The sequence below is a fragment of the Cervus canadensis genome, chromosome 32 (genome assembly GCF_019320065.1).
Source record: "Cervus canadensis isolate Bull #8, Minnesota chromosome 32, ASM1932006v1, whole genome shotgun sequence".
NCBI lineage: Eukaryota > Metazoa > Chordata > Mammalia > Artiodactyla > Cervidae > Cervus > Cervus canadensis.
In genome coordinates, this window is record NC_057417.1 from 31,763,885 (window position 1) to 31,822,358 (window position 58,474).

At 50.9% G+C, this 58,474-nt stretch overlaps 3 protein-coding genes across 5 annotated transcripts in view; 1 reads left to right on the forward strand and 2 right to left on the reverse strand.

Moving 5' to 3' along the window:
- The window catches only part of RAC1 (Rac family small GTPase 1), a 19,182-nt gene extending 5,095 nt beyond the window's left edge, over positions 1 to 14,087 (forward strand). Inside the window, exons 2-7 of one of the 2 annotated variants that reach the window (XM_043456139.1) lie at positions 4,023 to 4,094; positions 5,560 to 5,620; positions 6,477 to 6,594; positions 11,367 to 11,429; positions 12,134 to 12,293; positions 12,478 to 14,087. In XM_043456139.1, the coding sequence (XP_043312074.1) occupies positions 4,064 to 4,094; positions 5,560 to 5,620; positions 6,477 to 6,594; positions 11,367 to 11,429; positions 12,134 to 12,293; positions 12,478 to 12,608 (564 nt within the window). In that variant the 5' untranslated portion in view covers positions 4,023 to 4,063 and the 3' untranslated portion in view covers positions 12,609 to 14,087. The remainder of the gene's footprint in view (positions 1 to 4,022; positions 4,095 to 5,559; positions 5,621 to 6,476; positions 6,595 to 11,366; positions 11,430 to 12,133; positions 12,294 to 12,477) is intronic. The other variant, XM_043456138.1, reaches the window with a different exon arrangement.
- Positions 14,088 to 15,413: 1,326 nt separating this feature from the next.
- On the reverse strand, positions 15,414 to 38,689 carry DAGLB (diacylglycerol lipase beta). Of its 2 annotated transcripts, XM_043456135.1 has the most exons (15): positions 38,493 to 38,688; positions 36,442 to 36,593; positions 30,974 to 31,145; positions 29,604 to 29,862; positions 28,823 to 28,945; positions 27,603 to 27,730; positions 26,318 to 26,444; positions 25,198 to 25,281; positions 24,657 to 24,734; positions 21,852 to 21,932; positions 21,638 to 21,765; positions 19,137 to 19,205; positions 18,980 to 19,052; positions 17,606 to 17,847; positions 15,414 to 17,457 (listed from the first exon to the last, which is right to left on the reverse strand). In XM_043456135.1, exons 1-15 carry the CDS (start codon positions 38,585 to 38,587, stop codon positions 17,259 to 17,261), a joined length of 2,010 nt encoding a protein of 669 aa, XP_043312070.1. In that variant the 5' UTR covers positions 38,588 to 38,688; the 3' UTR covers positions 15,414 to 17,258. The 2 variants fall into 2 exon arrangements, with proteins under 2 accessions (XP_043312070.1, XP_043312071.1); XM_043456136.1 differs by lacking the exons at positions 27,603 to 27,730; positions 29,604 to 29,862 and having other exon boundaries at positions 38,493 to 38,689.
- A 2,980-nt stretch (positions 38,690 to 41,669) lies between these two features.
- Positions 41,670 to 58,173, reverse strand: KDELR2 (KDEL endoplasmic reticulum protein retention receptor 2). The gene is made up of 5 exons (XM_043456137.1): positions 57,939 to 58,173; positions 49,485 to 49,585; positions 46,323 to 46,481; positions 45,086 to 45,338; positions 41,670 to 43,738 (listed from the first exon to the last, which is right to left on the reverse strand). The coding sequence occupies exons 1-5, from the start codon at positions 58,027 to 58,029 to the stop codon at positions 43,704 to 43,706; spliced, it is 639 nt and encodes a 212-aa protein (XP_043312072.1). The 5' UTR covers positions 58,030 to 58,173; the 3' UTR covers positions 41,670 to 43,703.
- Positions 58,174 to 58,474: the final 301 nt, after the last annotated feature.

A 58,474-nucleotide genomic window follows, 5' to 3' on the forward strand; every position in this document is an offset into this window, starting at 1 on the left:
GGGTTTTTTTTTTTTTTTTTAATGCAATGCAGAATCTTCTTGTTTTTCAGTTTCCTGGATTTTTTTTTTTTTTTTTTTGGAGTGGGGGAGCTGTTCCAGGCAGCATGTGGGGATCTTAGTTCCCGGATCAGGGATGGAACTTGTGCCACCTGGCAGTGGAAGCCAAGTCCTAACCACTGGACTGCCAGGGATAGTCCATCCCTATTTTAATGGGAGGAAATTGCCAGTGTTTCCGGATTTATTGATTTCACGTGCTTATATGTGCTCAGTTCCTGTTAGATTAAAATGTTGTGGTGATTTGCTGTTACTTAGAACCTGGAAATAAGTATGTTCTATCTACCTTGTCAACTTTCTAACCAGTAAAAGAGCTAGTAGCAGTTGTGATTGTTTATCACAAATAAGTAAAATACTCCTTAAATTTCAGAAGCGTGCTTATGTGAATGTTCTCCCAGTAGACTCATGCCCCCTTTCTAGAGTTACAGCATTTTTCAAAGATTAAAAAGAAAAAGGGGGAGAAAAAAGATTAAAAACTGAGTGAACTGAGCAGTTACATGTATAAAATTGGAAATTCCAAAGTAAATAGTATCTTCAAGAAATTCCGCAGCAGCATCAAGTGAAAGGCTAACCAGACGCCGTTTCCATTCTTCCTGTGGGAGAAGCGTGACTTTGTCTAGAGCCGCTGTTGACTGTGGCCTGGAGCTTGTAGCATGTATTTGTGGAGTGTGTTTGGAAGGAATGAACAAACACTAATGGGAGGTAAATAACCCTTTTCTTTCTCTTTTTCTCTGTTTTTAAAATTAAGTAAACATTTAAATCAAAAGTTGGACATGTACTTATTTAAAAGTCAGAACTTTATACTTTACTAATTTTCTTAGAGAACGCATGTCTATATCTAACGGATGATTGGTGATAAAATTTCCAATCACTATCAGGTGATACCAGTACCTTTCGAAAGATGAAGCCTCAGCTGAAGATCCAGTTTCAGGAAAGGAGATTTTGGCATATTTAAAACAGTTGGTGTTTGTAGTAATGGCTTTGTTCCTCATACATAGGAGAGCCTTAGGAGGGATCTAGAAGTGAAACTGTGATGCTTTTAACGCCACATTTAAAACCTTCAGAGCTGCTTCCCTGTGACATTAGGAGGTGATGACTATTAACATTTTTACACAACAGCACTTGCAGTTCTGAAAAGATAATCAGTCTTCACAGCCTTACAGTGCGCTCTCTTCCTCAGCTACCACTGCAGCCCTGGCCGAGCCGTGTTTATCCTGCCTCCCGTCCCAGTAGCTGTCTGAACAGCCCGCTCCTCCGCACCCTGAAACCCCCGCCGTGGTCCAGGCCACAGCATCAGTTCCTGGAACAGCGCGGCAGCTGCTTCCTTCTTTCTGCCCCCAGTCTCAGCCTCTTCAGTCCTCTTCCCACACTGCCCAGAGAGGCTGCTTCTGAAAATGCAAATCTAATGATTTCTTGGCAACTAAAAATCTTCTGTCACTTCCCAAGTAGGATCAAGTTCCAGGTCTTGAGAAGAAATGACAACCTCCTCAGACTTCCCTTTGCCACTTCCCCCTTCTTTCTTCATCCTACAGTTTTGCTGGCCTTCTTGCAGTTCTGGGCCTCCCTACATGCTGTTGCTTTTATCTAGAATGTTCCTCCCTTCCGTGTCCCACTCAGTGATGTTGCAGCCTCCTCTGCCCCCAAGACAAGGCTAGATCCCTGTGTTGTACATTTCCAGAACATCTTTAACAACACTCATCACACCTGAAATGTTATGTAATGGACACGTGTCTCATTTTTTAGCTTACTAAAACTGCATAAGTTCCATGAGATCCTGCTCATGACAGTATCTTTAGCACCTAGTATACTTGCTGGCATACCATGCAGTTTGTTGGTGTAGACTGAAATTGATCAGTGCTCACAATAGTTTTGGGATGAAGTTGGTAGTTTTGCATCCATGTTACAGTTGAGAAAACCAAGGCATAAGGAAGTTGAAACTTAAAAAACTCAGCCAGTAAGTGGTAGAGTTGCCTGTGGATCACACATCCGGGCAGTGACTTTGAATCTCAGACTCCTACTCATTCAGGTTCTTTTTTTATTTTTTTAATGTTCTAAGCTTTTAACAAAATGTATGGCTAGTGAGTCATTTCTGTTTAGAAAGCCTTTAGGAGTTGGACGGCAGCCCCTGATGAGGTCATGTTTGACTGTGAGGTCTTTGGGGTGGGGAGTTCCAGCTTTTGTTAAGCCTTAATAATGTCATGAGTGAAGCAAGTATTGGCAGGACCGCCTGGGCCTGTAATCTGCCCTTGTTGAGAGGTTTTTGCCTTAAGCTAAGAGTGTAAGGAAAATAGAAAGGCACTTAACTTCTTTATGGTTGTCCTAACTGATAGTTGGTCGAGATTGAACAGCAGTCTTAGGACTCCTGCGCTCCAGTGTATCATGTGACCTTGGTGAGCCACAGAGGGCAGGGAGCTGGGCCTGTGAGGAGCACTTGTTTGGGGAGTGAGGCCCGGGACTCAGAAGCCCCCAGAGCCACCGTGGGAGTGGTGTGCCATTTGGAGGCTGTGTCGGCTAGGTGTCTGCATTGGCTCAGTGGTAAAGAATCCGCCTGCAGTGCGGGAGCCGACGGGTTTGATCCCTGGGTCTGGAAGATCCTCTGGAGAAGGCAGTGGCACCCCACTCCAGTGTTCTTGCCTGGAGAATCCCATGGATCGAGAAGCCTGGTGGGCTACAGTCCATGGGGTCGCAAGAGTCAGACACGACTGAGCAACTTGGCATGCACGCACCTGTTGGCTAATGGTGCAGTGATCAACTTAATGTTTAGGTGATTTTGTTGTTCAGTTGCTAAGTTGTGTCCTACTCTTTTGCAACCCCATGGACTGTAGCCTGCCAGGCTCCTGTCCGTGGGATTTCCCACGCAAGGATACTGGAGTGGGTTGCCATTCCCTCCTTCAGAAAGCCTCCCCGACCGGGTGATACCTCGCTCAAGTGGTTGGGAGCCTTTCCTCACTGCCCTGGTGCCCTGTACCGGCTTGCAGTTATGTGTGGGAGGCCCTCCTGTGTTCCTACGTTTTTCTTGCTAGTTCTCTTCACAGCTGTTTGGGAGATTTACTCCACTGTCCCTGAGCTGTTCTTTAATCTGTCTGGAACATAGTGTGTTAACTGCTTGCTCCAAAAGTTTATGGTGAGATTTGAGGGTGGGGGTGGGGAGGAGGCACAGGAATGCAGATGAATTGGCCGGCCGGCCGGCAGTGTTGTGTGGTTTGGGTGACTAAGCGCTCTCTTTAGGGACCTGGCCTCTCGGATGGCCGGAGGGAAGGCTTGAGGGAGGCGGCAGGGTTTGAGCCGCCCCTCAAGGCAGCAGACTTTGCAACAGGGGACTTTTGAGAGGAGAGCTGTGTCTGCCTGTTAGTATTCATCGGAATAACTTGAGGGTAGATTTGCAGATTCTTGATGAAAGCCTTCTAGAGGTGTTCGCAGAGGAGACTTGTTTATTTTTTATTTTTTCATTTTATTTATTTTTTTATTTTATCGATTTATTTGGCTGCACCAGGTCTTTGTTTCAGCACGCAGGATCGTTAGTTGTGTCATGTGAACTCGCAGCTGCAGCGTCTGGGATCTAGTTCTCTGACCAGGGATCGAACCCAGGCCCTCTGCAGTGGCAGCACTGAGTCTTAGCCACTGGACCACCAGGGAAATCCCACGACTTCCCGTTTAAAAGTACCCTCTTCTTGAACCTTGTGCTTACCAGCAACTGTTTTCTCAACAACCAGTGCAAACACCTAGAACTGAAACAGTGTGAAGCCTCCGGACTCTGCCTTTCTGAGTAATTCTAGTTTGTTTGCTTTAAATTTCAGGATAAAAATAGTATTAAATAAAAGGTCATAGAAACTGTTTTCTTTAACACTTTAATATTTGATGTATACTTCCTGAATTTTCTGTAAGTTATTTTCACTGAATAATGAGAGCCAGGATTGCACTTAGGTTGACTACGGAACTTACACCATTTTTTTTTCTTGTCTCTATAGAGCTGTGGGTAAGACTTGCCTCCTGATCAGTTACACTACCAATGCATTTCCTGGAGAATACATCCCCACTGTGTAAGTATCCTGAGTTAACCCGGGTTAACTTGTCAGTGATGTGTGGGTTTTTTTGGATTCCATTGACCTTTGTTCTGCTCTGCCTTTCTAAATCCTTAAGTGAAGAGAGGTGGTTAATTTTCCTCTCAGTCACTGAGGTCTAATTATAAGTTATGTGGACTTTTAAAAAAAGAACTTTATATTTTTTTAATATAGTTTCTGCATGATGAGAAAGCACACAGCTTTCCTAATTGATTTTCAGATATTTAGGAAATGAAAGTTAAACCAACTTTGAAGTTCAGAGACTGGATAGTCTTAAGAGTTTCAGATAAGTGGCTTTCTGTGTAAAGGGTCAAGGAACTGGCACAAAAAGGTCCATTATGTTTTAATTGGCCTTTTCTGGCGAGCAATCCAACGGTTACATGTCATTGTTGACTTTTTGGGCTTTGGAATTGAAACCAGGGTGTGTGTGGCTGTGTGTGTGGGGTGTGGCTGTGTGTGGGGTATGGCTGTATATGGGGGTGTGGCTGTGGGGGTGTGGCTGTGTGGTGGGTGTAGGCTGAGGGGACGGATGGGCACATCAGCTGCTGAGCTGCTGGGTCCCTTTTTGGCAGCAGACTGGGCAGGGGGGAGCGATGGACAAGGGCCTCTCTGCTGGTGGTTACCAGGGAGCTTCCGAGGCTCCGCCCTGGGCGGGATCCTCACCGCCCATCCACTCGGTCCCCACGCTGCTCACCTCCTGGAGCCCTGCACTCACACCCGAGCGTCCTGTGTGTGTGTGGGTGTAAGTGGAATCACACTGTCCAGGATTTGTGGTGGGGACTTCCCTCATCTCTGTATGTAAGTAGAGCTGTTGATGACTCGGAGGTCCCATGGTGGGCCTGACTCTGCTCACTTGCAAACAGTGCAGTGCAGACATCATTGCACACGTCTTTGTGCACACGTGATAGATTGTTGGAGGAGCTATGGCAAATCAGAAGAAATGGGATGTTTTAAGTTTCAATAGATGCTACACGGTTGCTATTCCCAATGCTGTCACTTTGAGCAGTGGTGACAGAAACAGCCCTTTGCTACCTATTGTGGTGAACACGGGCTGAAAACGGTGACCGCGGCATTTGCATTTCTGGTCACCGGTGAGGTTGAAACCTTGTGAGCGTTTCCTGTCCCTGCCGCAGTCTTCTGTGAACTGCCTGTCAAAATCCCTTGCTTATTTCCCACTGGAAATTCTCTGTCCTGGTGGAACTTCTGTGTGTGAAAAATACTTACCCCTCTGTCTCTCACTTGTCTTTGAACTCATGATATCCTCTGCCTTTTTATGTAAATATGCCATTCTCACTCTTCCTGAGTTTAGTGTCTTACTAAAAAATATTCCCTAGTTTCCCCCCCCCCACCCCTAGGGTTTTTAGCACTCTAGCTTTTATCTTTCATTCACTCGGAGTTTATTTTTTGGTATGGCATGAGGCAAGCACCTGATTCTCTTTTGCAGATTCTTATACCATTTTTGTACCAATGATTGAAGAATCTTTCCCCTTCTCACTGAAGCAAAGGTACAGCATATGAGACCTTTTCTGTATGAAAGCTGGTTTGGTCATGAACTTGTATAAATCACACTGCAACCTACTCAGACCGTGACTCTGCTGTCACAGCGTAGTAAGATCCTAAGCTTTGGTCTTAAGCGTGTGAAAATCAGTCCTGGGACTTGCCTTTAAAGGCTGGTGTGTTGCGTTCTGCCCGGCACCTGCCCCGGTCTCCCTTGAGTGCCGGGTGTCAGTGAAGCACCCCACAGCACTCAGCGTGATTTTTTCACGTCCTCCTCCTCTCTCCCTGTCAGCTGGTCAGCTTTCTGGGCTTCCTCCTCTTATTAGGCAACTCATTTGTGTAGCCGCCTCAGATTAAACACACGTGTGAACTCACTTTGCAAACATTACCCAGTAGCTTCTCGGATCTGATTTGCTCTGTGTCACCCTGCACACAGGTCCTAGGGTGGATTACCGAGGCTCAGCTGGGGACCAGCCTCCACCCAGGGGCGGGGGTGCAGGGGGTGTTCTGGAAACACGGCCCTGCCGCCCTGCTGGGCGCCCCTAGCTGGGGGCGACTCAGGTGTGCGCGGAAAACCCAGCCCGTGGGGCTTGGAAGGGGGACTCGTATACCTGCCTGTCTTCCTGGGGAGAGACCTCACTGTCCTCTTCATCATGGGCAGGCAGGGTTCTGAAGCCGCCAGAGACCTGTTCTGGTTAAATTCAGTGGCTCGTGCATGTGTCTCCGTGGTGCCCGCACACCCCAGCTCCCCCGTCCCTCCACTGGGCGCCTGCCGGCGGGGCTGGCTGGCCTGCCCGCCCCGCTCAGCCCCAGGGGTGCCTGGCTCCTCGGCCGGAGGTTAACCGTTTTCCCTCTGTTCCACAGCTTTGACAACTACTCTGCCAATGTCATGGTGGATGGAAAACCCGTGAATCTGGGCTTGTGGGACACAGCCGGACAAGAAGATTATGACCGATTACGCCCCCTGTCCTACCCGCAGACAGTAAGGAGCCTGACTGATTTTAGAGTGCCCTTTACACGTCCTGACGGTTTCATCAATTCTTGCCACCTCTCGATTTGCCTATATTGCTGTCTTTTGGGTATGCCGAGTAATAACAAATAACATTGAATTACTTCAGTAGTGAGTATCTGCCTAGATGCAAACCAGGAGTTTGTCTGCTTGTTTTTCCGTTTTGCGCATCCTCAGTATTTACCCTGGTGCTGTTCATTTACGTTCTTCCGTGTAGTTTAAGCACAGCCATGCGAAATAGGTGCAGTTTTGTTTTGGCAAAACTGCTTTAAGAACAGTTAGTTTCCTGGCTAGTTTGCTTTCTGACTGTTCTGTGCTGCAGACGCAAATTAAGCAGCGAAGACGAGGCTTCTTTAGATCAAGTTAGTAACTAATCCAGTCGATTTAATACTGTTTTTCTATTAGATATATTTTTGCAGCTTTAGAACCTAAATCTTCTTAAGGAGGTGGAAGTTTCAGTTTTATAATGTGTCTGCTGTGTCCAGTCCGACAGCCGTTAGCTTGGGCTTGCCTCCACATCAGCCAACCAGCGGCCTCTATACCGGCTACTTACAGTTAGGCCAGTGGTCCGAAGCCACTTTTCTCTAAATAAGCAGTTGTCTTACTTGTGCTATTTCCTTCTTGTCACTCGTCTCTCCTTTATGTTAAAAGTGTTTAAGACAGCTTTGTGACTAACTGGCCGGGGCAGTTTGCACAGAGGCCGTTGAGCGAATTCCTGGGTTTCAGATCCCGCCCTCCGCTGTGTGACGGGGCAGGTGTCTTCACCTTAAATCTTGCACTGCTCCTTCTCAGGCTGGGGTGAGGTTGTTTAGGTGGAGCTCTTAGGACAGTCCCGGGTGTGTGTCTGCCATTGGGTTCCTCCCTGTGTTTGTGCTGGTGTAGCTGGGGGCTCCCTCGGGTCCAAGGTGCCTTCAGATGAGGGAAGCTGCAGGACGCAGTCTTTGGGGGGCTCAGGGTCAGGGAGACGTCCCTCAGAGGGCCGGCCTCCGCCCCGAGACTGATTTAATTATCCCTTGTTCTGAGGGGTGAGTGTGAGTGAAAAGAATGAATTCATTCTAGTCTGCCCAAAGCTTGTTTTTTTGTGTTTGAAATATGGCTATTTCCAAGCAGAAGTCATTGTCTTTTCCGTTTGTTTTTCTGCTAGAGGAGTTGTCAAGGACAGTTTCTTCAAGCTGTAGGTTTTTGCTGATTGTCCTTTATCTGAGTTCCGGGAACAGTGGTCAGCAAAGATCAAAACCATAAACTGGGAGGCTTGAATTGGCTGGCTTTTCAGGTAATCTGTGGGTAAAAGTGAACTGTGATTATCTGTTAAAAATCAGCCAATTAAAAAAAAAAATCAGCCAATAAACACCAAAAAGTTTGAATTCTTCAGTATGTTTAGGGAAGTACTCTATACCAAGTGGCTCCTTGCTGAGTCCAGATTTCAGTGGGATTTGCATTGAGTGGTAGTGTAGGCTTCTTGGCTGGTTTAGTTGCTAAACTAAACTCTTGCGACCTGCTAAACTAGACTCTTGCGACCGCATGGACTACATAGCCTGCCAGGCTCCTCCATCCATGGAGTGGTTGCCATTTCCTTCTCCAGGGGTAGAGTAGGATCCTCAATCAACTGGATCTGTCTGGAAGGTGGCAGGTCACTTCTGAGAAAGGAGAACTGCCTCCTGTGACTCAGGAGGCCCAGGGCCGGGTGTGGCCTGTTTCTCGGAGGCAGTCACTCGCAGTGAGTCCAAGGTGATCTGGCAAGATTCCCAGTCTGTGCTGAGCGCACTAGATCCGTGACCGATGGAATCAAGCTGCAGTGAGCGGGGCCTGAAATCCAAGCCGGTGTTGTCCTCCTGGGGCCGGGACTCAGACCTCTCACCTCCGCCTGGGGAGGGCGGTGGACCACTTCTTTCAATGCCTGCACCACAGCGTGTGACCCGCCTGCCTAGGAGCCTGGGGGCGAGCCCCCAGCTGGTTGTTACAGCCCGGCCTGCCTGACTCCTGAGGATGAGCGGGTTGTGTTGGTTACTGAGGGGGAGCCGCTGAGTGCTGAGATACTGGGGCCTGAAAGGTCTCCTTCCTTTGGGCTGGTGTCCTCCCAGGGGGAGCTGGCCCTGGAAGTGGCAGCTGGCACTGGATTTCGTCTCGGCAAAGAGAAACCCCTGAACTTGGTACTAAATGGCACCCGGTCTCTGGTGTGGCTGTCCGTTCTGTAGGCCTGTCTCTGGCTTATCCTCGACTCTGCCATGACCCACTCGGAAGGGCCAGCGGGACACTTGAGCCTTAGTTGTCTGATGCGCTGGGCTTTCCTCCAGCTGTGTTTGGGTTGCAGGCAGAAAAAGGAAGGGGGAAGGAGCAGGCGGATGGCGGCGTGTTAACTAATGTAGGACAGAAAGAGTCTCTCTCCCGCATCAGAAAGATGTTCTGAAGAGTGGGAAAGGGTAGGGCAGATGTGGCAGAGGGTGTTTTGACGCCAAGTGTTCGGGGCCGACCCCGTGAGTCTCCACGTCATTGCGAAGCTTTGGCATCACGTCCAGGCCTTGCGAGGACCCGGATTCAGAAGGAGCCTGTAGAGTAAATCAGGGTAGTGAGAGAAACTGACCTTCGCTCTAGATTGTAAATCGGAGAAGCCTAGGGGAGATGAAATTACAATAGTTGTCTCAGCTGCCTTTCTCTTGATTCGAGAATTCCAGATTCTTTGTTGCTGGAGAGCAAGTCTTTCCGTTTTTTTTTTAAGAAAAAGTCTTTCCGTTTTTATGGGAACAGAGGAGCGGGTTGAAAGCATGGTGATAAACACTGGCTGCGTGGTCACTTCCGGGCAGGCCCCCACGTGCTCGGGACCTCAGCGCTGTTCTTTCAGGAGAGCAGGTCCCTGGGTTCGAGCCGCACCCTGTGAGGTTGCATCCCTCAGACCCGGCCACCTTTTGGAATAGTGTCCTGGCCGGAGGCCTGCTGTACAGATGGGCGCTTCTCCTGCTGGTTTCAGCTGGGCTTGTGTCTGAGACCTTGGCCTGGGAGCTTCGAGGGTGTGCGGTCGCTGGTGGGCGCCCTTGTTGAGGGGAGGATGCCCCTTTCACACTGAGCAGAAGCTGTGGGCTTGGTGGGCACCGTGCCAGTTCTGTTGGGAAGGAGCCTGTCTGTGCCCCCCACCAGGATTTCCTGCCCTGGGTCTCCACGTCTCTGACCTTCCCGAGCACCTCCTTGTGCCCCGTGGGCCAGGGCGACGGAACAGTTCAGTGGCGCCTGGCGTCACGGGTGCGCTGCATGTGCTTTGGGTCCCTTGGGAGGGTCGAGACAGGATTCAGATGAAGGCTAGGTAACGGGTTATATTGGCTTTTTTCTCGCCTTTTACTAAACTCAAACAAAGTTCTCATGCATTACTAGGTTGGAGAAACGTATGGTAAGGAAATACCTTCCAGGGGCAAAGACAAGCCGATTGCCGTATGTAAAACTCTCGCTCGACCTCAGTTTCAAGCCTTCCTGTTGTCTGGGCCCCCTTAGTTTCCCTAGGATTCCCTGGTGAGCCTCCCACTGCCTGAGCGCTTTGTATCGATCTACTCACGGCGGGGGTCTGCGGGCCAGCCCACCTTCTGGCTGCAGTCCCGCAGCCCGGCTCTGCCTCCTGCCCCTCCCGAGGGCCAGGCGGGGTGTCGTGCAGGCCCCCCGCGGCTCACGCAGCCCCAGCGCTTGGCGGGGGCGGGACTCTCCCCGCGGCGGGCGCTCCTTCCTTCCTCCCGCTTCAGTGTCCGGTGCGGGGCTTGAGGGGCGCAGCTGCCTGCTGGGGAGCTCACCCGTCCCTGCTTGGGGTGTCGTGATCAGCCCGGGTGTCGGTGATTCTCGGACACGCTCGTGCATGCGCTCGCCTTTCAGTGTCGATGATGAGAGGCTGTGGTGGGATGTTCTTCCTTCCCTTTCAGGTGCAAGAGATCAACTGGATGGAAAGGAGGTGTTAGCATGGGGACTGTGTCCATTCACCATGTAGCATAGTTTTCCAGGGAAAAGTTTCATAAACCGAGCATCTTAGAAACTCTTAGGCATTTAGGCAGATACTTAAATTTCACTTTTTGGGGAGCCATGCCATGCAACATGTGGGATCTTCGTTCCCTGACCGGGGATCAGACCTGTGCCCCCTCCAGTGGGAGTGTGGAGTGCCAGGACCGTCCAAGTTTCGGCCTTTCCGGGATTCCCTGCCGGTCCTCCAGAGGGGAACCTCTTGGTGCTGGGCTCGGACGGCAGTTCTGTAAGAAGCAGTTTAACTAGAACCCTGTGACCTTGTGAAAATGTACTTAACATTCTGATAGGGAGCTTAGTGAAAAGCGTACCATTTGTAGATAATTTTTTTTTAATAGAAATATTGGCATAGGACCCTGACTCTTGACCTTGTCCCTGTGTAGTAACTGAGCATCATGTTAATTCCGGTTGGAGTGGGAAGGGTGGGAAAGAGGCCTCCGGGAGTCTGAACTGGATGTCGCTCTGATCTGGTTGGATCCAGTCCGATCCAGTCTACATCTGAATTGGATGTAGCCTGAGTAACTCTGAGCGTGTTCTGTCCCCCACTCCCCTTCTCCTTGGTGACAGGCGCTTCACGCGCTGTTCTGGCCTGGGGGGCCTGGCTGCACTGAGGGTGTCGGGGGCAGGCCCACGCCACGGCCGCTGTGTGCCGCGTGTGCCCTGGGCTTGCAGTTTGCCCCCAGCCGCACGTAGAAACGAAGCGCCTTCCTCACTGTTGACTCTTCTCAAAACCTCCTTGTGTTTTCTTTTTATAGGATGTATTCTTAATTTGCTTTTCTCTTGTGAGTCCTGCATCATTTGAAAATGTTCGTGCAAAGGTAAGTGGGATTTTTTAGGAAAATATTGTTACATAATGTCAGTCTTGGGAAGAAATATTAAAAAATAAAATACCATTTACTGATAGAAACGTTCAGTTACTTAATTCTACTGCTTAGGCAGGTTTTGATATAGGTAATAGGTTTTTTAGGTGTCCGCCTTGAACACGCAGCGTGCTGAAGACTCGGGGTCTGACTGAGAAGCGCTGTGTTCCTTGTGACAGTAATGAAGCGCTTTGGTGTAATAAAAACGAGGACCACACTTCGTGCTCGGCCATGTTTCATGAACTGAGGAAGTCCGGGGTGGGGGTGTGAGGCCCTTCAGCTGGGCCCAGGGCCCTGTCTGGTGGGGGTCACAGTGGCAGAGCTGAGGCCTGGAGGGGGATAATTCTGTGCTCATCCTTTGAATGCGGTGGGTGGTGGTGTTTGCGATGACTTAGGAACTCCGCGGGTTTTACCGCAAACCAGGTGGCCGGGGGCGGTCCTCTCCCCTCTCGCGCTGAGAAGTAGAGCTGTCCGGGGGGTCGTGGGTCCTGAGTCTCAGGCTGCTCGTCCCGCGACAGCCAGGCGGTGGTCCTGGAGGGGGTGAGCCGGTGGAGGGGCTGCGGTGACCCAGGGGTGGTGGGCACGGGTGGGCCCCCACGCGGGTAGCTCAGACGAGGGGTGCCTAAAGGAGAGTGGTGACTCGGCTCCGTCTCCGCGCCTAGTGGTACCCTGAAGTGCGACACCACTGTCCCAACACACCCATCATCCTGGTGGGGACGAAACTTGACCTGAGGGACGATAAAGACACGATTGAGAAGCTGAAGGAGAAGAAGCTGACGCCCATCACCTACCCGCAGGGCTTGGCCATGGCCAAGGAGATCGGTATGAGACCCCCATCATCACGCGTGCGTTCCCATTTTCATTTTCGGGGTGGAGGCTGGAGTCCCACCTGGGGAAGACCCACCTGCCTTCGGGGGCCGACCCCGCCAAGCGGGGCCCTCCGTGCTCCGGCCAGGGTGGGGGAGCCACCGCGTCCCGATCAGAGGGTGAGGCTGTGTTCCCACAGGTGCCGTCAAATACCTGGAGTGCTCGGCGCTCACGCAGCGAGGCCTCAAGACAGTGTTTGATGAAGCGATCCGGGCGGTTCTCTGCCCGCCCCCCGTCAAGAAGAGGAAGAGAAAGTGCCTGCTCTTGTGAACGTCTGCCCCCCACCGTCCGCCCCCAGGACCCTTTGTATGCTTTGCTCAAACGTGGAGCCTTCGCACTCAATGCCAAGTTTTTGTTACAGATTAGTTTTTCCATAAAACCGTTTTGAACCAATCAGTAATTTCTAGGTTTTGTTTGTTTAAAGTGTAAGAGTTCAAACTTTCACATTCTATTAAAGTTCAGCCCTAAAATGACAAGCTTCCTTAAAGCCTTATTTTTCAAAGCCCCTATTCTTGCTCAGAGTTGCCAAAACACTTTGTGAACTAAGTTGCATTGTTGGGCTGAGAACACTGAGCGCTGAGCTGTGGAGAGACCTTTGTCTGCAAGAGACTAGCTTTGGAGGCAGGAGGTGCAGACCCTCGCTGACGAGTTTCAGGCGGGAAGAGCGCGCACAGCCTCCTTCCTGAAACGCTGCACCTGACGAGTCACGATGTCGCAGCCCACGCTCCCTACCTAACACTGTACTGTACGTCAGCGCGCACGGGCCTAACAGCTCACTCTTTGGATCAGTCTTTTTGATTTTGTAGTGAGATTTTTTAAAACGAGTTAGTGTTTTAGCTCTTGTGAGATTCTGAACAGAACTCAGTGCTCCCTGCGATGAAGTGTTCTGTCCGTGGGTGCCCTGGGGTGGAGTGTGTGGGACGCTTGTCATCAAAGGATGGAGACAGTATTTTGACAAAATGTGGAGATTAATTTACACTACATTGTACACATAATCATTAAAACTGTTAAAAGCACCACGGGTAAAGGTTTTAAAAGGTTAATTTCTGTCAAATGCGGTAGATAAAGAAAGGTCGGTATTATCAGTGAGTGTTTTCTTCAGCTTTTCCTTTTCCTAAACCTGCCCACCCCTTCTGAAATTGGGCATTTAATCCATCTTTGACCTGGTCATCCTCATAGTTGCTAACTTAGTGTTTTTCTTATAGAGCCCATTCTTAATGAGCAATATGCCTCCTTGTATTATAAAATCTTTCTGAATATGCATTAGAAAATTTTTTTGTAGCTTAGTAAAAGTGCACTCCTGTTTTCATGTTGCTTTACTCAAAGCTAATAAGTGCTTTCCTTAGTTTTCTAGTAAACTAGGTGTAAAAATCATGTGTTGCAGCTTTATGGTTTTTGAGATACTTCAGATATTCCTAAACTGTAAGCCTCAGCGTCACTGGCCAGATGACCGACGCCGCACCGTGACTAACGACTGACCCCTCCTGCCTCACCGCGTGCAGACGCTTCTGTCCTTGCCCTAACTGTGCTCCCTGGGGTCTGTGAGGTTCCGTCAGCCCCGTGCTTGTGCTAACCAAGTTCTGTACAACGTACCCACTGGCAAGAATACGAGCTTGGACCTTTCAACCACTAGAACAAAATTTTTTAAATTGACAGTTGCAGAATTGTGGAGTGTTTTTACATTGATCTTTTGCTAACGCGATTAGCAGTATGTTTTGCATGTATGACTTAATAAATCCTTGAATCATATGATCGGTAATACTGGAGTTCTTGAGAGCGTGGGGAACCACCGTCTGGATCTGCCTGCCTCACTGTAAAATCATGGGTTGTTGGAGACAGTTGTGTTTTCATGCTGGGGGACAGGGAGTGGTCCCTCCATGGGGAGAAGATGGAGGAGCCAGTAGACAAGGGGTGTTGAGGGATGTTTGGTTTCGGAGCTGGTGAAGGCCGGCGAGACTCAGGTGATATCCACACGGGGATGCGTGTGGCAGCGTCTCAGGCCAGAGCTCTGGGCTGAAGGTGCTGGTGGTGAAGCGGGCAGGCAGCTGGGTAAGGTGGAGGCTGACAGACTGTCAGATCCTTCCTGGAGTCTGAACTTTGATTGATGCTATCAACAGTGCATGTTAGAAGCAATTTTCTTTATTCTTTTTTTAATCAAAGATAGATAATGTAGTTTAAGGACCACATCTAAAGGTTTGCTACAAAACAGTAGTCTTTCCTTTTCACACCCTCCCCAGAGGGGTCTATTTTGAGTTCTTTTAAGTAATTCTTGGTACTTCAGACTCCACAGTATGTCTAAAACATATGCTTTTCTCTCTTACTTACTAGGTCACTAGTTTATCCTAAAAGGATGTAACTCGGGAACAACCAGAGGGAACAGGCCTTAGCGGGCAGGTATGGGGAAGGGCTGGGCGCGTGGCTCTCCCACCTCCACAGGTCCTCGGACGGGAAGCGCTCCAGAGCCGGCCCCGTGGGGTTTCCCCGAGGCTTCAGTTCACTCGCTGGCCACTGGTGACGGCCGGCGCCTCCCCTCCCCTCCCCAGGGCTCAGGTTAAAGCGCGCGCTCTTCCTGTTGCCTGTGTTTCTGGTTCTCGCCGTCACCGTGACACTCCCACCCTCAGGACACCTCTCCTGCTCCTTCCGTACAGGCCTGCTGGCGTCTGCGCGGCCCCGGCCACAGCCACGCTCACCCGGGCAGTAACAGGACCTGCCCTTCTTGCAGTTGTGGTTTCTTTCAGGATAGTAATTTACCTTGTTTTCTGTGTACTTGATAATTTAACATTGATCTCTCCATCTGTTATCTGGATCTTTCAAGACATTTCATCAGTTTTCATTTCCCTAGAGGCACGGAGCCCTCTGACCACCACTTCTCTTTAATATTCATCTTATATTTTCTGGATCTTGACTAAGGAGTCAAGTTTCTAATTAACTTTCTCATCTTGATGGATTTTCTAGAAACTTCTTGAGGAATATGTGGGTTGTCTATTTTTGAGCCCTTGTATCTTTGAAAATAACTTCACTGTACCCGGATACTTTTTGGTTGAGTCTAAAATTCCAGGATGAAAGTAACACCTCTTTGGGTTTTTTAAAAAATCATTTATTTGGCTGTGCTGGGTCTTAGTTGTAGAATGCAGGATATTTTCATTGCCGCGTGGAACTCTTCCTTGTGGCCTGTGTGAACTAGTTCCGTCACCAGGGATTGAACCTGGGCCCCCTGCCCTGGGAGCACTAGGGAAGTTTTAAAGGTAGGCCCTCCCCCACCCGCCCCGCCCCGTCGTCTCTGCCTCCGCTCTGCAGGGGGAGGCGCCATGTGTCTCCGGGTCTCGCGGGGTCTGCCCGCGTCCTCGCGTCCTGGGTGGGCCTTTATCTCCGACCCTGTGCTGAGGGGGCTCCCTGTCTGGAAGCTCATCTCCCCTCACTTCATGCTTGTCCGGTCCAGGAGGTTTTTTTCGCTTTCCGGATTGTGGATCAGTTCTGTGGTTGCAGCACTTTTTCTGTTCCCAGGCTGTAGCTAGGAGGGTTTGAAGCTTCTCCCAGGCTTGTTTCTCTCGGGCCTTTGTCCCTCAAGAGGCTGGGCGATCCGTGGCGCGAGCTTGGACACGGAAAGCCGAAGGCGGACCTGACACCTAGCGCGCAGGGGGTCAGGCCAGGGCAGTGTGGCTCAAGCGGCCCAGGGTCGCCTACCTTCCTGCCGCTAGGAGTGTACAGGGATTACATTTAGAAATGAAATTTATGTGGCATTTTACTCCAAGTTTTTTACATGAGCTTTCACGTGTTTTCAAAAGCCAGAGTGGTATGCCCCTGACAGCTGCCAGGCCTGAGGGGTGCGGGCGTCCCCGGAGGTCAGAAGGTTCTGGGAGCCGAGTGGGAGGGGCTGAGGAACACGTGCTGCGCTGATCCCAGTGCCCCCTCCTCAGCTGTCCCTCTGGCCAGCCCCACCATCCGCTTCACCCCAGGCAGAGGTGTCCGGGGCGTCTCTGCAGACCAGGTTTGTCTTTCCCACCTCACCAGGAGTCCCGTCCCCTCCGGCCGTCTCCTTGCCCCTGTCCTTCTGTCCCCTCTCACTGTGGGTTTATGCTTTCTGAAGAAGTCCGCTTATTGTCACTTCATGGGGTTTGCGTCGGGGGTGGGGTGCAGTCGGATGCCCGGGCCGTGTGGAGCTCCAAGAAAACTGAAGGCTTCATTCGTGGTGTTTACAGTGGACAGAAAAACACATTCAAAATGTGACTGGTAAAACTACCCAGTAAACCAGACGTTCCCGGAACTGTCCCCAGGAGCGTTCAGGGCTGTCCAGGCACTCATGATGTGTACCTGCTTCGCTTTTTACCTTACGCTGAGTCGCTGGCCGACCTCCACGAGCCAGAGTATCCCCCCAAGAACTCGAGGATGACAGAATAAGCAGAGGGTGTGACCAGGGCCTCCTGGAGGGCAGAAGACTGCTCGCCTCGCCCTCTGGATTCATCTGGTTCAGAGCTCAGGGCCGAGCCTCATTCAGTGCCACTGAGGACAGAACCTCGAGCTGCGCCCTTGAAACGGAAACAGTCTGTGCAGCGGGTAAAGTCCAGTTTGCAGAGTACACCACGCCCTGTGTGCTGATTCAGGCTGATCTACGCGGTCCTAAGGGAGGACCCAGTCTCCGAAACGGGGGCCCGAGGGGCAGGCGCTTACAGACCCATTAGGGTCTTAAACCCGATTCCCAGAAGCGGCAGGCCTGTGGGCAAGGGGATCCTGCATCCCTCTGCACACCTGCCCATCACCTCGGCGCTCTCCTCGCTCCTGAGTCTGCAAATACTGCGAGCAAAAGTACTTCTCAAGTTAGTCACATAGGAGACCCTCGACCTCTGGTAGACGGGAATCCGCCTACTGGCCTCGCGGAACCCCGGCGGGGTCCACGGTCCGAGCAGCTCCCGGTCGCCCTGGTCATGCCAGGTCCACGCTGGAGCCTCCGCGGGCCGGGCAGGAAACGCAGGCGGCCCTGTCGGACACCACGTGGTCCAGGACTCTCATCAGGATGTCTGGCATGTGGTCTGTGAGCATCTTGGGGCCGATGAGTATTTTGCTGAATTCTGACTCGTGGGACCACCTCACGGTGTACCGAGCAGCAGGGTAGCAGGAGCACCTGGAGGAGACAGCCCGTGGGCCCCGCCTCCCCGTCACCCCGTGGGCCCCGCCTCCCCGTCACCCCGTGGGCCCCGCCTCCCGCACCACCCCACGGGCCGCCTCTTGCCGCTGGCACGTGACCACCGCGGGCCGGGCTGCCCACTCACCTCCCTGAGGCGCCTTCTTCCTCCAGGTGGATGATCCTGCCGGGAGGGTAGAGCGGCGGGTACCTGGTGGGGGACTCGAGCGGGGACTCGCTGGAGAAGCTGTAGGCCGGGGACCCGTGCGCCAGCAGGCTGTGCTCCCCCAGGAGGGGCTGCGTCAGGTCGCCCCCGTCCAGCTCGGTGGGAAGGTCCTCGGGGCTCCCTCCGAACAGCTCGTACCAGCACCCGCGCAGCAGGATCTTGTACTGCGGGGAGACCGGGGGGCGGCCCGCGTGACTCCAGAGACCCCCGGGGACTCGGGAGCTGGCGTCTGGGGGTGGTGACCCCACAGCCACGATGCCCGGCGCTCTTGTTTCTCAGTGTGGGTCTCAGCAGTGTGAAGGCCAGGGCCCAAACTCCAGGGTCTCTGGGGCAGTGATGCCATCACACTTGAATCAACGTTTAAAAACCAAAGTCAAGCAGATTTGAGGGGAAAATGACCCTTATTCTTTTTAGGCAAGTCCGTAAACCAGTTTTTCCCTTAAAAACATCAGATGCTAATTTTTTTCTTTTTTAGTTTGCAGGAAGTGTAAGTGGTAATGAGAAAGCTTATTTTTAAGTTTAAAATTTTCTGATTAGCAACACCAACCAAGTCACAAAATGAAGATGTTAAAAAGTAAAAATCATCTCTAATCCCATCATCTAAATAAAACCACACTTTGGTATATTTTTTTTGGTCACAGCTATGTATACTTCGTCCCCCACCCCTGCTTGAATCATATTCTGAGAGTCATTTTTAATCCTGCTCTTTAACAAAAAAAGCTCTTCAGTACATCATAGGTGGTCTTCTCTACTGGTAAACCTAAGTGTACTTGTGGCCTGAGCTAAGCAGCTCCAAATCTTTGGAGTCGTGGTCAGACCAGATCAGCAGAGCTGTCTGCACGCTGGCAGGGGACAGGGCCGCCCAGCCTTGACTGGTGTGGACAGCAGGAGTGCCCGGCCTGCAGCTCAGGGTGGGCACTGTCAGCCTTAACCCTAACCTCAGGATTAACCTCAGAGCTTAGGGAGGACAGCCCACAGCGCAGCAGGACCAGTGCCTCTTACTCTGGCAGCCTTATTTTCTGAGCTTTGGGACGAAAGGCATCAGAATGCTGTTGGTCAGGAGAGGACTAAAGATGACAAAAGAGCAAATGACTCAGCCAAACAGGGATGGTTCTATTGAAGCACTTAATCTGTGCTTGCTTAGCCATCTGCCTTTTGGGCGTCCCTGTGGTCCGTGAGGGGAATGGAGGAGTTTCTAGCAGCATCAAGAGCCCTGGGCTGCAAGGCTCTGAATGAGAAGCATCCTCCGGGGGCCCCGGACAGCCGGGTGGGGAGGCCCCAGGTCCCCTGAGTTACCTTGGGCTTGTTGCAGTGGGCGATCACTCGCAGGATCCTCCTCTTCAGATCTTCCAAGTTGGTCACACTCAACCTGTTGAGCAGAAGGCCAGACTCAGGCTCGGCACTTGGCCTTCCCCGCCAGCCTGAACCCAGCTGGGGTGGCCCACACGCTCACCTGGGAATCACGTCCTTGCCCAGGACAAGGGACACGATGAAGGTCTTGGAGTATTCATAAAGGGATTTGCTGAAAGAGAAAAAAAAGCTGCTTCAGGAAGGAGGCTTCCAAGAAAAAGTGAGTTAACCGGCAAGCCAGGGAGAGATCAGTGTCCCCAGAACTCAGCTCTGTTCTCCATCCTCTAAAGGAGGAGAGAAATGAGACTGCAGTTAGAGCAACTTGCTGAGAAGGTCCTAGGTGTCAACACTGGGCAGATAAATAAGGTCCTTAACCCAGTGTGGTGTCGTCAACAGTCAGAGGAAGCTGGGGAAGGGTGGACGCGGACGCCTCCCATGGGCAGGAGTGGCGCTGCGTGTCAGCACCAGGGAAGGACAGGCTCTTAGTGAAACCGTGCTGAGATACTGCGCTTGCTGTGAGGGGAAGAAATGAAACTGAAGCATACTATGCACAAAACCACCAAATTAAACAGATCACAGACCTAAATGTGAAAGGCCAGAGTAAAAGACTTTTAAAAGATATGACAGGAGACTAGCGCTGCATCCTTAGGACAGAGATTTCTTAAATAAGAGAGACCCAGAAATCGTAAGAGAATGACAAATCAGTGTTAAAATTAAGAACTGGTAAGCTGAAGACTTAAAGTAAAAAGCCATCAAAGAGGGAGAGTGCACGTATAACACATGCTTGCAACTGATGAACAGCTGGGTGTGCTGAATAGGTCCACAGTGCAAAAATAAGATACAGAGAAACGGACGAAAGGAACTTCATGAGAGTGGAGATGATAAATATACGGACAGATGCAGCTTCATCGTGGAAATGTGAATTAAACAATGCAACACCACTGCCCACCCATCAGGCGGGGAAAAAGTTTACATCTGACCCTGCGAAGTGTTGGTGAGAATGTGGAGCGCGGTGCACCCTGATGAGGGTGTGAACAGGAGCAGCCACTACCCAGAGCCGGCACGGCCCAGTGTCCGTCAGCAGCAGAACAGACGGATGGTTTGTGATACACGATGAAATGTAATGAGCATTTACACAACAACATTTTACAGGCATCAAATATGTGAAAAAAAAAGGAGAAGTAACAAAAAGTATAATTCCATTGTTCTAAATTTCAAAATCATGCAAATCCAAACTATATTATGTAGAGACATGGATACAGGTGCTAAAGCTGTTTTTTAAAGCAAGGGAAAGGACTTCCCTGGTGGTCCAGGGGCTGAGACTCCACGCTTCCAACACAAGGGGCCCAGGTTCAATCCCTGGTCCGCGAACTAGATCCCACATGCCACAGCTAGGGCTCAGTGCGGCCAGATTAAAAAAAAAAAAAACAACATGGAATAACAAGCACTGCCCAGAATGTGGAGAAAAGGGTATGCATGATGCTGGTGAGCATATAAGCTGGTGCAGCCACTATGGAAAACAGTATGGAGGTTTCTCAAAAAATGACCCGGCAGTTCTACGTCAAGGTATTTATCCAAAGAAAACAAAGACACTTGAAAGATACCCGCACCTCCACATTCACTGTAGCATTGTTTATAGTAGCTGAGACACGGAAACAACGGAATTATCCACTAATGGATGAATGCATAAAACAGGTGTGTGTGTGTGCGTGTGTAAAATGGAATACTACTCAGCCATAAAAAACAATGAAATCCTTCATGTCGATGTACGGCAGAAACCAACGCAACACTGTAGATCAGTTATCCTTCAATTAAAAATTAACAAAAGCAAAAAATTTCTGCTTTTGTTCACATCAATAGGCCTGTTACTGTAAGCAACTTTAGTGTGTATTTATAACCAGTAATGCTTATAATAAACATGTTCTACTTTGTCTTAACCTAAAAAATAAGAACAAAATCTTGCCACTTGTGGACACTGTGTTTGGACCTTGACAGTATGCTCAGTGAAATGAGTCAGAGAGAGGAAGACAAATACTTATGGGCTCACTTAGATGTGGAAACTGGAAACACAAACCAAGCTCCCAGAAAGGAGGCTGCTGGTTGTCAGAGGCCGAGAGGCACGGCAGAGGAGGGAGCTGAGAGGTGGGTGAAATAAAAGGTGCAAACTGCTGGTTATAAAGTAACCAAGTCCCTGGGAGGTAACCACAGCCCCTACAGTTAACAATACTATCCTGCATGTCTGAAAGCTGCTAAGAAAGTAAACCTTCAGTTCCCATCATAGGGAAGAAAAGGTTCTGTAACTATTTACGACGACAGATGCTAACTAGACTTACTGTGATCAGCTCACAATACATACAAACATCGAATCCTGTTGCACACCCGTAACTAATACTGTGTGTGCCAGTTCCGGCTCAATTTAAAAAATGGGTCTCAGCATAGCATCACCCAGGAGATGAAAGCCGTGGTCCGAGACCCATGAAAGGCTGGCCCGTCTTTTTTCAACCAACGATGCTTTGACACAAACTTCTCCTGAGGATGAGAAACTGTAACTCAGTTGCAGATCAAGTACCAGTGTACCGCTTGTAAGTGAAGGAAAACGAGTACCTGAGCAGCCCCCTGGGCGGGGAGAAGGCGTAGCACCTGACCTGCGGGTACGGGCGCTTGAGCATGAGGGCCAGCAGCGCCGCGGCGCCCGCGCCCAGGCTGTGCCCGACGATGACCAGCCGGTACTCCTGGGGGCGAGAGCAGAGTGGGTGACGGCCGAGGGAGCAGGCGGCTGACGGCAGAGGAGGCAAAAACACAAGAACTAGAATCTCACCGGTGCGATGCTGAACGCTTGGCTCAGAATCCCGTCGTTGACGAGTCGGCAGTAGACGTATCTGGCGGCCTGAGAAATGCCCTGCAGGTGCAGACACAGGGAGCTGTTGGTTGTCGGGCGCGGCAGGACTACACGGGCCCCCCTCTGTGACTCTGTCCTCCTGGACAGGACGGCCACCCTGGGACCAGCGGCCTCATTGACTGCCCACTGCTGCGTTCCCGGCAGCTGGTGTGGAGCCCGGCGCAAAGCAGGGGCTCAAGGGGTATTTCCATCAACCAAGAGGAGACCTCAGGAACAGCTTTCCGTGTCGGTGGATGTCTCTATGGCTTTTCCCGGAGCCGCACACAGTTTGCTGTATGGACATCCCACAATTTACTTTCGTCTAGTTCCCAGGGTTGGTCAGGTTTAGATTATAAACGACTGATCTTTTAAGATGATGTTAAAACAAAATTCTGAAATCACAGACAGTGACGAAGCAGCCACCGTTCCGGCAAAAGCCACACTGAAACCATCAGAAGGGAGTTCTAGGAAGGTCAGTCTTTCATTTCCAAAAATAAACCACAACTTCCTAACAAAAACAGCTGTCCACGAAACAGACTTCTTGAAAACTGAGTAGTTCCAATTGAGGAGGGACAACCTTGTAAACCAGAATAGTTTTCGGGACACTTCCTACATGACAGCACAGGACAGGCCTGTCCTCCAGCCCCGGCAGCCTGACCCCCGCCAGGATGAAGCGGGGGAGATTCCACCTGAGATGGGACTCTTCTGCTGGGCCTCAAGCTACTGCACAGTCCCGAGCCCGTGACTCTATAGCCCTGTGAGCACAACACAGACTCCAGCATCACCTGTGAGAAGCCAGGAGGCCTGGGCCACCGGCCAGATCTCCCTTTACTCCCCCGCCTACCACGCGGTGCTATCGACTTCCCCCGGCTAGGCACCCACCAGCTGTCTGTCCCGGGTAGCCAGAGTCATGTGGCATCTGGACCACAACTTGGCTGGCGGCAGGTCTCCCTGGCACAGGCGTTACGGATGACACGCCAAGAAGGTGTTCTGCCACAAAGCCTGGACAGTGTCAGAGCCAGAACTCTTGCCCAGGCCAAGAGCCGGGAACAGGTCTCACCCTCAGCCCCTGAGCAGCTGTCCTCCCAGCTGGAGGGCAGGAGCTGTCGCTGGATGAAAAGGTGGAGGCGGCGGCCTCGGCTGAGAGCCAGTCAGGCCTGCAGCATTGCAGCACGAAACCTGGGTCTGCGGCTCAAACTCTTGTAAGAACAGAGCCAAGACACCAAGCCCGCCAGCCTCTGAGGGTGGCTAGCTAGTTGATAGGTCTCTATAATAAATCTTACAATTTCTTATTTTCCTTCACGCACATCTAGTAATAATTAAACTGGACTTTCCTGTGAAATTCAGGGCCAAAGAGACAACTAAGGGTTAAAGGAAAAGGATTCACATTCCCAGGATTGGCAAGCTCCTAACTGGTGGCAGAACGAAATCCAAAAGCCTCCTCCGCCCTGGATCTTCCCTGGAGTGTCCGGGCACACACACAAAAAGAAACCCCAAAACAACAGTAAGAACAACAACAGAAAACCCTGGAAGGAAAAAAGCTGCCCAGACAGGACACTGGGGTTCAACTACCAGTAGCCGCACTCTGGCAATAACATATACTTTGATAAAAATTACGCATTCTATTTAAAAAATGACTACTACAGGAGCAATGCATTTTGGTTAAAAATCACCATGAATGTAGAGAACAGCACAGGCCCAGCGCCCTCCACCCCGATTCCTCAGGGGTGACCGTTAGGGAACATTCCGGACGTCCCTCCATCTGCAGCCTCGTCAGTCATCAGGAAAAAGCAAAGCGAAACCGCGGTGACACCACCTCACCCCTGACGAGGGCGGCTCCGTCAGAAAAGTCTCGGTGAGGACGTGGGGAAATGGGAGCCACATGGTTTGCTGGCGGGGATGTGACATGGTGCAGCTGTGCTGGACAACAGCGTGGGGGTTCCTCCAAACCTTCCACGGAGAAACAGCAGGAGACCCAGCCACCCGGCTTCCGGGTAGATCCCCGGAACTGCGGGCAGGGACTCAGGCCGTTATCTGCACACGTGTTCACAGCCGTGCTCCTCACGGCAGCCAGAGGGAACTCTGACACGCCACCGCCTGAGTGAAGCTTGAGGACTCTATGCTCAGTGCAGTAAGACGGTCACGGGACAGATATGACTCCACTTACGTGAAGAACATAAAGCAAGCAAATTCGCAGACAGTAAAATGGGGGTTCCCAGGGGCTGGCGGCTCCCACGGCCCCACCCCGCCTCCCCCCCATAGAGCACTGTCACAGTGAAACAAGAACTTGGTATTGTGACATCGCAAACTGTGGAAGGACCTGCAGGACGTGCTGAGTGTGAGGGGGTCTTCCTCTCAGGAGGGGCTGGGGGTCCTGCCTCTCAGAAGGGGCTGCAGGGGGTCTTCCTCTCAGGAGGGGCTGTGGGGGGGTCTGCCTGCACTGACGCTTTCTTCACCGTGAGAAAGGCCTGCCTTAGTTACGGGAAGAGAAGCACTGAGATGCCCACCCTGACACTTGTTCCAGTAAGTGTGTGGCTGCTGGCAAGTTACTCAGTCGCTGTGAACCTGCTTCTTTCTCTTAAAAATCAAAAGGAACACCCCAGGGCTTCGGGGGGGGTCGTGCCGGACGGCACTGGGCATCAGCAGCCTTCGCCACACAGAAGCGTTCAGAGAGACCTGGAGGGGAAGCTGCCCCGACCCCTGGGAGCCCTGATGGAATGTTCCGGACCTCACGCCCTGACTCACCTTGTGTGCCCAGCAGTCCTGCACCTCACACTCCAGGTTGAGGGGCTCGCTTTCCGCGGACAGGTCCGTGAGGATGTCCTGAAACAGCGTGCGGGGAGAGGCCGTTGGCGCGGTGAGACGGGGGCAAGGGCCAGGACGCGCCTGAGGGACCCACGGGCGGTCGAGCCTGGACACTGGAGGGGGGACACGGTCGGGCCTGCGGGCGCCCAGAGAGGGGTGACTTTCGACTGCATGACTTCACTTACGATTCTTTCCAGCTTTGGGTGCAGAAAAAAGGGGAGGGTCACCCGGGGTAGGGGCCTGGGGAGTCAAGCGGGCACTGCCCTGGGAGCTGCGGGTCCCGCCTGCCGGTGTTAACTCTCCAGCCCTTCTCGGTGAGAAGGAAAAGGCTTCATCTGCTCTTCCAAAGGGCCCACCTCACACCCTGGGCCCACCTCCCTGGGGCGGGTGCTGTCACAGAGGCCTCCCATCTGATCCCGGGAAGCTGGGTCTCCCGGCTCTGGGCCCTGAGCACCCCCTCGCTCCGCAGCGGGCCCCGTACCTGCAGAGACATGGTCCCTCTGACGGCCACCACCACCGACTCCTTCCTGTGGTCCAGGGCCACCAAGAAAGGGAGCTCATACACCTGGGCGCGAGAGGACGGGGGTCAGCACAGGCGCCCTCGTCCGCCCGGCACCCGGTCCTCCGCTGGTGCGGGGGCCGGGGGACACCCGCGGGCGGTCGGCGCTGCGGACACCAGGGGACAGTGCCTGTGCCTGGGGGGCGGGCGTGCGTCGCAGCCAGCGCAACCTCACCTCCCCGGATCCCCCCGAGAGGGACTCTACATGTTGGCGGTGTGGGGGCGTCTTAAAAGAGCCCCCAGAGCATACATGAGCCTTCTGCGGAAAACTGCCTTCTTTAAGCCCATCGGCTCTGTCACCGGTGATCACGGAGCGGCGGTCATCACTGGGGGCTCCAGGCACCCGCACCAAGCTGAACCAAGCCTCACAGGGGACGTGAGAACACACCCCCGGGCGCTCATCTCAGTAGCGTGGTATGAGATGCTCCCACACCCCAGGTGAGTCTCCAGTGCAGGCGTGTGGGAGCCCACAGGCTCAAGCGCAGTACACGGGGCCCCCCAAACTGGGCGCTGCAATTGTGGGGGCTCCTCCTGAGCCGGGCTCCCGCAGCATGGCTGCGGCCTGGGCTCCAGAGATGGGAGAGCTCTCCAGGAGATTCTCCTGAACGGCAGGCATGAGCCGCTGTGCTCCCCGAGGTTCTGGGCTCCCTGTGCTGCTGCGGACCACCCAGGGGGCCGCGAGGCTGCACAGGACAGCCCTGGCACCAGGCAGACCGGGCCGCTATGGGTTCACCAACCTGCCCGGCGACTCTGAGACCCTCCCGAGTGGGAGGCCCGCGGTCTGGCATGAACTGCACGGAGCCAGACCCAGAGCCATGAGTGACTAGCCCCCGGCACCTGTGTGGGGCTCCTGCCAAGTGCAGCTCACAGTTCTTCAGCAGAACCTGTCTGCCCCATCTCACGCTGACCCTGGGTGGGCGTTGCAGGTGCCCGGGAACCCGCCGAAGCAGCACACAGGATTTGGGGGTGAGCGTGTGTCCATGTCTCTGCACATTTTCCCAGGGGACTCGTGTGTGACCTCCCCCAGAACCTCCCACTCTACCTTGTCGTGGAAGCTGACGTGGATGAAGTCCCGGTGCTGCAGCCCCGTCGTCTGCAGGATGGAGCTGAAGTGGCAGTTGAGCTGATCGCCTCCGACCAGGTCATAGTCGGTGGTCCTGCGTCTGCAGCTGGAATGGGGCAGAGGTGTCGCAGGTGCGCCCGGGAGACCCAGCCTGCCTGCCCACCCCCCGGCAAACGCGAGGATTCCGCGGACAGTATTCACGCGCTGTCTGGCTAACCTCTAATGGCTTTTTGAAGACACTTATTCATTTATTTGGCTGCAGTGGGCCTTAGCTGTGTCGTGAGGGATCTTTCGCTGGGGCATAGCGACTCTCTAGTTGTGGTGCCAGGGCCTGGTTGCTCCACAGCACGAGGGATCTAGTTCCCTGACCAGGGATTGAACTTGCATCCCATGCATTGCAAGGCAGATTCTCAACCCCTGGACCAGCAGGGAAGTCCCTCTGATGGCCTTCAAGTGATACTTCTTGTGTATGCTTCTTAGTAGAGTCTGGAATCACAGTAATACTTCCCGTGTTCAAAAAATAAACCAACAAGGATGGGAAGAGACCCTAACCTCACCAAGAATGGACAGTCCGGCATCATTGCCTGATACGAGGTACTGAGAAGGATACATGCTCCACATGGAGCATTCCTGCCAAAAAAGTGTAACCTGAACCATTCGTGAAGAAACCACGAGACAAAGGCAGAGTGAGCACCGTCTTACGATACACGAGACTGTCCTTTTCAGAACGTCAGTATCATGAAAGATACAAAAAAATGCCTGAGGAGCTGTTCCAAACTGGAGGAGACTAAGGAGGCATGACAACTAAGTGCAACACACGATCTTGGATCGAAAGAAAATGTGGTACAGAGGGTGTTACTGGGACAATTAGAAAAACTGCAATAGCTGATGATAAATTTCCTGAATTTTACACTTGTCCTGTACTTTATGTCAGAGAGACCTTGATCTTAAGAAACACAAGCTGAAGTAATGGGGGGGGGGCATGAGGTCCAGAACTCAGTCTCTGATGGTTTTTCCTGGGGGGGAGGTGGGGGCGCGTATATTTATGGAGAGACAGTCACAGCGCCCGGGACAAGAGTGAGCTGCAACTGGTGGCTCCAGATATAGGATGAGGGAGTCATCAGTACTGCGTGTGCAGTTCTGAAATATTTCAAAACAGGAAGAAGCTTCTAGAAAAGGGGAATGTGGTTATCTTTAGAAAATAAAGTCTGGACACCGCAGCAAGCGACTTCGGCAGGGAGGATGGAGGTCTCAGACGACCTACCAGTCCCCGCCGACCCGGCAGAGCCCCGTGAAGGGGTTCCTGTAGATGTAGAGGGGCCACCCGTAGGCGGCGGCTGCGAACTGCATGTAGTGGTGGCAGTTCTCCAACTCTGCATCCAGATCGGCCTCCTGTGGGGCAGAAGAACAGCTTCCTGTTAGGGGAACCCGTTACGGAGAGGATCAACACACTGTGGTCTTTCGGTTCTCATCTTACGTCGGAGCGGAGCTGGTTTACACTGTCGTGTTCGTTTCAGGCGTACGGCAAAGTGATTCAGTTACACAGGCACACGTGCCTCCTCTTTCTCAGGCTCCTTCCCCACACGGGATGTTACAGGACATTGAGGAGCGCTCCCTGTGCTACACGGTAGGCCTTGCTGACCATCTATTTGATCTCTGGTAGAACGTGCTATGATCTTAAACCTGAACTCAAATTCTTGACTCTTCCCTTTCTTTCTTCAGGGAATAGACCTCTTGGAGGACTTCTACTGAAAAAACTGATCCTTGAATATGAACAGACAGAACCCCCTCATTTTTTTGGCTGTGCTATGTGGTGTGTGGGATTCTAGTTCCCTGACTAGGGTCGAACCCGCGGCCCCTGCAGTGGGAGCAGAGGGTTTTAACTGCTGGACCGCCAGGGGAAGTCCAGACCCCTCACTTAGAAGAATGCACAAGTTAGCAGCAGAAATCCCTAGTGACTTTGCAACGCTGGTGAAATAAGCCCGTGACTTCCTGCTGGATGCACGTCCAGACACCACGTGTAGCAACAGGGGCTGCTGGGAACCAGGGGCTTGAATGAGCAGCTGAGACAGACAAATGATCCTTGGGCAATTTTCTCTTTCAAAAGCATACAAATCTCCGGCAGGAAAGCAACCATCAAACAAAGCTGAACTGCTCTCCAGGCTCAGAGAAAAGAGTGCATGCACTCTGGGAGAACCTGGTCCCATCCCAGAAGGAAGTTTTGATGTGCAGACAAGAGCCAATTTCCTAAAAGAGAATGTTTGGGGGGAAAAGAAACAAATAACAGGTGGTAAACTGGCCGGGAGTCGGCTCCCCCACCTGAAGGCCAGGGGATGCGGAGGGGCCTCCCCACTGGCGCCAAACCACAACTGGCAAATCGACACATCAAGATGCCAATCAACTGTTCCTGAAACTTTTTTTTTTTTAATTTACAAATAGGCATAAATGTCAAAAGGGTACAACCCAACAGAAACGCGGGCTTACCTGGAAGGACCCAGGGGAGTGGGTAACGACCTCGGTGGGCTCCGAGGAGCTCCGGGCGTGGTCCTGCTGCTGATGGAGGAGGGCAAGGCCGGCCGCGATGTCGCTGGGCACCAGGTCCGTGTCCTGGATGGGGAACCACTGCAGCTCACCACCCGCCCAGCAGCAACGGCCACGAGTCCCCGAGAGCCCAGCTTACGCAGCTCACGTGCACACACACACACAGTCACAAGTGAACAGGTGTTTTTGAAACTACGTCCCTTTTAGGATGCCTGCATGTGAACCTCATGTTTCTTACTCTCCTGCCCTCAGACGAAACCACTCGAGAACATAATCATATTATTGATTCCTACTCAGATTTCACTTAAGTGACAGCTATTTTTAACCTACGATACATGCCCATAAAGCGGGCAAATGTGCCCTGTTTGTAGTAACATACGATGCTAGTCCCGTTTAACCCTGGCTGCTCGAGATGCTGAGGTCTTGCTGAGAGGGCCCACGGCAAAGGCTGACGAGTCTGGGCCCACACTCGCCGGGCAGGGCCAGCCTAAAAAGACCCCAGACTGGGAAGGCCCAGAGTCAGTCTGCAGAGCCTGATTTGAGCCTCTCCTCCAGGCGGTGACAGGGAGCCCCCCACCTGCCCCCCTTCACCCCCAGAGGACTCGCCCTCGGGAGCTACGTTCTGTCGACAGGGAGACGGGCTTGGGACGCGCAGAACTCATCTGCCCCAAAGAAGCGTTCACGTAACAGGAGGAGGAGACCAGAGCAGACCCCGGTGGCTTACTGAAAAGTAGGTTGAGAAAAGTTCTGCCGTACTCGAAAAGGCGACGCGAGTGTGGTCGTCCCGGCCGACGCAGCAGCACAGCAGCCTGACTCGCGTCTCCCACACGCCGGTCGCCGCCGTCCTGAGGCCGCTCAGCAGCTGGCTGGACTCACGGCCGTCCAGGGGCTGGGGGCCCAGGGGGGTGCCCGGGGCCGCCTTGCCCCCCAGCGGGTCGAAGACGATGAGGATGGTGAGCACGGTGGAGGCGATGATGAGCCAGCTGCAGGGCGGTGGGGAGGCGGGCTGAGACCCGGATCCTGCAGCTCCTCAGCCACACGGGGCCGGGGCGCCCTCCCGGGGGGGCACCTCCTGTCTTGGGGAAGTGGGGACTCCAACTACCGAGGAAGATGGGGAGCTGGCTGGGGCAGGCAACTTGGTTCCTCGAGAAAGTTCCTTATGAGCCCACAGCCAACCAAGGCCTGGTGAAGAATGGAGCCCCCAGAGCCACAAAAGGAAAAGGGGGCTGCGTGGTGGACAGAGCCACGGCCGGGCCCAGAAGCCCCTGCCCTTGACCCTTGACTGAGGTTTGCCCCCCAGGGCCCTGGGGCTCCACTCGGCAAAACCAGAGGGAGCTCCCTGCGCTCGGGCCACGCTCCAACGGCTTTCATCCACACACTGCACCCAGTCACTCCAATTGTGTCCAACTCTTTGGGACCCCAAGGATGGCAGCCCACCAGGCTCCTCTGTCCGTGGGATTCTCCAGGCAAGCATACTGGAGTGGGTTGCCATTTCCTCCTCCAGGGGATCTTCCCGACCCAGGGATCGAACCGGTGTCTCCCGAGTCTCCTACATAGGCAGGCAGATTCTTTACCACTAGCGCCACCTGGGAAGCCCTTTCATCCATACATTTCAACACTTGCAGGCTGCCCAGATGCACAGGGCGCTGTGGGTGCCCGAGAGTGTGTGCTCGGAAGGAAGGTGGCCCGGGAAGGGCCGCCGTGGCCTCAGCTGCAGGACTCGGGAATGCGGCGGGAGCCCGCAGGGCAGGACTAGCTCATCCGTACGACGTTTAGCTGGAAAAGGCAAATGCCTTACGCCAGTGGATCGTGCTCTGCCGCAGGTCCGCACACCCCACTCTTCTCGTCCCACTTGTAGTTTTTGCCCTGCTTTGGTCTTCGGGCTTCTTCCCTCTTGTGAGGGGCCAGAGGGCATGTAGAAAAACAGGAGCTGGTAAGGAAGGGAACTAAAGCCGGAGGTGCGTGCTGGGCCATGAACTGTTCCTCACATGCGTCTAACTACTTCAGGAAGCCTGCACGCCAGTGGGCCACCTGCAGGGACCCCACCTGGAGAGCACCTCAGACGAGAGCCCGCAGGAGGAGACGGGACCTCACCTGACCACGACGGTCGCGATGATGCCGTTGCCCACAGTCCGGTCACACTGAACGCCGTCCGCGATCCAGGCGGCCCCCAGGGACGCCCAGACCATCTCTGGCAGGAAGAGCGCCAGGCGCACGTAGAGCAGCTTGGACATGGACTTCCGCGGTCCCGGATTACAGATGGTCCCTGCAACAGAGCACAGCCACACTGGACGCTGGCCTCCGCCGGGATGAGGCGGCTCCTTTCGGCAGAAACACGGCGGCCGCAGCACAGATCTGGGCTGGCTGCTCCCCCGCCAGTGGCGTTTCTACCTGTAACCGGGAACCACTGCTCGTCTCTCAGAGTGAGAGGCAAAGTGAGGGATGGGAGGAGGCGTGACAAAAGCCTCAGAATTATTTCTTAGGCTCATCGGGGCTTAAAAACACTTCTGGGGGGACTTCCCTGGTGTCCAGTGGTTAAGAATCCTCCTTCCAATACCAGGGACACGGGTTCGATCCCTGGTCAGGGAACTAAGATCCCACATGCCCAAGAGCAAGTAAGCCCACACACCGCAAGAAAAGAGCCTGCTTTCAGCAACCAAGACCCAACGCAGCCAAAAATAAATATATATATATAAAAAATTCATTTCTGGGTTTTCTAACTACACTGACCATAAAATCGTTATCCACATCGGGATATTTCTGAGAACAAAAGGAGGCTCTATTAATAATTAGGTCAGGACAGCTGACGTAAAACAGAGCTGTCACAGGCAAGCAGGGGCAAGCGGTCAGCCAGGTTCTCATGGCCGGGAAAATCGGGGACCACCCGTCACACCGCCCTCCCGAAGCGCCTCCACCCTCAGGACGACTGGGATGCAGTCGCCGCCCCACTTCACAGATGAGGAGGCTGAGGCCCACAGGGCTCAGCAAGCACTTTCTCGACCCAGGTCTGCACGACCCAGGTGCTCTGCCTCACCAGTGCCCCGTGGGCATCACTCTTGGGAAGCCAGCAAGTGTGACCTGGAGACCACTTGCAGACGCCCACCACCGAGACACAACATTTAAAACTGCGTTTGTAAGACAAACCCAAGGATCATTAATTCTTGATGTAAAACATCAACTCTCCCCCTTCAGAAGTTGTGATAAACACCAATTTTCAACACCAAAACCACCACATGATTCAAACAAAAGCAGTAACTGAAAAAAAAAAAAAACCCTAAGATCTGAAAAATAATTTGATAAGAAAACAGCTTTTAAATTCCCAAAGCTACCTTCCACTAGGATGAATTACTGAGGGCCACATTTTAGAACATCAGACACGATCAGGCCCCACGGAGGGCACAGAGTCAGGAAGTCCTAAGATAACCGACACGGCTGCCTCTCTCCCTGAGGGGCAATGTGTGCAGGTCTGCCGAAATCCGCCCCATCTCTGGAGAGAATTATCATGCAACAACAGCCAACCGCCAGAGAGAAACGGGAAGGAAGATCTGCTCACAGCCCGCCCCGGAGGCCGAGGGTCCTGAGGAAGGGGCTGCTCGAGGACTCCAGCCCCTGGCACCGCCTGAGTGGGCGGAGATGGAGGCGAGGAAGCAGGAGATGCGAGTTCCCGCGAAGGGTCCAGAAAAGACAGGAGGCGCCAAAAAAGCCTTTTTTATGTGCATGCTTGCCTAGGAAAACATCTCGCTTTTAGGTCAACCTTTATTTTCCCCTCGGGGCAGTCAGCCACTGGCTGGACCTGGTGCTGCAGTGAGCATCACGAAGCCAATGCCCAGAATGGATGGTGTGACCGCGTCCCCGAACGCGATGGCCTCAATGTAGTCTTGGGCGGTAACCCCGCTGCTCCTCCCAAGGCAGGGCCACGGACACGCGAGCTGCAGAGGGCAGGCCTGGGTCACAGAGTCTGGGCACTCAGCACCTCAGCCTCGGCAGTGTCTCCCACCGCCTGGGAGGAGCTGGGGACAGAGGGCAAGGAGAGCAAGACTTCCTCGAACCCAAGCCAGACGCGGCCAAGGGCAGACCTCGGCCTTCAGGGCCTTCTGACAAAACGTATTGGTGAGGGTGGTGGTTGTTTAGTCGCTAAGTCACGTCCAACTTTTTTGCGACCCAATGGACTATAGCCGCCAGGCTCCTCTGTCCGTGGGATTCTCCAGGCAAGGATACTGGAGTGGGTTGTCATTTCCTTCGCCAGCGGATCTTCCCGACCCAGGTACTGAACCTGCGGCTCCTGCAATGGCAGCTGGATTCCTTATCACTGAGCTGCCTGGGAAGCTCATGAGGGTGGATCTTCCCTAATTAAACATCCCACATGGTTGAAACAAGAGGGTTTCATCAGGGAGCTTTTCACATCAAAACTAGAAACCTTATAGTTTCTACTAAGGTAATGAGCTGAAATTACACCCCTGTGTTGCTAAGAGAAACTCTGACTTCATCCAGATGGCTCATCTAACTGAAAGCCTTCCATCATCATCTCTGTTGGTGGGATGTTATCTGACTTTAGTCATCCCATTTGCCTTTTCTTCCCCTTAACTTTATGGTATATTCTTTACTGAAATTTATGTAATATTGAAGATAGAGCACACAATGTTATTTATTGGCAATTAAACTAACATGTTTTTATAAAATCCCGTCTTTGGTTCAGCTGTGGTATCTTTATCTACAAGCATCAGAAACTCGAACTCAGACTGGTTTAAAAACCAGCAGGACCTGTCCTGACTCAGAGGACTGGAAACGCAGGGCAGGGCTGGCATGGGCGCCCGGCCGCACCCTCCTGGCCCCGAGGGGAGACGGCGGCTCATTCCTGCAGCATCTTCCCAAGGACCATAACACACTGCTTCTAGATCTTTACCAGGTGAGCAGGGGTGGACCTCCTAGAACTTCCCAGGGAACTCCCCGAATTCCACTGGCCTGAACCAGGTCACACGTCCAGTCCTGAACCAACCACCGAGCCCCGAGGATCACTCCAGCGTGGGGCAGAGGGCGGGTATCAGACACTGTGAGGAGGCGGGGGTGATCCTGAATAAAACTGGTTCTGTTTGGAGGAGGCTGCCAGCTGGAAAAGCGATCCACCTGTGACACCCCACACCCAGCAGATGCTTGCCGAGCCCTGATGGGTGAGCTGGGCCCGGTTTGGCATCGTGCGGGTGTCTTCGCGGAGGAGGCCAGGGCACATGGTCATCCATCCCTCATGCGGTGTGAATGTGCCCTGACCAGCAAAGATCTCTGAAGGAAAACGTTTAAGGGGAAGAAAAAAAAAAAGCATATCCTTAACCCACTGCAGGGCTTCCCTTGTGGCTCAGCTGGTAAAGAAAGAATTCGCCTGCAATGCGGGAGACCTGGGTTCGATCCCTGGGTTAGGAAGATCCCCTGGAGGAGAGAAAGGCCACCCACTCCAGTATTCTGGCCTGGAGAATCCCATGGACTGTACAGTCCACGGGGTCACAGAGTCGGACAGAACTGAGAAGCCTTCACTTGCACTAAGCCACCATTACAGTCAGAAACCCGGCGCACTAAACAGACTGATGCGGACGGACAGGATGACACAACCTGCATGTTTCATCTTTCAGAAAATCCCACCTCACTCAGAACCTCCAAGCAGGGAAGCCACATCGCACACATCCCAGCTCCCTCCTTTCCTTCAGCATCAGCACTGGTGCCAATCCGGACTCGGGGTCTGACTCGGAAGGCAGGACTGGGACTGCCTTCAATCCAGACCCCACGGGTCCATGTTCTCAGAGGTAAATGAAAATACACAGAGCTGTCTAGTCTACGCGTTACTGCGGGACACGCCACGCGCCGTGCTTCTGGCTCATCTGGACCCTAAGGTCTTGTTCTCATGAAACACTCTGCTGCTAACGTTTCTCTCTGTATCTCCCACCGTCTCCTAAGTTTCAGTCTATGGTTCGAAAACGTCGAGACCTAGATCCCGTCACTGGGGGTATCGGCTGCTCCCTCCCAGTTCTATCACCACCATCTATGCCTGTCGGCACTCCTCAGGCAGTGAACACACCCAGAAGCACGCTGGATGGTAGCCTGCCAGGCAGCCCTGCCTCTGACTGATGAGCTCTTATTTACTGATGCATTTCTTTAGCAGCCAGCAGAGTGCTCAGCTCATCCCGCAAACCACAGTAAGCGACAGGGAGGCTTTCCAACGTTTTCAGGCATTCTCAGCTGACTGTCTGCAGAAAACGGTAACAGATAGAAGAAGTTATTAAGAGATCTAACTTTTGGGACTTCCCTGGTGGCCCAGGGGTAAAGAATTCACAGGCCAGTGCAGGAGGCACAGGTTCTACCCCGGGTCTGGGAAGACCCCGCATGCCACAGAGCAGCAAACCCACACCCCAGGACCACTGGGCCTGAGGTCTAGGGCCCAGGAACTGCAATGGCTGAGTCCACCTGCTGCAACTACTGAAGCCCGAGAGCCCTAGGGCCCGGCGAGAGAAGCCCCCGCGATGAGCAGCCCGCGCAGCTACAGAGTTGCGGCGACACGAGAAAAGCCCTCACAGCAGCAAAGACCCTGCAAAGCCACAAAAAATAAACTATCACACACAAAAAAGAGCAGAGATGTAACTCCTACAGCTCATTAATAAAAGGACAAAGAACCCAATTTAAAATTGGGCAAAGGATCTGAACAGACGCTTCTCCAAAAATGATATGCAAATGGCTACCGAGAATATGAAAAGAGGCTCGATATCATTAGTCATCAAGGAAAAGGAACTCCAAACCACAGTGAGGTACCACTTCACATCCACTAGGACGGCTGTCCTCAAATGTTCAGATAATAAGTGTTGAGGAAGATGTGGAGAAACGAAGCCTCAGGAAGTGCTGGTGGGAAAGAAAAACGGTGCAGCTGCTTGGAAAACAGGCTGGCAGCTCCTCAGAAAGTTAGAGTTACCATATGATCTAGCAGTACCACCCTTAGGTACACATCCAAGAGAAATAAAACATAATGGGTATGTCAAGACGAGATATGACTGTTCAAAGCAGCATTATTTGTAATAACCAAATGTCCACCAGCTGACGAATGGTTAGGTAAAATGCGGTATATCCGTTCCACGCAGTATCGTTCAGCCATGAAAAGGAGTGAAGTGGACTTTCTGGCGGCCCAGTGGCTAGGACTCCGTGCTCCCACTGCAGGGGGCTCCGGGTTCCATCCCTGGTCAGGGAACTAGATCCCACATGGGACAACTAAGGATCTTAGAGTGCCACAACTAAGACCCAGCACAGCCAAATTAAACAAATATCTTAAAAAAGAAAGTGAAAGTCACTCAGTCGTTGCCAACTCTTTGCGACTCCATGGACTGTACAGTCCCTGGAATTCTCCAGGCTAGAATACTGGAGTGGGTAGCCTTTCCCTTCTCCAGGGGATCTTCCCAACCCGGGCATGGAACCCAGGTCCTCCCATATTGCAGGCGGATTCTTTACCAGCTGAGCCACCGGGGAAGGCTCTGCTCTAAAAAAAAAACAAAGAAAAAAAAAGGTATCCGATAGAAAAGCCTCACCCTTACCTTTCATGCTGACACACACGATGGCCGACACGGTGCCTATGATAACCGCCAGGAGGACAAGGAGCACGATCAGGTAGCTGCTGAGCAGGCAGCCCCCCGGGCAGTCCAGCTTCCCTCTGTGCATGAGATACAGCATCAGGATGCCGACCCACCTGTCGAGACACGGGCAGGCTCAGACACGGAACCCAGGGAGCCGCTTCACACAACACGGCAGAGGAAAGTAAAAGCAGTTAGTATTTTCCCAAACAAGGTCAGGTTCACTTTGGAATCTTACTTGGTCAAGAATCTGCCTGCAATGCAGGAGACCGGGGTTCAATTTCTGGGTGCCAAAGATTCCCTGGAGAAGGAAATGGCAACCCACTCCAGTATTCTTGCCTGGAGAACCCCATGGACAGAGAGGAGCCTGGCAGCTACAGTCCATGGGGTCACAAAAGCCAGACACAACTGAGAGACTAAACCACCGCCAATAAAAGATTTACTAAATCAACTAAAGAGCACAGCTCTTTTTCCTTTTTTTAAATGAATTTCATACTTTGCTGATGGCATTGTTTTTATTCTATGCCTGCTGTAATACATTTATTATTTATTTGGCCTTGCCAAAAAATTCTGGCATGCAGGATCTTTGCTCCCCAACCAGGGACTGAACCTGTGACCCTACAAGGGAAGCTTGGAGCCTTAACAGCTGGCTTACCAGTGAAGTCCCTGTAACACAGTTAAAGCCATAAGCAAGCAATTTCAATGCAAACTCCTGGGAAAAAGCCCCCACTGCGAAGCTGAGCTAAAACAACAAAGTATATGCTTGTTCAGTTGTCAGCAGAATTTTCACTTCTGTGTATTAACATGAAATTGACAAAAACACATCCTAACCTGCTGTGTGTAATACAAAAACAAGGGGCTGGGAAACAAGCTACGGAAAGATGCTCCGTGGTGACCAGATCACCTTGAAAGGACCAGGACTGTGGACTCCTGGGTGTATTTTGCAATTCAGTTTAGAACAATGAAAGACAGCACCACACAACGCAAGATGACAGTGACTCACCACTGGAGTTATTTCAGAATCAGGAAGGGAGCATCACTGGGCAAATAACCCAGTTTTAAGGGGTTCAAAACCAGAAGGGGAACTGGACTAGATAACTGTGTGCTTTTGTCAGTTTTGTAACACTATGACTTCTTGTCCAGAAACAAAACAGGAAATGATCTTGGTAAGATGGCTCTGGAAACTACAAAAGGACTAAGAAGCAGCTCATAATATTTCACGTTCTTACGTTTCTTTCCTCTAAACAATCGAAATACTTTTTTTTTTTTTAAACGTATCAGATAGTTTTTTTTTTTTTTTTTTTTGCTGCGCTGGGTCTTCCTTGCTGGGCGTGGGTTTTCTCTAGTTGCAGCCAGCACGGGCTTCTCACTGCCATGGCTTCTTGAAGGCGGAGCACGGGGCTCTAGGGCGTACAGCCTTTAGTAGCTGCAGCTTGTGAGTTCAGGAGTTGTGGTGCCTGGGCTTAGTTGCTCCGGGCATGTGCGATCTGCCACGACCAGGGACTGACCCGGTGTCCCCTGCATTACTCTTTGCTCAGACCCTTTGGGGACAGACTTCAGGCGCCCGATTCCACAGACTGGAGAGTAAGTGCCAGTCTCCCGCGGTCCTGGGATTCAGCCGCACTCAGCTCAGGAACCGCGCGCGAAGGGTACTGTTGCCAACCTCGCGTCCTGCAAACACGGGATGCCGTGCGTCTCCGTGCAGAGCGCTGAAGAGCTGCAGGCGGCAGCGCCTGGCTCAGGGGGAGAAGATCCCGCGGCCTCCGCCTCGGCGGCCAGCGCGCCCCGGTGGCTCCAGGCGGGGCGCCCGAGCCCCACAGCCCCGGCGTCCGGGCGGCGGGCCCGCCCCGTGACCCTGGGCACGGCCCGCCCGCCTGTAAACGGGGACAGCGGAGGCACCCACGTCCCCGGGCGGCGGAGGGGGCTAGGGACGCGAGCGCGGGGCAGACGACACCCTCCTCGCCCGCGGCCGGCCCGGGCCCGCTCCCTCCCGCGCCCCGGCCGCGCGCCCTCACCACAGCACTCGCACCAACAGCTCGAAGACCCCCGGGAAAACCAAGTCGTCGCTGGCGATGGCCCAGCGCCGGCCGAACAGCACCATCCCCGGCATGGCGGACGGAGGACCCGCGGCCCGCGGCGCCCGCAGCCGCCCGGAGCCCGGCGCCCGGCGCCCTCTCGTCTCCGCCACCGCCCCGAGACTCCGCGCAGGCGCACGCGGGGGCCGGGCCCGGCGCACGCGCACTGAGCCCCGCGCCGTCGCCGCTGGGCCTCTGCGCCTGCGCAGATGCGCGGCCCGGGAAGCAGGTGCGCCTCATAGGCTCTTTGCGCGTGTTAGGTCCCTCCTGTTGTTTTCTTTTCGTAAGCTGTAAGCACGCCGCCAGCCCCGAGGGCTTGTCAGCCCAGAGACACCCAGCAGTTAGCGGCGGATCTGGGGCTCAGCTCATATACAGGTCTGTGTGGGCTGCAAGGCTGTGACGAAGTTGCCCGCCCCCCGCAAGGGCTGCTGCTGCTGCTGCTACTAAGTGGCTTCAGTCGTGTCCGACTCTCTGCGACCCCATAGATGGCAGCCCACCAGGCTCCTCCGTCCCTGGGATTCTCCAGGCAAGAATACTGGAGTGGGTTGCCATTTCCTTCTCCAACGCATGCATGCATGCTTAGTCACTTCAGTCGTGTCCGACTCTATGCGACCCTATGGACAACAGCCCACCAGGCTCCTCTGTCCACAGGATTCTCTAGGCAAGAATACTGGAATGGGTTGCCATTTCCTTCTCCACCCCGCAAGGGCAGGGGTTAGGAGTTCTGCGTTAGTACCCTCCCTGGTTCAGAGCCTGAAGCCATTTGGCCGCTTGGTGCTGCCGGGGAGTGGGGAGTGTCCTGATCTGCCTTCCTTCCTTTCTCCGTCCGAGCTGGTCGTAGGTTCTGACCACTTCTCGGCCCCTCCGCTCCCCTCCACCCCGGTCCGAGCCCCCTTCATCACGTACCTGATCAGGTCTCCCCACTGCTTTCCCCAACTCTGCCCTGTTTCCCCTCTTCCTCTTCGGTGCATTGCCCTTACAGCAGCTGGAGTGACCTTGATGAACTGTCAGACCAGGCCCATCAGCTTAGAATTTTGCAGGCCTACACTTTGTGCATCCAACCAGTCCATCCTAAAGGAAATCCGTTCTGCATATTCATTGGAAGGACTGATGCTGAAGCTGAAACTCCAGTACTCTGGCCACCTGATGCAAAGAACTGACTCATTGGAAAAGACCCTGATGCTGGCTGGGGAAGATTGAAGGCTGGAGAAGGGGACGACAGAGGATGAGTTGGTTGGATGCCATCACCGAGTCGATGGACATGAGTTGAGTAATCTCCCGGAGTTGGTGATGGACTAGGAGGCCTGGCGTGCTGCAGTCTATGGGTTGCAAAGAGTCGATACGACTGAGCGACTGAACACTTTGTGCATAAAATGGACTCCAACCTCTTGCAGAGTCTTTTCCCTGGGAGTCACACATTGCAGGTTTGCAAATGCATGGTTGTCTCCCTGAGTTAGGGTTACTTTCTCCCTTCCTCACTCACCTTGCCTGCTGCGTTTTTCCCCCCCTGAAATATACCAAGCTTATTCTCGCCCCTGGGTTTTTACCATCTGTTTCCTCTGCCAGGGGCAGCTCCTCCTTCAGGCATTTCCCTGTCACTATTTCACTCCATTCGGGCCTCAACTCTAACATGGCCTCTAGAGCTTTTCCTGAAAATGAAGTCAAGTAGATAGTGTATGCCTGAAGACTCACTTTTTAAGTGCCCAATGCCAAACTAGGTCAGAAATCTGCAGTATTATGTTCTAGTAGTATAAAAAAATGACAATCCTTGTCATTGTTTGAAAGGACTAGTGCTATATTACAGGTTTCCCAGATGGCTGTTGTAAAGAATCTGCCTGCCAATTCAGGAGAGGTGGGATCGATCCCTGAATTGGGACGATCCCTTGAAGGGAATAGCTACCCACTCCAGTATTCTTGCCTGGGAAATCCCACGGACAGAGGACCCTAGCACACTACAGTTCATAAAGTCGCAGAGTCTGATGTGTCTGAGCACGAACTCGGTGACAGTCTTGCAGTAGAAGTGCTATATTATGCTGCAAGTTACTTTTAGGTTGAAAGGATAAAAGAGGGAGCTGTTTCAGAACTGGAGGAGACTCTACCCCCACCTCAGCACCTGCACAAGACTCTTAAGACCACAAACTTCAAAAACTAACCCAGATCAGGTTTGGGGGGCCTGGGGGGCCGGCACGGTGATTACTGAGCAAAGTGCACGGTCCTTGGAATCTACCTTTGGCCACTAGAGGGCGAAGCACATAGCAGAAAGACACACATGGAGCCCCAATTCAGTCAGCCTTCACTCAGACTGGTGGTTTTGCAAGGTACTTGGGAGTCAGGGTCTGAAGATAATGCAGGCTGACGAGGGCAAAACACCCAATGCGATCAAATGCATCAGGGGAACTCCTGCTGAACTGGTTCCAGCCAGCTTTCAAGGAAGCTGTCCCAAGCTGAGCACAAAGGGAGGGGAGAGGGTCCCTGAGGTCCCCAGCACTTAATGTGCACCAGTCTCTGGGCTGTGAGCTTCAGGACAGGGCTCCTCGACACCTCACGTAAATCCTACGGTGGAGTCTCTGCTGTAACAGAGCGGCAACACGGCTCGCATTAATTCCAAGGTCAGGGCTAGACTGTGAGGGGCCAAGACTCCACACATCTGACCCCAAAGCCTGTGCTTTTCCTAGCGTTCCCACAGATCACTAATGATTTCTGTTGAAACCGAATCTTTGCTCGACCATTCCAGCAAACTGTCTGACTTACTGGTATCTCTGGGCTAGATCTTCCCTAGCAAGGCTTTCTACCTGCAACTTTTTCTCTACCTGTTTCTCTCTTTGACAGGCTGTAATGAAGCAGGAAACCTTGTTTTTTTGGCTGCACAGAACAGCTTGCAAGATCTTGGTTCCCCGAGCAGGGATTGAACCTGGGCTACTGCAGTGAGAATTCCCTGGGAAACCTTCAAACCCCGTGACTGGACTAGACAGTGTTGGATTTGTGTCTGAAAGCAGCCAACACCCAGCATCTTTTCAGAGTTACTTAGTGAGCAAATCTGTTAATTTTGCTTTATCGTTCTTTATGTTTAAAGAAAAAACACAAATTCACACAAATAAAACAGCTCCATAAAAAGTATTAATTACCTGATAACCTTTATTCAGGAAGTGAGAGTAATTCAGAAACAGTGCTTCGTGAGGTGCATCAGACAATGCCTTTGTTCCTAGCATGCGCTAGGACGCCGCCCTGTTCCCGCACGCCCCCCAAGGTACCTGTGAAGATGTCACCCTGGGGGACCACAAGACGGTGGCAGCATCTCAGCCAGCTTTACTTTTCCTCGGGCAGATGGCTGATGGAGGCGTCGACACTTCATGCTTCCTCAAGTCCCAGATCCTTGCTCTATGCTTTGTGCTCACTGAAGAATGATCCCAGCTCGTGTTTGATTTACATGCACAAAAACAGGAGACTCCCCCACCCCCAGTGTGGGAACGCTGGGGTCTGCTCCACTTAGGCCAGGATTTCCCACCCTTCTTCCTTGCCATTAGAATCTTCCAAGAAGGATGAAAACAGAAACTAAACTAGAATGCCCGAAAGAAACTCTGATACACAAAAGCAAAGACATGAGGTGGGGGTGGGGGGTGGGGTGAGAGCAATAAGGACAGGAGGTTAAACTATGCAGTTACACTGCCTGTTTAGAAAGATGTTTGGAGACACTCTAGATAAAAGTAAAACCCATCCAGTTCCCTTCCTTCACAAGGTATTTTAATGCAGTCAACAAGACCACTACCTCCTTTTTGTTGTAAGCCCTGTTAGTATTCAACACTTTAACATTTATGGTGCATCACAAAAAAACCCTAAGTCATGTTTTTGCATAAGTAAAAAAAAAAAAAATGCAGCAAATCAATACAATGGCAAAATCAGGAGGAAAACTGCAATTTTTCAAAAAAAAAAAAAAAGAGGTTTTAGATTAAGGGAAGAACAAATGTTTGCGGCCCTATATAGAGCTTCTGTTGCCAATTGAAAAACAAAGAATAAAACCCATCCTGACATGGGATGTTCCAAAACCCTAATTCAGAAAAAAAAGACAATTTATGCTAGGTTTAATAAAATGTTTATTTAGGATGGTAACAGAAGATAAATCATGCAAGAGCTCAGTAAAAACAAAACAAAAAGAGTAAGAGGAATGGCAATTGGTGCTGCCAATCAAAAAAAAAAAAAAAAGTAAATCATTCTGCTATCCAAAAGGGATATGAAAAACCACTTGAATCTGAGAACAGACATGGTTGTAGTAATCTTCGGGAATCGTAAATTAATGTGATAGGTAACTACTTGTGTTCCATTCCTCAGAGGAGTCCTAAGTCCAAACTAATCACAAATGTTTCTCGCACGTCACACTCAGATGGCAAGCAGCCCAGAGCCATCCCCCCCGCCCCCCAGCGAGCTTTTCAACACCCTTGGAACAGTTTCAAACTGACACTTCTTAGTAGGGGAGGAGGGCAGGCACCTTTGGTGACTCTTAGAGGAGACTCCATCTACATTCAGAATCTTCAAATTTTGGTTATGAAACCCTTCAGACTTGCAAGTCATCCTTACCATCCTCGTGTAGTGTTTGACGTCCAGGGAAGGAGTTCCACATCAGTGGGAAGCAATTTGAACAGGTGTACCAAACTGGACATAGTGTCTCAGATTTCAAACAAAGATAACTCATCTTTTGGCAAAAAAAACAAATAAATATAGTGGAATGCAAGTTTGATAGATGGAGGGATATATAATCTACTGACTGTCAAGGAGTACAATTTCATTGCAGACACAAAGAATCAACAATTTCAAAGAATTAAAAAAAACCCAAAACAGTTTGCACTTATTCCTCACAAAATCTTCACTTTTGGAACTACCCCCAATTGAAGCTACACACTGACTTTATTAATACAGCATTAAGTTTCTTTGTGTAAAAAAATCTTTGTACATAGTAATAAAAAAAGATAAGGCAAGATGCATTAAACAGAAACCTTCTGGTTCTTTCCCTCTGGGTTCTCACAGAGCCACTGATGACTGTCTGCAACAGAAGAGCTGAGTTTCCAATTTTCCGTATCAAGCATCTTGAGCCTTTGCTGCGGTTAAGAATTCTGTCCGAGCACCCTGAGGACAGATGCTGGTGGTGGTCTTTGGCACTTACGCGGGCAGACTGAGCTTCTTTCCCTTGAGAACTGCAAGTTTAAAGACAGGGAGTGAAAACAAAAGGTTACTCATCCTGACAAGCTTCAGGTTCCTCCTTCCCATTCCTAGAAGTCTGTCATACAAGACACCACAGAGTAAGGTCCAAGGAAATGAACTTCTGACAAGCACCAGGCATTTGATTTGGGTGTCAATAAACAAAGTCCTCTGAAGTAAGAAAATGTCATATACACAGACTGGAATCTTCTTAATGTATCTGGATGCCATAGCAACTGAATTTAAAAATACTAGTTCAACTGAAATTGTCTTTTAATTCATGGCAGCTTTTTGTCATCGTGACTTCATCCCCTAATTGCATATATTGACATATAACAGTTATGAAAATTTTGGATGTTAAAAAAAGAGTTAAGATACATATGCCCTTGTATCTAGCAATTCCACCATTAGAAATTTTACTGTATAGCCAGGATTCTTACTGGCTATACAGTAAGCTATTCTTTACTGTATAGCCAGGATTCCCTAGCTGGGAGGCGGGAGAAGGGGGTGACAGGGGATGATATGGCTGGATGGCATCACCGACTTAATGGACATGAGTTTGAGTAAACTCTGTGAGTTGGCGATGGACAGGGAAGCCTGGCGTGCTGCAGTCCATGAGGTCGCAAAGAGTCGGACACGACTGAGTGACTCAAGTGAGCTGAGGATTCTTAGCCTGGGATCTGTGGCTGGGTTTCAGGGCCCCTGAACTCCCTAAAACTATAAGTGCACGTTTGTGTGAATACATGTAACTGTGCATTTTTCTCTGAGCAAGGACCATGGCTTTCATCAGATTTTTGTCCAGTTCACATGTACTCTATTCATACAAAAGCAAATATATATATATATATATATACACACACACAAGGACACTGAGTTAAACACTGGATTTTTAAGCCCAAACACCCATGAACAGGGGGCTGAATAAGTCAACTATGATAATAAACATAACAAAAGACTCCGCTGCCATCAGAAATCATGCAGATGTCCAGGAAAAAGAACAAATTATAGAACAGCATGTTGAGTTTAAATCATGTATCATTAAACCATTTACGTTTACTGAAACATTAACAGTGATTATTTTGGAGTGGTAGGATTCTGGGTGATTGTTTTCAGAATTATTAATTGACTGGTTTTACAATGAAAATGTGTCATTGTAGAAAAACAATAAAATTATAGCAAAAAAAGAAAAAAAAAAGACTGAAAATCCTGACCAAGAATTCTACCTGACGGTCATTAAGATGTGGTCTGAAGCCAGTTGGCCTTCTGAGCAAGTGTCAGAGCATAAGCACAACGGCCAAGGGAGCCCTGGAAGAGGGAAGCGGGCAGGACACAGCCTGACGCACCTTTCGTGATGTACAAGTAGAAGAAGTCGCAGTACAGGATGGTCTGGACAACGCCGGCCACCACGGCGATGAGGTCAAAGAAGCCCTCGAAGTAGAAGCGCCAGATCCAGTTGACGAGGTACAAGGCGCGGTAGAGGCCCAGGAAGAACAGGTAGTGGGTGGTGATGGTCTCCGCCTCCCCGGTCTTGCTGATCATGAAGAGCTGCGGCAGGATGGCCACCGACTCCAGGTAGATGGAGAAGGTCCACAAGATCTGAGAGAGAAACAGCAGCCCCATCAGCGCCCGGTGCCTGCCGTCAGCTCACAGCAAACACTCCTGCTTCACCGTGAAGCAACATAAAGGGAGCAGAATCTGGGCATCAGAGCCCAGGACAGAGCAGCTCTGCAATTTAGTAAACCACAGAAACTTAAGCCACATATAAAGGCGCAGACCCCCCAGGGCAAGCGAGGTTCCCGGGCACCTCCAGCTCCTTGGACCTCCCTCCCCAATCTCGCCAGCGCTGCATTCTTCCGTGGGCAACTTCCTGACTCTTCAAACACGATGCTTCTCCACCAGCAGCTTCTCCCGCTCTGGATCTGGGGCCCTGAACCAACCCTGCTTCCTCCCAGAGCTGACAGGACTACGGACTGGGTCCTTCCACTCCCTCACTGCTGTTTCTCCTTTCCAGGTGATATAAATCATTTCACCATTTTTCTTACTCTTAGGCTTTTCTTGGCATGGTTAAATCAAAGGGCTAAGAAGTCAGAGTCATAATCACGCAAGCTCTCTCCCCAACCCAGCACTTCATTCACGCCTAGGGAGGAAGGGCCTAGGAGTTGTTCCTGGAGTGTTTTAAAACCCAGGCGCCCCCGCCACCAGGGGAAGACCACTGTCAGTGAGGCCACCAACTCAACTCCGGGACGCGTGCGGCTGGACGGAGCACTTGGGAGCAGGCCACCCCCCCACGTGGTGGCGCTGGGCACCGTGCAGGCTGCACTTCCTCAGGACAAGGGGTGCAGCAGCTTGGTATCACAGAGGCCAAGCTTATGTTCTAGAGGACAGTCAGCAGACATTCAAGGGGGTGTCTGACCTGGGTGCTTAATTCTTGCCTATGATTTACTGACATCAAACTACGTTTGTTTGCCAACCCACTCCCCACCTACGCCCCCAAAACACAAGACAGAACCCCATTAACTGCAAACAGGTCTATTTCCTTAGGGAACCAAGCATGACTACCTAAGTAACCTCTTAACTAACCTCAAGAGGAGAGAAATCATGATTGACTAGAAATGAGAGGCCGCCCACAGGGACCACCAGAAACTCCACTCGGAAAGTATCATGATTTCCATCGTAGGTTGCCTTAAATTTCATGTAGATCAGGTACACTGTGGCATAGGAGCAGGCGATGTAGATGAGCTAAAAAGATTAAAAAAAAAAAAGATGCTTGGTCATCAATATTACAATTGCTCCAATTCCCTTGGTTTTCTACATCAGCCACATATATATACATCAAATTTAAATATAGTAAAATCCACTTTTGGGGGGGTATACAGTTTCACACGTCATAAAACCACCACCACAATCAAGACACAGATCAGTCCTAACACCCACACCCGCGCCCAGTTCCCTGCTGCTGCCCTGCGGAGTCATGCCTTTCTCCAGGCCCAAGCCCTGGCAAGTGCCAACGTGTCCTCAGTCCCTGCACTTTTGGCCTCTTCTAGACTCCCATCCCATAAACGGAACTGCGACAGTATGTCACCTTTCAGCCCGGTTTTTCTCAGTCAACATAACCACCTGAGATCCAGCTGCGCTGCCCTGCGCATTAAGAACTGGTCCTCTGTGTCTTTACGAAGAGGCAGCCACAGAGGTTCATCCGCCCACCAGTCAGAGGACAGGCGGGTTGTTCACAGCTTGTGGGGCGGGGGACGGAGCTGCTGCAAGCATCTGTGCACAGGCTCGTGTGTGAACATAAGCCTTCCTTTCTCCTGGGTAAAGCCTGAGGAGCAGGACTGCTGGGTCAGGTGTTACGTGTAAGTTTAACTTTAGAAGAGACTGCCAAGAGACGTATTTTTTTTTTAAGAAATGCATTTTTAATCTCTTTGTAAATTATTAGTTGCCTTAGAAAAGAAAGTGAATGGCAAGTTCAATACAGTTCAAAACGAAGGCACTTCCTTACAGCATGAAGATATTTCTGAGCTAGCACTTTTCAGAAGATAATATAGACAAGGAACTCATGTTACACTGTGCAATGACAGTTTTAACTTTTGTTATTTTAACACTGAACATTCAAATTTTTGCTATGAAATTTTGTCTGGCAACAACAAAAGCAAAACCAAAAGTAAGTGATAATTGTACAATGCATAGCTATTCAAGGGCTTACAATTAAGTTATATGGTGTTTCACATTCAAAAGGAAAAACACTACATACTAATCTGAACCCAAGAAAAAGTCTGACATTCTGAGATTACACCAATTTCCAGACTGCAGAATTTTAGGGTCAAGAACCTATAAACACAGGCAGCTGGGATATCAGCCACATGAGCTGGTCCTACTTCGCGCCAGCCAAGTCGACTTGCAAAATTTGATTCAGAAAATACTGGGGTCAATCGACCTAAGAGGAAAATGAGAGCAATCATCAAGTCCTCATATACTTCAAAACAAAGACCTGAACTGTCCCAGGCATCTTGAAGTTATATTTGCAAATAGTCAACAAAATATCAAAACTGTCCACTATACACATAATACTAAAGAAGCAACACATATATACCCCTTCTCAATGCAAAATCAAGGAAGATTAACGCCTTATACTGTTAGAGGCATTCTCTCCACACAAAAATACATGTATATATGCTAGTGAATAAACACATAATCTGTATGTATACACAAAACACACACATCTATGGACAGAGTCTCCCCCACCCCGCCCCCAGCAGAACATCCAGTGGAGGCACAAGTTGGCCGGGGGTCGCTCCCCAGTCCCCCACCCACAACCAGCCCCAGTGCATCCATGAAGGCTTAGCAGCCATTGAACAAAGGAGCTCCTTTTCTTCTCTCACCCATGCCTGCCATCTAAAGTAAGAAGCCATGAGCACATAAAACCCGGCTCTCATGCCCCTGATTTTCAGGATTATGTTTGGAAGCAACAATTAAGCAAGTAAGGATTCCTGAAAGCCGGGTGTCCTGAGAGGGAGGGGAGGGGATTCCTGCTCACACAGCTCTGACAGCGCCAGTTTTAACTTGCCTGGACAATAAGCAAGGACACGCCATTTCTAAGGAAGCGAATTCCTGATGAGTTCCCATCACTGAGTAACAAAGAATGGAATGACTCTAGGTAACTCGAATGTGCTTCTTAGTGAAAGCCATGGGCTTGAATATTGCTTTGTCTACTCTGAACTGTGCTTATAAAAATGCTTTTGAACACAAAGCATTGCAGGAGTTGCTTTAAATACCATACCAATGACTTTAGCTTAAATACTACTTCCCGAGGCGCCCATAAGCACAGTGCCCAGCACACACACCTGCCCGCTGAGCCTGTGAGGAAGGAACGAGTGGAATCTGACATCCCGCGAGTATCCTGAGCAGCCCGGGCTTGCAATCACGGCAGCAACTCCAAACTAGTCATCTGTCCAGGGCTGCTGTGAGCGTCTGCTCCCCTGCCAGAACCAAGGGTGCTGCCTGCCGTCTGCCAGCCCTCAGCATGCCCCGGGGGTGCTCACCACGTGCAAGTTCAATGCCTGCAGAGCGGACCCAGGCTGCCTGGAGCGTGGCGTGCGTGCTACCCGCGGCGCACAAGAGTGTATGCAATTATGCTGCATTTCGAGAGCCATACACTTGTCTTTCTGTGAGTTAGGAAAACTGTGACACGGAAGGTGGCATGGATACTAGCACTTAGGGCGAGTTAAAAGGCTTAGAAACCGTATTAAGTAAGCTACGGTGCAGATGTTGCTTAAGCACGGCCAAGGCAACAGGCAGACGCACGCCCAGGCCCGCAGACAGGCGAGGGAAGGCGGGGCAGCCGGGAGCCCGCCTGCCCTTCCTCGTCCTGAACCAACCTGCTGGCCTTTCCCAGGGACCCTGTAATCTCCCACTGCTTGAAAACCTAACAGTCACTCCTCTTTCTTCGAGGGTTTTCCAGAGCTTCAGAAGTTTATCACAGTTGAGGAACTTAAGACCAAGAAATCTCTAAGTGCAAAAAGCTTTAATTAAATAGATACTGCTTTGATACAAGAAAGAATATGCTTAATGATAACTATTCCGAGCTTTACATACTAGGTGGTCTCAAAAGGCTTACGTCAACAACAGCACATCTAGACATTCTTCTTGAAGATGCTTAATTAAGTGCAGAGGTGACATAAGTTTAACAGTTTCCACAGGTCTGTGAATTATGGACAAAACACTCCATTGTGTGCCACACCATACCTTCATAGACGTATTATATAATGAAATAAATGAAGTAAAAAGATCCAGGTAACGAGTTGTGAAGACCAGTGCAAACAGAAGCTGGCTTTTCCCAGAAATACCTGAAGAAACAAAAGGAAAGTGTTAGAAATACACCAAGAGCTCTGTGATTCTTGAAGTCAATACCACGAAGGGACTGCAGGAACTCGGGACACCAGGCACCAAAGCCAAGGGCTGGGATGACTCTAACGCATGAGAGCAGTTTCAGTCTTCCTTTCCCTCAACATCCCTGAACAGACAAGGCGACGAGGAACCAAGTGGGGGGCCTTGCATCAAGGAAAAGTCTGAGGAGTAATCCCCCTGGCTTGGCCTCTTATAGTGACTGCTTTTGGGAGGGAGCATTACTTGGACGAAATAAAAACTTTAAACTTTTCCTGTTTTAACATCTTGAAACTCTTTCTCCCTCCAGTCACCACCACCTCCCGAGCCCTGTCGGGGCACAGGGATGCTCAGCTGGGACGACGAGACGGTACCCTGCCATCTGGATTTGGCCAAATAGTTGTGACAACAGACGTGCACCGTGGGCTTCAGCTGCTGGAGAAAGAGTGATTTTTTGAGGAAAGTGAATCTCACTAGGTGTCAGGACCCACCCACCCTCATCTACATTGTAAACTTCACATCATTAGACAGTTAAGCAAGTTTGTGTTTAGTGGAAATGTCACTGCACCCAAATCATTAGCAATATTCTTCCAGAAGGTGGAAATCACCTTGTTTTATTAAATGATATTTTACAAACAACCCTACTGTCCAAAGCAATTTTATAGCTTGTTGAAGCAAAAAGTCTAGCTCTGAGAATGTTATTTTTGTGGAGGAATAATTGCAGTTCCAGCCTATTCACAAAATACCTAAGAGAAACGGAAGGAACAGCTGCCTCTATCCCTCTGGATCCATCAGTAGTGACCAATTTCAAGCGCCAAAGGTGCAGATACAGATACAGAGAATAAGCTTGCCCCTTTTAGTCTTTTCCCCAGTGGTAGGGAAGTTTCTTTTTTTCTTATCACAGATCAATGTTCCAAAGGAGAATCAGTGAGACTGCTGTTGACACAGAGAACACACGAGAGAAGACAAGCTGGGGAAAAGGACAGGGAGCACGCAGTTCACGTCTGATGATTGTGGAAGCCTCGTGAGAGAAATTTCCAGTTTATTTTCTATGTGGTTCTTTCCCATATTTTAAATAAGAAAAATGACAGAATACATATAGGCGAGTTTTGTTGTAAAGGGTTTATTCTCCTGAAATTTTGGAAGCCAGGTAAACTGAAATTTGTCCTTGTTTTCAGACCCTATACTAAAAATCAGGGACTGGCATATTGCTTTTACCACCCCCCTTTGCAACCCAATTCCCATCAAAGTCATCCTTGAAGACACCCTCCCTCGGCGCTGCTTATTCATCCAGCAAGCACAGAAGACCCACTTCATCAGGCTGCTGCCCCGCTCCCGCGGCAGCGCTTACAAAGCGCCCTGTGGTCATCTGGTGGCCCGTCTCCCTCCCCTTCAGAGCCCCAGCACACAGGGAGATCTCCACTTTGTATTCTCCGTGCTCAGCACGGGGTCTGACACACAGCAGGGCCCAGAAAATACCTGCTGAATGAATGCACAAATGGAAAAAAGAAACGGTAATTCAATTTATTTTCATGTCATGGGGGTAAACTCATTTTGTGGTTATTTTGAGATAAGACTTCCAAAGAGTTTTCAGGTTATACTGCGTCTCTGACTGTAAACAGGTGCATGCTCTGCCCTAATTTACTGCCCGCCAGAGGGTGGGGCAGAGGAGACGGGGACAGGCGGCGTGTGGCCTGCAGCTTGTCCTGTGGTGTAGAACCCGGGCAGGAACCACCATGCTGGAGACCTGGGCACTGTGTGCCCACACAGTTGTGCCTGATTCTTTCTGGCCTGGATCCCAATGAGCAGGCAGCAGCTTTTCCCTTTAACACAGAAAACCTGTCTGTCTTCTAAGGAAGGTGGGGATCCCAGCTGAAGACAGAGCAGGCGGGGCAGTAATCTCCTTCCGGGGACACTCACTATGAAGCGGGAGGCGCTCCCACAGTCAGGTTCCAGGTTGAGACTGAAGGACACGAAGGCCAGGGTAACAAGCTCTGCAGACCACTCACTCTCGGCGGTTCTGTAACAAATGTACCACACCTCCACACCAGGGAGCACCTCCAGACTAGGGAGCACAACTCGTAAAACGGAAACCAATTATTACACCCACCACCATTCCCATCTTCTCCCACTGGGCCAAGTGAAGGTTAATGAACACCTCCAACTAAGCATTCCAGGGTTCCTGACCTTAAGTTCAGCTGCAGGTTAAAAGCTGCATTTCTCATATTCACACTGGTTTAGAGAACAAAACCCTCATCCAGACGCACAAGCCTTCCGTGAACTGTTTTTTCCTGCCAACACTGGATGCACCCAAGTGCCACAGGTCAGAGCAATGGGAACGGGCAGCGCTCACCCGGCGCCCCGGGCACCATGCGCCGACCCAGTCTCCAAGGACCCGGACGCTCTCCTAACGGCCACTAACGCCCTGGAGCCCCGGGGTCAGCAGCTGGCTCACAGCGCAGCCCTGTGAGCAGGGGAAGAGGCTGGGAAGCCAGAGGTTTGGGTTCAAGCTCAGCGCCGAATGCACCAAGTCAGACAGGCTCGTTACATACTCGGCCCCCCAAACCTCACTTTCTGCACCCGCCAAACGGGGACAAATTATGGGCCTGTTGGGAAAAGTGTTTTTTCGATACCTGCCATGCTTGTGGCTGCTTAGTGACAGCTCTTACTACGTACTGCTTTTCCTGTTTTCAGTGAAATCCATGCTATTTTATTAAAAATACCAACTGGGCCAACATACATGGAATAAAAAGCAAAAGGACCTATAAACACCCCTCCCACTTCCCTTTTAAATGTGATGCTCCAGGCTTTTTTTTTTTTTTTTCTCCAGGCTTTTTTAAAGCCCCTGTCTCGTATGTGTATTTGTATGTGTACTCACACGTTTGCACCTTAAAATGGGCCATACTATCTCTTCGTTTAAAACTTGCTTTCTCAACTTAGTATTTCAGACGTATCTTTTCCTGTTAACTTCTACCTTATTCTTTTTAATGGTTGCATAGTGTTCTGCAGCGTGAACATACGAACATTTGTGTGACTACTCCACACAAGTGGACATTTGAGTTGTGTACAATTTTTGTTCTTGTAAATGCTCCATGAATATCTTTGTACCTATAAATAGAGTTCTGTATATATTTAGGTACAACAAACATCTTTATATCTATATATTTAGCTTGTTCACCTACATGATAATTTCTGTAGTTCAAATTCCCTAGAAATGTTGGGATAAAATATATGAACACTTTAACTTTTGAAATATTGTCAAATTTCTCCTACATAGGCTGTGCCAATTTACATATTCACAACACCAGATGAGAATACTCTTTACTTCACATCCCTGCTTACATCAAGATGTTGTAAACCTCTGACTTTTTCCCACCTAGTGACAAACGATGGCATGCACTGCTCTTTTAACACCCAAGCTTCTAACTACTAGTGGCAGGGCATTCTTTCATTTTTAACTGCCCTTCTGTTATTCTTCTATAAACTGCCAGCTTTGCTCATTTACCTATCAGGGTGTTTTTTTTTTTTTTTTTTTTAATTTGGAGGATTAATTAATTTAACTTAAAATTAGTTTAAAATGAAAAATTAATTTTATGGTGGTTATTAACCTTTTGCCACTTAGATATATTGCAGATTATTTCTCTCAGTTTATTGTCCTTTGATTGTGATGATATTCTGAATTAGGAAGGTAATTAGGGGAGACGAATCATCCTATCTCCTCTTCTCCGCCTGGTCCTATCCAGGACCAGGTATGGTATGAACATACATTCGGGTCTCTTCTACATCCATCAGCGAAGTTGCATACTTTCCTTGAGGAGGTCTTATACCCTCCCTGCTGTGAAATCAGGGGAGCCTTCCCCAGGGTCTTTCTCGCCACTTCACATCCATAGGGTTTACTACCTATGTGATTTGATATCCTGTATTTTTATTTTTTATATATATCTTATTTCAACTCAATCGCAGCTTTCTTGAGAACAGAAACTCTGACAGTGGCAAGCTGCTGCTCAGAACTGTGTCCCCAGTGCCTTGAGGTCACGGAGTGGGTGGTAAGTAAGTAAGAGCCATGATTACTCAGGAGCTGGGCACTCCAAAGAGCAGAGGTGACAGCTGCTACAAGGAGGGAGCCGGGAATGGGAGGCAAAAGCTTCCTGGAGTATTCAAAGACAATAAAAGGAGAGGTATTCTCCTTGTGCTTCAAAAATATAAACTGTCACAACGAGGACGTACTCTACAGCACAGGAAACTATATTCAATATTTTGTAGTAAACTATAAGGGAAAGATTCTGAAAAAGAATACACACACACACACACACACACATCTGAACCACTCTGCTGTACACTTGAAACTAACCCAACACTGTAAATAAATCAACCACACTTCAATAAACAGCAAAGAGAGGAATCTCCCCCAATCTGGAGAAGCCACTACAAAATAAACAAATAAATCAAACAAAATGCCAGTACGCTGCATACTACTTAAGACAATTTAAGAGGAAATATATTAAAACCTAAAACTTAAGCACATTTAAGAGCCAAGAAAATGGCTGCTTTTTGTAAATCAGATATATTCACTGCAAATAAACTATCTCCTAATAAAACTCAAAATATAAAGGCCCCCCCCCCCACACACACATATACTCTGTACAATTACAACAAATGCAGGGACATGGTACATTGCTGTCAAGTTTAGGATGAAAAACCTGCAACTTACAAGACAACAGCTAACAACAACCTAAGTAACAGGCGGAGGAGAGAAGGGAAGGACCAGGGAGGAAGGCTGGGAGCCTTGAGCTCGGAAGAAGCCACCAGTAGCTTAAGCCCACTAGACGCTGTACTAATAGCTATCAGCCCACAGGAAAAGGCAGACAGGAAGCTCCTCGCCTACAAACCAAGGTGTGTTCCCCAGCACTCCCCAGGTCCGTGTTTAGGACACTGAAGTGACAGCCTGGGCACACTGTGGCTCCAGCGGCACTCAGTGCAGGACGACGAGGAGCTCACATCTCACTCACCCTCCGTCATGACAACGCAGACACCGGAGAATGCCATTTCTAACAAAACCAGTATCAACTCCCCAGCCTCCACTTTAAAAGGTCCTTTATGGCTGTTGTTCTGGAATTAGACGGTCAAGAAAGCAGAATCTTCCTCACTAAACTGGCTCATCCTTTACCCTAATGGGAAAAAGCCTCGTGGTTCTACAGTTACACCTATGTTCCAAATAAGGGCCAAAATCCTAAAATGAATCCCAATACCAGTTATTTTCAAAGTGAGAAACACAACCTGAATGTACCTCTCTCCTATTCTAGGTATTTGAGAAACTCATATCAAATTCTTACCCTTTCAAAAGTCCCTAACAGCTTTAAATTAGGATGGAAAAACAAGGCAGCTAGTCAAATTCAGAATTTAATTCTGAATAAATGATCTTGGTGATTTTGATTTTTATAAGGCTAGAAAATCTCATATGTAAGAACTAAAATGATCCTAAGTCTGACAACGAGGCTAGTTTAGTAACTATTGAAATACCAAGCAAACATACACAAATTTAACTCACCCATTTATCTTCCTTGCTTTTTTGGCTTAAGTATTTTATATTTTTCTAAATACTCCTAAATCTCCCAAATGAAAATAGTGAATGTCAAGAAACAGCAAACCCTTTCACTCTCTCTTATTACTCAGTGGTTCCTCAAAAATTCCATATTCAGCATTGCACTAACTTCCCCCCAATATCTTAGTTTAGATCCATGTTTAGGAGATAGTGTGCTTCAATATTTAATGCTTTGACAGAGAATAGGATTCCGAGGAACATATAAAAGTTTAAGAGACTCATACAAAGACTTTGAAGCAAAAATAAAGATTAAAAGTAACATTTCTGGTGAGGGGGTGGGCAAAATGGGTAAAGGTAGTCAATAGGCACAAACTTCCAGTTAGAAGATAAATAAACTTTGGGGATGTAACATACAATGGGGACTACAGTTTACAAGACTGTATTGCATAGTTAATAGAAGAGTAGATCTTAAAAGCTTTCATCACAAGAGAAAAAAAAAGTCTCTATGTGTGGTGATGGATGTTAACTAAACTTACTGTGGTAATCATCTCCCAATACATATATCAAATCTGTATGTTGTACACCTAAAATGAATACAATGTTATATGTCGATTATATCTTGATAAAGCACGGATTAAAAATAACATTTCCTAGGGACTTCCCTGGAAAGTGCAGTCTTCCCAGTGGTCAGGACTTCACCTAACAATGCAAGGGGTGCAGGTGTGAACCCTGGTGAGGGAGCTCATGCCTCAGGGAAAAAAACAAGACATAAAACAGAAGCAGTATTGCAACAAATTCAATAAAGACTTTAAAAATGGTCCACATAAAAAAAAAATCTTAAAAATAAAATAACATTTTCTGAGTACAGCAAGAAATGACCTGAACCACTGACCTGGCATCAAATGCCTAAACCAAAACTACACAGACCAGATAGACATTTATGCAAATCTTTCACTGTGAGTTACCCCTTGCCTGTGCACCAATCCTGGCCCCAACAGTAATCTGGCCTCCCTGTGCCTCAGTTACCTCCTCCGCAGAATGGGGGCAAGGGTACTCCATAAGGTTATTTCAAGGACTATGTAAAAGTGTTAGTCACTCAGTCATGTCTGACTTTTTGCGACCCCTTGCACTGCAGCCCACCAGGCTCCCCTGTCCATGGAGCTCTCCAGGCAAGAATGCTGGAGAGGGTTGCCACTCCCTTCTTCAGGGGATATTCCCAACCCAGGAACCAGACCCAGGTCTCCCGCATTGCAGGCAGATTCTTTACAGTCTGAGCCACCAAGAACTATGTGGTATAAGCCATATAAGGCATTTACCTCACTACCTAACACACAGCAAGCACTTAAATATCAGCTCTCACAATCACTGAGATTACTTCGCAGTCATTGGCTGAAATTACTTCGCTGTCATTGGAAATGGTACAACTGAACCTCTTGGAAGTATGCATAAATTGAGATCATCTCCAAGCCAAACACACTGGTTTCAGTACATGGACTTTGTAACATCCATTTTGACTGCTCAAAGGTCTTTTTTGGTTCTTCTTACTTCCTGGATCTCAGCTGTGTTCCAGGGAGACAGGTGAGGCCTAAAGACTACAGCCAAAGAGAAGGTGGTATTACTTTAGAGGAGAAAATAGGGAGAAATCAATCAGGTACATGGAATTCTCTGCCACCCGGATCATTTGGGACTCCATCTTTTACTGTCTCTGCAAAAATTAAGTTCTTAAATTCTCCAAACGTTTATTACACTGAAGACATGGCATCAAAAATATGTGTAAGGAAGACTCTGCACTTAAGAAATCATTTAAAAATTCGCCGTTCTTAAGCTCTTAGCGCTAACGAAACGCAAAACCCTGCAAGGACTAGCTGAGAAAGATGGGTCTCACTGCCTCCCAGCAGCGTGTGCATGAAACGTGTACTCGCGAGGAGCCGCCAACTCACTGGTGACGTGGAGTGAGGAATTACAGGAGACCACAGGAGACCTCAGCGGTACCCGGCGGCGCGACGCAGGTCTAAGAAAACCCGTTATTAGATGGAGGCGCTCAGAGGAGTTTTGACGAACTAGATCGTCCCTCAAAGCAGCATTAACCGCCCCAAGAAATTCGCTTAGAGATCTCCCCACAGGACCCTCCCGCGGCAGGCGCGATCCGGGACCCGAGAGCTGCGTTGAAGCCCACGAGACTCTAAAGGACAGGCCTGCCGGGGCACCTTCACGGAAAGGCCAGTCCTCCGAGGGGCAGGGTGGGGAGCGGGGTGACCTCTCCCCGCGTCCGTCCCACCTCCCGGGCTGGGTCGGCTGCCACGTCAGGCCCAGCGCCGCGGTCCTGCCCATCCTCCTCCTGCGCGTCCCATTGATTCGCGGGTTCCCTGCACCTCGGGACCCCCCCGCCTCCTACCCAGGCACGCGGAATAGCGCCCACTGAAGCCGGGGGCGCAGGGGACCGGCCTGCTGGAGCCCCCGCCCCGCAGCCAAACTTTTCAGATCCAATAAGGCCCCGCGCGGTCCACTTGGCGCCTCCCCGGCCCCCGAAGGCTCAAGTTCGCAGCCGACCAAGTGCAGAGCCGGGCCCAGGGCCCCGACACCGCGCCCCGGCCCGAGCTCCTACCCCTAGGGGCCGCAGGCTCCCACCGGGGGCCGGCCGCCCGCCAGCCCGGCCGAGGGGGGTGTGTCGGGCCGGCGTAGGCCCGCGGGCCCTGGAGCGGCCGAGGTCGCACGGTCCTCCCAGGGACCCGGCCCCGCGCCCGAACCTCTCCCGGGCCTCGCCCGCCGCTCACCGGCGCAGGAGCGCGTCTTCCAGATCTTCAGCAGCAGGATGACGATGGCCGCCAGGTGGGACAGGTCCCCGGTCAGCCGGAAGATGTTCATGGCGGCGGCGGTGGTCTGCGCGGCGGCCCCAGGCTCGGCGGCTCAGGCAGCGGCAGCGGCGGCGGCCCCTGAAAGGAAGCGGCGAAGATGGCGAGAGCGGGCGCGACGTGGCCAGGGACGTGGCCGAACTGCCGGCGCGCGCGCAGGGCAGCTTGGGAGAGCGGGCGACCGCCAGGCCCCGCCCCGGCCCCGCCCCTTAAAGGGGACGCGCCGAGTGCAGGCCGGGCTACAGCGCGGCTGCGGGGCTCTTTCCGTGGGACCCTGACTCCTTGCCAACTTCCCCCCACCGGGTTTCCGGCTTCCCCAGGGGTGCCAGCGATTTCCTTTCACTTTTGAAATGACACTCCCCTGTGAGGAATCCACCCCCCCCTCCACCCCACTGGTTTTAAGAGCTCTATCAGTTCAGTTCAGTCCAATTCAGTCGCTCAGTCGTGTCCGACTCTTT

What these genes read in the sequence shown, in the direction of transcription:
- DAGLB (XM_043456135.1), bottom strand. Translation starts at nt 38,587, where the DNA reads ATGCCGGGGATGGTGCTGTTCGGCCGGCGCTGGGCCATCGCCAGCGAC. An exon ending in CTGTTGGTGCGAGTGCTGTG is followed by an intron (nt 36,594 to 38,492) that starts GTGAGGGCGCGC and finishes GTGTCTCGACAG; the next exon opens with GTGGGTCGGCATCCTGATGC. An exon ending in TTTTCTCAACCTACTTTTCA is followed by an intron (nt 28,946 to 29,603) that starts GTAAGCCACCGG and finishes TTCCCCATCCAG; the next exon opens with GACACGGACCTGGTGCCCAG.
- KDELR2 (XM_043456137.1), bottom strand. Translation starts at nt 58,029, where the DNA reads ATGAACATCTTCCGGCTGACCGGGGACCTGTCCCACCTGGCGGCCATC. An exon ending in GAAGACGCGCTCCTGCGCCG is followed by an intron (nt 49,586 to 57,938) that starts GTGAGCGGCGGG and finishes TTGTTTCTTCAG; the next exon opens with GTATTTCTGGGAAAAGCCAG. An exon ending in ATGATTTCTCTCCTCTTGAG is followed by an intron (nt 45,339 to 46,322) that starts GTTAGTTAAGAG and finishes TTTCTCTCTCAG; the next exon opens with ATCTTGTGGACCTTCTCCAT.